Source organism: Arachis hypogaea, chromosome 9 (genome assembly GCF_003086295.3).
Source record: "Arachis hypogaea cultivar Tifrunner chromosome 9, arahy.Tifrunner.gnm2.J5K5, whole genome shotgun sequence".
Lineage (NCBI taxonomy): Eukaryota > Viridiplantae > Streptophyta > Magnoliopsida > Fabales > Fabaceae > Arachis > Arachis hypogaea.
This window is the reverse complement of record NC_092044.1, coordinates 89,882,886-89,954,974: the sequence shown is the minus strand read 5'-3', so window position 1 is coordinate 89,954,974 and position 72,089 is coordinate 89,882,886.

The window sequence follows — 72,089 nt, the reverse complement described above, 5'->3', positions numbered from 1 at the left end:
CAAAGTAGCATCCATATTGGCTAAAAGATAATTAATTCTTTATTAAACTCAACAATTAGATGCAAATTCACTAGGAGAAGATAGGAAAGATGCTCACGCATCACAACACCAAACTTAAACTGTTGCTTGTCCACAAGCAACCAAAACTAATATAAGCTTAGGATGTGAATTTTCATGAGAATGAGAGTTCGATTAAGCTCATGTCTCTTCTTATAGTGGGGTTTACAACTGCAATCCTGAATAGTTTTGGCATTTCACTTTATCCTTTGAAGTTCAGAATGATTGGCATCCATAGGAACTCAGAATTCAGATAGTGTTATTGATTCTCCTAGTTTAGTATGTTGATTCTTGAACACAGCTACTTTATGAGTCTTGGCCGTGACCCTAAGCATTTTGTTTTTCAGTATTACCACCGGATACATAAATGCCACAGACACATAACTGGGTGAACCTTTTCAGATTGTGACTCAGCTTTGCTAGAGTCCCCAGTTAGAGGTGCCCAGAGTTCTTAAGCACACTCTATTTGCTTTGGATCACGATTTTAACCGCTCAGTCTCAAGCTTTTCACTTGACACCTTCACGCTACAAGCACATGGTTAAGGACAGCTTGATTTAGCCGCTTAGGCCATTAATTTTATACTTTGCCTTTTAGTTTAAAGAGTTATTGGATTTTTCTGCTTGCTTTTTCTTTTTTTTTCTTTCTTTCTCTTTATTTTTTATTTTATTATTTTATTTTTTCTGCAAGCTTTGTGTTTTTTACTACTTTTTCTTGCTTCAAGAATCAATTTTATAATTTTTCAGATTATCAATAACATTTCTCTTTTTTCATCATTCTTTCAAGAGCCAACAATTTTTACATTCATAAACTTCACTGTAAAAAATATGCACTGTTCATGTCATGCATTCACAATCACAGAAAATACCACCACATTTAAGTAAATAAGACTATTCTTCAATATAGACCCACTTTCTCATGCAATATATCACTCCTGTATTTTTTTGATTTGGATTCAAGCTCAGTGAGTAATACATGAGACATCTTTTCAGAATTAAATCATTTAAGGGAAAACTAACTAGACCTAGGATTCTTACTAATGAAGGATCATGCAACAGACAAAGCAAAATAGCAGAAAATCGGAACATAACATAGAAAAAGAGGGGAGGAATAAAAAATATGAAAGGAACTCAACCACCTTAGTTATCCTAGCGGTCGCTTTATTCTTCAGATTGTGCTCCTCCGTGAAGATGATTTGCCTCCCTTTTTGGTGCCAAAAAAATAAACAGAAAACTTCTAAGCAAAGCGTCAACACCAAACTTAAAGGTTTGCTTGTCCTCAAGCAAAGAAGAACTGAAAATAGAAAGAGACAAATGTTAGGATAAAAGAAAAGGAAAAAGATAAAAGAACAAGAGAGAATTAGGATTGGGAGAGGGGAAAGAAAATTAAAACTGGGCGGTGAACTAGAGTAGTTGTGCGGCGCTAGCGACGCCTACGCGTACGGCACGCGTACGCATGAGTCGCGAAATTTTCTTAATGAAGCGTAAGCGTCAGGCACGTGTCCGCGTGCCCTTGGTTTTGTGTGATTCATGCAAAGCCAGCCGTGCGCATGCACAACTCTCTGTTCGCGTGGCTTGGGAACCCAGATTTTCAATCGATGCGTACGCGTCATGCACGCGCACGCGTGGCTGGCCATTTGTGCAATTGACGCGCACGCGTCAGGGATGCGTTCGCATGCTCAATTTTGTGCGTCTAGCACACTTCCAGCCCCAAACCAGCACAAGTCTCTGCCCAAACACATATTTACGTCGAATTTCAAGGTCACGCGTACGCATCACTAACGCGCATGGTGCACGAAATTGCAATCACACTTTTGCAATCCCGCATAACTAACCAGCAAGTGCACTGGGTCGTCCAAGTAATACCTTACGTGAGTAAGGGTCGATCCCACGGAGATTGTCGGCTTGAAGCAAGCTATGGTTATCTTGTAAATCTTAGTCAGGATATCAGAAATTATCAGGATTGATTGTGAAAAGCAAAAGATCATGAAGTAAATACTTGTTTTGCAGTAATGGGGAATAGGTTGAGGTTTTGGAGATGCTCCATCTTCTGAATCTCTGCTTTCCTACTGTCTTCTTCTTCAAGCACGCAAGGCTCCTTCCATGGCAAGCTGTATGCAAGGGTTTCACCGTTGTCAATGGCTACCTCCCATCCTCTCAGTGGAAATGTTCAACGCACCCTGTCACGGCACGGCTATCCATCTGTCGGTTCTCAATCAGGCCGGAATAGAATCCAGTGATTCTTTTACGTCTGTCACTAACGCCCCGCCTTCAGGAGTTTGAAGCTCGTCACAGTCATTCAATCATTGAATCCTACTCAGAATACCACAGACAAGGTTTAGACCTTCCGGATTCTCTTGAATGCCGCCATCAGTTCTAGCTTATACCACGAAGATTCCGATTAAAGAATCCAAGAGATATCTACTTAATCTAAGGTAGAACGGAGGTGGTTGTCAGGCACACGTTCATAGTTGAGAATGATGATGATTGTCACGGATCATCACATTCATCCGATTTAAGAGCAAGTGATATCTTGGAATGGAAGCAAGCATAATTGAATGAAAAACAGTAGTAATTGCATTAATCCATCAAGACACAGCAGAGCTCCTCACCCCTAACCATGGGGTTTAGAGACTCATGCTATGGAAGGTACACAAAGAAACGTGTAAAGTGTCATGAGGTACAGATACAATGTCAAAAGATCCTATTAATAGTAAACTAGTAACCTAGGGTATACAGAAATGAGTAAATGACGTAAAAATCCACTTCTGGGTCCACTTAGTGTGTGCTTGGGCTGAGCATTGAAGCATTTTCGTGTAGAGACCTTTTCTGGAGTTAAACGCCAGCTTCTATGCCAGTTTGGGCGTTTAACTCCAAGTTTTATGCCAGTTCCAGCGTTAAACGCTGGAATTTCTGAGGCTGATTTGCCACGCCGGTTTGGGCCATCAAATCTCGGGCAAAGTATGGACTATCATATATTGCTGGAAAGCCCAGGATGTCTACTTTCCAATGCCGTTCAGAGCGCGCCAATTGGGCTTCTGTAGCTCCAGAAAATCCACTTCGAGTGCAGGGAGGTCAGAATCCAACAGCATCTGCAGTCCTTTTCAGTCTCTGAATCAGATTTTTGCTCAGGACCCTCAATTTCAGCCAGAAAATACCTGAAATCACAGAAAAACACACAAACTCATAGTAAAGTCCAGAAAAGTGAATTTTAGCTAAAAACCAATAAAAATATACTAAAAACTAACTAGATCATACTAAAAACATACTAAAAATAATGCCAAAAAGCGTATAAATTATCCGCTCATCAGCGCACGCGTGGAAGGCAAAAAGTGCAAACAAGTGCACGCGTGGGTTACGCGTACGTGTGATGCGGCTTGTGCTTCCAGCATGCTTCCAGCGCTACTCCCGCTCAACTCTCTGTCAAATTTTATTTGTCACGCACATGCATATGACACGTACGCATCAGCGACGCTTGTGCGTCATGTGCTCCTCTTCTTTTTTTTATCTTTTTATCCGGTTCCTGTTCTAAAATAGCTGCAAGATCAGAAAATTAGTAAAAACTCAATAAAAATCAAATAAGTTAGAAAACTACTACTACAAAAAACAACTAAGAATGAAAAGGAACGATCATACCCCGGTGGGTTGTCTCCCACCAAGCATTTTTAGTTAAAGTCCTTAAGTTGGACATGTGGTGAGCTCCTTGTCATGGTGGCTTGTGCTTGTACTGATCCAGGAATCTCCACCAATGTTTGTAATTCCAATGGCTACCAGGATCCCAAACTAGGTGCCTAACGCCTTCGAGCAAGTTGAAGCAAGTGACAAGGCCCCAAGAGAGTTGATTGTGGGAATGAATTCCAGGGTCCCAAACCTTGCTTTTACATCCGTCTTCTTGTGGATCACCATTGTTCCCACCGGGTGGCAAGCAATCTGTATTCTCATAGAGACATCCAAACAATCTTCTAGGTCCATTCAGTTGAGCTATAAACCAATCCTTGCCCTTTAATTTGGAGCATGCAACCATATTGAACCTTGCTTGACAACTCTTGCTACTAACCATCTTCCTTTTACTCTTAATGCCACAAAGAGCTCTAAGTTGACCATCCGTCTCTAGTAGCCCATATTCAAGTGGGAAAGTAAGGGTTAAGGATAGTAATTTTACCCACTTGAATGTTGTATTGGATGGTGATAGCTTTGAAAGAGGTCTTGCAAGCTCCACTCCCTTGTGTTCTTCTTTGAATTCTTCTACCTCTTTGCAAGCTTCCTCAATTTCAACCTCTTCCTCTTGGTAGCTTTCTTCTAATTCAATCTCTTATTCATTGCTTACCAAGGGCATGGGAGGTTGGACATCTTCCTCTTCTTCCATATTTGAGGGTGGAAAGTTCTCTAATTCACTGGAGTATAAACTCCTTTGATTGGTTTCCTCACTTTCTTCCATAGGATCTTGCATTGTATCTTTTGGGAAAGAATTTGCCTGTTTATCTTCCTGGTTCTTGATCATCGTCTGCACATATTTCTCTATATTTTTGACACTCATCTTTATATCATGTAGGCATTCTTTCATGAGAAGCTCAAGATCAGATGGTATTTGCGATGAATAAAAAGATGGTGGCTCTTAATATGCATAAGAAGCAGATGATGGTTCTTGATAAGTGTAAAAAGAGGATGGTTCTTGGTATGAATAGGGAGATGATGGCTCTTGATATGGGTAGAAGGATGATGATTCTTGATATGGATAGAGAGGTGGTAGTTCTTGGTATGAATATGGAGATGGTGGTTCTTGATATGAATATAGAGGTGGTGGCTCTAGATAGTTGGAACGTGGAGCATTGAAGTTTCTTTGGTTTTGACTTTGCCAACCAAAATTTGGATAGTTCCTCCATCCACCATAATATGAATCACTACTCGGGTGTGAGTAGTAACCCATGTGATCTCTCTCCATTATTTTTCCTTTGCACAAAACACCAAAAAGGATTAAACGCACAATGTGGTAAATAGGAAAGTAAAGAAGAAAGAACAGAATTCTAAGAATTAAAATAAAACTAACTAGGAAACACCAAACTTAATTTCAGAAATTAAGAAAAATATTGGTGCTTGGTGGACGAAATTGTGATCACTATTCTTTTGTTGTTATATGAAATCATTATTGTGGCACCAGTTGAATTCACAACTCCGTTCAACTAACCAGTAAGTGTACTGGGTCGTCCAAGTAATAAACCTTACGTGAGTAAGGGTCGATCCCACAGAGATTGTTGGTATGAAGCAAGCTATGGTCACCTTGTAAATCTCAGTTAGGCAGATTTAAATTGGTTTATGGGTTTTTGAAAATAGAAAATAAAAGGGATAGAAATACTTATGCAGATTCATTGGTGGGAATTTCAGATAAGCATATGGAGATACTGTATGGCTCAAGGACGCCTGCTCTCCCACTGCTTCAACTCAATCCTTCTTACTCATTTCCATGGCAAGCTGTGTATAGGGGTTCACCATCAGCGGTGGCTACTTTCAATCCTCTCGGGAAAATGATCCTCTGCGGCTGTCACTCGCATGGCTAATCGTCTGGAGGCATCACCCATGGTTGATGGCTACATCCCATCCTCGCAGTGAAAACTACGCTCACGCGCTCTGTCACAGCACGGCTAATCACTGGTTGGTTCCCGCTCCTACTGGAATAGAATCCCTTGATTCTTTTGCGTCTGTCACTAACGCCCAGCACTTGCGAGTCTGAAGCACGTCACAGTCATTCATTACCGGAATCCTACTCGGAATACCACAGACAAGGTTAGACTTTCCGGATTCCCAGGATCCTACTCGAAATACCACAGACAAGGTGAGACTTTCCGGATCCTCATAAATGCCGCCATCTATCTAGCTTATACCACGAAGATTCTGTTGGGGAATCTAAGAGATACACATTCAAGCTCGGTTGCATGTAGAACGGAAGTGGTTGTCAATCACGTGCGTTCATAAGTGAGAATGATAATGAGGGTTACTTATCATCACATTCATCATGTTCTTGGGTACGAATGAATATCTTGGAATAAGAATAAGAGAGATTTGAATAAAAGAAAATAGAATTGCATTAATACTTGAGGTACAGCAGAGCTCCACACCCTTAATCTATGGTGTGCAGAAACTCCACCGTTGAAAATACATAAGTAAAAGGTTCAGGCATGGCCGAATGGCCAGCCCCCAAAACGTGATCACAGGATTCAAAATACAATCCAGGATGATAATATGATAGTAAAAAGTTCTATTTATAATAAACTAGCTCCTAGGGTTTACATGAGTAAGTAATTGATGCATAAATCCACTTCCAGGGCCCACTTGGTGTATGTTTGGGTTGAGCTTGATCAATCCACGAGCTGAGGCTTCTCTTGGAGTTGAACTCCGAGTTATGACGTGTTTTGGGCGTTCAACTCCGGATCATGACGTTTTTCTGGCGTTTAACTCCAGACAGCAGCATGAACTTGGCGTTCAACGCCAAGTTACGTCGTCAATCTCCAAATAAAGTATGGACTATTATATATTGCTGGAAAGCCCTGGATGTCTACGTTCCAACGCCGTTGAGAGCGCGCCAATTGAAGTTCTGTAGCTCCAGAAAATTCATTTCGAGTGCAGGGAGGTCAGATTCCAACAGCATCAGCAGTCCTTTTGTCAGCCTTCTTCAGAGTTTTGCTCAAGTCCCTCAATTTCAGCCAGAATTTACCTGAAATCACAGAAAAACACACAAACTCATAGTAAAGTCCAGAAATGTGAATTTAACCTAAAAACTAATGAAAACATCCCTAAAAGTAGCTCAAACTTACTAAAAACTACCTAAAAACAATGCCAAAAAGCGTATAAATTATCCGCTCATTACAACACCAAACTTAAATTGTTGCTTGTCCCCAAGCAACTGAAAATAAAATAGGATAAAAAGAAGAGAATATACTATAAATTCCAGAATATCAATGAATATTAATTTAATTAGATGAGTAGGACTTGTAGCTTTTTGCTTCTGAACAGTTTTGGCATCTCACTTTTTCCTTTGAAGTTCAGAGTGATTGGCTTCTCTAGGAACTTAGAATTTCGGATAGTGTTATTGACTTTCCTAGTTAGGCATGTTGATTCTTGAACACAGCTACTTATGAGTCTTGGCCGTGGCCCTAAGCATTTTGTTTTCCAGTATTACCACCGGATACACAAATGCCACAGACACATGACTGGGTGAACCTTTTCAGATTGTAACTCAGCTTTGCTAGAGTCCCCAGTTAGAGGTGTCCAGAGCTCTTAAGCACACTCTTTTGCTTTGGATCACGACTTTAACCACTCAGTCTCAAGCTTTTCACTTGGACCTTCATGACACAAGCACATGGTTAGGGACAGCTTGATTTAGCCGCTTAGGCCTGGATTTAATTTCCTTGGGCCCTCCTATCCATTGATGCTCAAAGCCTTGGATCCTTTTTACCCTTGCCTTTTGGTTTTAAGGGCTATTGGCTTTTTCTACTGCTCCTTCTTTTTTTCTTTCTAAAATTTTTTCGCCATTTTTTTTTCGCACAAGCTTTTTGCTTTTCACTACTTTTTCTTGCTTCAAGAATCAATTTCATGATTTTTTTCAGATCATCAATAACATTTCTCTTTGTTCATCATTCTTTCAAGAGCCAACAATTTTAACACTCATAAACAACAAGATAAAAAATATGCACTGTTCAAGCATTCATTCAGAAAACAAAAAGTATTGTCACCACATCAATATAATTAAATTAAATTCAAGGATAAATTCAAAATTCATGTACTTCTTGTTCTTTTTGAATTAAAACATTTTTCATTTAAGAGAGGTGAAGGATTAATGGATTTTATTCATAGCTTTAAGGCATGGTTACATACTAATGATCATGAAATAAAGACACAAAACATAGATAAACACAATACTAAAAACTGAAAACAGAAAGAAATAAAGAACAAGGAATGAATCCACCTTTAGTGGCGTCTTCTTCTTGAAGGACCAATGATGTTCTTAAGCTCTTCTATGTCCCTTCCTTGCCTTTGTTGCTCCTCCCTCATTGCTCTTTGATCTTCTCTTATTTCTTGGAGAATGATGGAGTGCTCATGATGTTCCACCCTTAATTGTTCAACATTATGGCTCAAATCTTCTAAGGAGGTATTGAGTTGCTCCCAATAGTTGTTGGGAGAAAAGTGCATTCCTTGAGGCATCTCAGGAATTTGTTGATGATGAGCTTCCTCATGCACTTCTTGAGGGCCGTGAGGAGCTTCTCTTGCTTGCTCCATCCTTTTCTTGGTGATGGGCTTGTCTTCTTCAATGGAGACATCTCCTTCTATGATAACTCCAGCTGAGTAACATAGATGGCAAATAAGGTGAGGGAAGACTAGCCGTGCCATGGGTGAAGGCTTGTCGGCCATTTTGTAGAGTTCATTGGAGATGACCTCATGAACTTCTACTTCCTCTCCAATCATGATGCTATGGATCATGATGGCCCGATCCACAGTAACTTCAGATCGGTTGCTAGTAGGAATGATGGATCTTTGGATGAACTCCAACCATCCTCTAGCCACAGGCTTGAGATCCAGTCTTCTTAGTTGAACTGGCTTGCCTTTGGAGTCTATTCTCCATTGAGCTCCTTCCACACATATGTCCATAAGGACTTGGTCCAACCTTTGATTAAAGTTGACCCTTCTAGTGTAGGGGCGTTCATCTCCTTGCATCATGGGCAAGTGAAACGCCAACCTCACATTTTTCGGACTAAAATCTAAGTATTTCCCCCGAACCATTGTGAGATAGTTCTTTGGATTCGGGTTCATACTTTGATCATGGTTCCTAGTGATCCATGCATTGGCATAGAACTCTTGAACCATCAATATTCCGACTTGTTGCATGGGGTTGGTTAAGACTTCCCAACCTCTTCTTTGGATTTCATGTCGGATTTCTGGATACTCATTCTTTTTGAGCTTGAAAGGGACCTCGGGGATCACCTTCTTCATTGCCACAACATCATAGAAGTGGTCTTGATGGCTCTTGGAGATGAATCTTTCCTTCTCCCATGACTCGGAGGTGGAAGCTTTTGTCTTCCCTTTCCCTTTTTTAGAGGATACTCCGGCCTTAGGTGCCATTGATGGTAATGGAAAAACAAAAAGCTTATGCTTTTACCACACCAAACTTAAAATTTTGCTCGCCCTCGAGCAAGAAAGAAAAGAGGAGTAGAAAAAGAAGAAGAGAAGATGGTAGAAAGGGAAAGAAGTAGGTTCGGCTATGTGGGAGAAGGAGGGGTTGTGTTGTGTGGAAATGAAGTAGAATGGAAGGGAATTTATAGGGAGAGGGAGGGTGGGTGTTCGGCCATTTTGGGTGGGAATGGGTAGGACGAAATTGAATTTGAATTTTATGAAGGTAGGTAGGGTTTATGGGGAAGAGTGGGTTGATGTGAATGGTGAATGGGGTAATTGGGAAGAGGAATTGAGGTGATTGGTGAAGGTTTTTGGGAAGTGTGATATGGGAAAGAGTGAAATGAGATTAGGATTAGGAGAGTGTGATTAGGATTAAAAGAAAAGGTGGGAATATGGTACGTGGGGATCCTGTGGGGTCCACAGATCTTGAGGTGATCCTGTGGGGTCCACAGATCCTGAGGTGAAAAGAAATACCATTCCTTCACCAAATAGGCATGTAAAATGCCTTCGGGCATCATTCTGGCGTTCAAACGCCCATTGGTGCACGTTTTGGGCGTTCAACGCCCATGTAATGCATGTTTCTGGCGTTGAACGCCAGTTTTAGGCTTGTTGCTGGCGTTCAGCGCCAGCTTGTCTCCTTTAGGCACATTCCTGGTGTTCAGCGCCAGGATGTTGCTTGTTTCTGGCGTTCAGCGCCAGAATGGTGCTCTGTTCTGGCGTTGAATGCCAGCCAGATGCATCTTACTGGCGTTGAACGCCAGTCTGCGCGTCCTCCAGGGTGAAAATTTTTTTCTTCTGTTTTTGACTCTGTTTTTAATTTTTTTTTATTTTTTCGTGACTCCTCATGATCATGTACCTGATAAAACACAAAGTAACAATAAAATAAAATAAAATAAAATTAGATAAATAAAATTGGGTTGCCTCCCAACAAGCGCTTCTTTAATGTCAATAGCTTGACAGTGGCTCGCATGGAGCCACAAGGTGATCAGGTCAATGTTAGTGTGTAGTCCCAACACCAAACTTAGAGTTTGGATATGGGATCTTAACACCAAACTTAGAGTTTGGTTGTAGCCTCACAACACCAAACTTAGAGTTTGACTGTGTGGTTTCTTCTTGACTTTGAACTGAGAGAAGCTCTTCATGCTTACTCTCTTTTGTCACAGAGGGATGGCCATGTACTTGAAACACAAGGTAGTCCCCATCCAATTGAAGGACTAACTCACCTCTATTGACATCTATCACAGCTCCTGCTGTGGCTAGGAAAGGTCTTCCTAGGATGATGCATTCATCATCTTCCTTCCTAGTGTCTAGGATTATGAAATCAGCAGGGATGTAAAGGCCTTCAACCTTTACTAGCACGTCCTCTACTATCCCATAAGCTTGTCTCAAAGACTTGTCTGCCAATTGTAATGAGAACAAGGCAGGCTGTACCTCAATGATCCCTAGCTTCTCCATTACAGAGAGTGGCATAAGATTTATCCCTGACCCCAGATCACACAGAGCTTTTTCAAAGCTCATGGTGCCTATGGTACAAGGTATTAGGAACTTGCCAGGATCTTGTTTCTTTTGGGGTAGAGTTCTCTGAATCCAAGTATCTAGTTCACTAATGAGCAAGGGAGGTTCACTTTCCCAATTCTCATTACCAAACAACTTGGCATTCAGCTTCATGATAGCTCCTAAGTATTGTGCAATTTGCTCTCCAGTCACATCTTCATCCTCTTCAGAGGATGAATAGTCTTCAGAGCTCATGAATGGCAGAAGGAGATTTAATGGAATCTCTATGGTCTCTGTATGAGCCTCAGATTCCTTTGGATCCTTAATAGGAAACTCTTTCTTGCTTGAGGGACGTCCCAGGAGGTCTTCCTCACTAGGATTTTCGTCCTCCTCCTCCTTAGTGCATTCGGCCACTTTGATTAAATCAATGGCCTTGCACTCTCCTTTTGGATTCTCTTCTGTATTGCCTGGGAGAATACTGGGAGGAGTTTCAATAACTTTCTTACTCAGCTGGCCCACTTGTGCCTCCAGATTTCTGATGGAGGATCTTGTTTCATTCATGAAACTAAAAGTGGCCTTTGACAGATCAGAGACTATATTGGCTAAATTAGAAGTGTTTTGTTCAGAATTCTCTGTCTGTTGCTGAGAAGATGATGGATATGGCTTACTATTGCTCAGCCTATTGCGTCCACCATTGTTAAAGCCTTGTTGATGCTTTTGTTGATCCTTCCAGGAGAAATTTGGATGATTTCTCCATGATGGGTTATAGGTGTTTCCATATGGTTCACCCATGTAATTGACCTCTGCCATGGCAGGGTTCTCAGGATCATAAGCTTCTTCAGAAGCTACCTCTCTAGTACTGTTGGATGCATGTTGCAATCCATTCAGATTTTGAGAGATTATGTTGACCTGTTGAGTCAACATTTTGTTCTGAGCCAATATGGCATTTGATGAGCGGATAATTTATACGCTTTTTGGCATTGTTTTCACATAGTTTTTAGTAAGTTTAAGCTACTTTTAGGGATGTTTTCATTAGTTTTTATGCTAAATTCACATTTCTGGACTTTACTATGAGTTTGTGTGTTTTTCTGTGATTTCAGGTAAATTCTGACTGAAATTGAGGGATTTGAGCAAAACTCTGAAGAAGGCTGACAAAAGGACTGCTGATGCTGTTGGAATCTGACCTCCCTGCACTCGAAATGGATTTTCTGGAGCTACAGAACTCCAATTGGCGCGCTCTCAACGGCGTTGGAAATTAGACATCCAGGGCTTTCCAGCAATATATAATAGTTCATACTTTATTCGAAGAATGACGACGTAACTTGGCGTTAAACGCCAAGTTCATGCTGCTGTCTGGAGTTAAACGCCAGAAAAACGTCATTATCCGGAGTTGAACGCCCAAAACACGTCATAACTTAGAGTTCAACGCCAAGATATGCCTTAGCTCGTGGAATGATCAAGCTCAGCCCAAGCATACACCAAGTGGGCCCCGGAAGTGAATTTATGCATCAATTACTTATTCATGTAAACCCTAGTAGCTAGTTTATTATAAATAGAACATTTATCTATTGTATTAGATGTCTTTTGACCACGTTTCATCTTTGATCTCAGTTTTGTTTTATTCTTCATCTTAGGGGATCATTGATCACGTTAGAGAGGCTGGCCATTCGGCCATGCCTGAACTCTTTGCTTATGTATTTTCAACGGTGGAGTTTCTGTACACCATAGATTAAGGGTGTGGAGCTCTGCTGTACCTCAAGTATCAATGCAATTCTATCTTCTTTTATTCAAATCTCTCTTATTCTTATTCCAAGATATTCATTCGTACCCAAGAACATGATGAATGTTATGAGTCAGATTACCCTCATTATCATTCTCACTTATGAATGCGCGTGATTGACAACCATGTCCGTTCTACATGCAACAGAGCTTGAATGTATATCTCTTAGATTCCCCAACAGAATCTTCGTGGTATAAGCTAGATAGATGGCGGCATTTATGAGGATCCGGAAAGTCTCACCTTGTCTGTGGTATTCCGAGTAGGATCCTGGGAATCCGGAAAGTCCAACCTTGTCTGTGGTGTTCCGAGTAGGATTCCGGTAATGAATGATCGTGACGTGCTTCAAACTTTAACCTGCTGGGCGTTAGTGACAAACGCAAAAGAGGGATTCTATTCCAGTAGGAGCGGGAACCAACCGGTGATTAGCCGTACTGTGACAGAGTGCGTTAGCATAGTTTTCACTGCGAGGATGGGATGTAGCCATCAGCCATGGGTGATGCCTCCAGACTGGTTAGCTGTGCGAGTGACAGCCGCACAGGATATTTCCCCGTGAGGAATGAAAGTAGCCACAGTTGATGGTGAATCCCTATACAAAGCTTGCCATGGAAAGGAGTAAGAAGAATTGAATAGAAGCAGTAGGAGAGCAGGCGTCCCTGGGCTCTACAGCATCTCCATCCGCTTATCTGAAATTCCCACCAATGAATCTGCATAAGTATTCTATCCCTTTTATTATTTCCTTTTATTATTTTATTTTGAATCTAACCAAGTATCATGTTTAATTCGCCTGACTGAGATTTACAAGGTGACCATAGCTTGCTTCATACCAACAATCTCTGTGGATTCGACCCTTACTCACGTAAGGTTTATTACTTGGACGACCCAGTACACTTGCTGGTTAGTTGAACGGAGTTGTGAGAATAAACAGTGCCATAAGAGTAAATATATGCTAAAGCTCAAAAGATAGAAATCACAATTTCGTCCACCAAGTTTTTGGCGCCGTTGCCGGGGATTGTTCGAGTATGGACAACTGACGGTTCATCTTGTTGCTCAGATTAGGTAATTTTCTTTTCAAAAATCTTTTTCAAAAATTTTTCTTTTCTTTTTCGTTTTCACAAACTTTATTTTCGAAAAAATATAATAAAAATACAAAAAAAATTAGAAAATCATAAAAATCAAAAATATTTTGTGTTTCTTGTTTGAGTCTTGTGTTAATCTTTAAGTTTGGTGTCAATTGCATGCTGTTAAAATTTTTCTTGCATTTTTCGAAAATCCCATGCATTCATAGTGTTCTTCATGATCTTCAAGTTGTTCTTGACAAGTCTTCTTGTTTGATCCTGATGATTTCTTGTTTGGTGTCTTTTGTTGTTTTTCATGTGCATTTTTGCATTCATATTTTCCATGCATTAAAGATTTCTAAGTTTGGTGTCCTGCATGTTTTCTTTGCATCAAAAATTTTTCAAAATTATGTTCTTGATGTTCATCATGATCTTCATAGTGTTCTTGGTGTTCATCTTGACATTCATAGCATTCTTGCATGCATCTTGTGTCTTGATCCAAAATTTTCATGTTTTGGGTCATTTTTGTGTTTTTTCATTCAAAATTTGATTTCAAAAATATCCTTTCCTTATTTCCCTCCAAAATTTCGAAATTTTGGGTTCACTTGGTCAAACATTTTCAAAATTAGTTGTTTCTTACAAGTCAAGTCAAAATTTCAATTTTAAAAATCTTATCTTTTCAAAATCTTTTTCAAAAATCATATCTTTTTCATTTTTTTTATTATTTTCGAAAATTTCAAAATTATTTTTCAAAATATTTTCAAAAATCTTTTTCTTATCTTTATATCTCAATTTCGAAAATTAGCTAACAATTAATGTGATTGGTGCAAAAATTTTAAGTTTGTTACTTTCTTGTTAAGAAAGGTTCAATCTTTAAGTTCTAGAATCTTATCTTGTAGTTTCTTGTTAGTTAAGTCAAATTTAAAATTAAATCTTCTTCAAAATATCTTTTTCAAATTTAATCTTTTTATCTTTTATCTTATCTTTTTCAAAAATTTTATCTTTTTCAAAATTTAATTTCAAAATATCTTATCTAACTTCTTATCTTCTTATCTTTTTCAAAATTTGAGTTCAAATCTTCTTCAATCAACTAACTAACTTTTTGTTTGTTTCTTATCTTTTTCAAAACCACCTAACTACTTTTCCCTCTCTAATTTTCGAAAATTCTCCCTCTCTTTTTCAAAAATTCTTTTTGTTTTAAATTTTAATCTTAAACTTATTTCATCTTTAATTTTCGAAAACCACTAACCATTTTTTTTAAAATTATTTTCGAAAATTTCTTTTTCTTTTCTTCTTCTATTTAATTATTTAATTACTAACACTTCTCTTCACCTCTCTTCATCCAAATCCGAACCTCCTTCTTCATTCTTCTACCCCCTTCTTCTTCTACTAACACAAAGGAATCTCTATACTGTGACATAGAGGATTCCTTTTTCTTTTCTTGTTTTCTTCTCTTTCTTATGAGCAGGAACAAGGATAAAGGCACTCTTGTTGAAGCTGATCCAGAACCTGAAAGGACTCTGAAGAGAAAATTAAGAGAAGCTAAATTACAACAATCCAGAAATAACCTTTCAGAATTTTTCGAACAGGAGAAGGACATGGCAGCCGCAAATAATAATGATAATAATGCAAGGAGAATGCTTGGTGACTTCACAAAGCCAACATCCAAGTTTGATGGAAGAAGCATCTCCATCCCTGCCATTGGAGCCAATAACTTTGAGCTTAAACCTCAACTAGTTGCATTAATGCAACAAAATTGCAAGTTTTATGGGCTTCCATCTGAAGATCCCTATCAGTTTTTAACTGAGTTCTTGCAAGTCTGTGATACTGTAAAGACGAATGGAGTTAATCCTGAAGTCTACAGACTCATGCTTTTCCCTTTTGCTGTAAGAGACAGAGCTAGAATATGGTTGGATTCACAACCTAAGGATAGCCTGGACTCTTGGGATAAGCTGGTCACTGCCTTCTTGGATAAATTCTTTCCTCCTCAAAAGCTGAGCAAGCTGAGAGTGGATGTTCAAACCTTCAAACAAAAAGATGGTGAATCCCTCTATGAAGCTTGGGAAAGATACAAGCAGCTGACCAAGAGATGTCCATCTGACATGTTTTCAGAATGGACCCTATTAGATATATTCTATTATGGTCTCTCTGAATTTTCGAAAATGTCACTGGATCATTCTGCAGGTGGATCTATTCACCTGAAGAAAACACCTGAAGAAGCTCAAGAACTCATTGACATGGTTGCAAACAACTAGTTCATGTATACCTCTGAGAGGAATTCCGTGAATAATGGGGTCCCTCAGAAGAAAGGAGTTCTTGAAATTGATGCTCTGAATGCCATATTGGCTCAGAACAAAATGTTGACTCAACAGGTCAACATAATCTCTCAAAATCTGAATGGATTGCAACATGCATCCAACATTACTAGAGAGGCAGCTTCTGAAGAAGCTTATGATCCTGAGAACCCTGCCATGGCAGAGGTTAATTATTTGGGTGAACCTTATGGAAACACTTATAACCCATCATGGAGAAATCATCCAAATTTCTCCTGGAAGGATCAACAAAAGCCTCAACAAGGCTTTAATAATGGTGGACGCAATAGGCTGAATAATAATAAGCCATATCCATCATCTTCTCAGCAACAGACAGAGAATGCTGAACAAAATAATTCTAATTTAGCTAATATAGTCTCTGATCTGTCAAAGGCCACTTTCAGTTTCATGAATGAAACCAGATCCTCCATTAGAAATTTGGAGGCACAAGTAGGCCAGCTGAGTAAGAAAGTTATTGAAACTCCTCCCAGTACTCTCCCAAGCAATACAGAAGAGAATCCAAAAGGAGAGTGCAAAGCCATTGACTTAGTCAACATGGCCGAATGCACAAAGGAGGAGGAGGACGAAAATCCCAGTGAGGAAGACCTCCTGGGACGTCCTCCAAGCAAGAAGGAGCTTCCTATTAAGGATCCTGAGGAATCTGAGGCTCATACAGAGACCATAGAGATTCCATTAAATCTCCTTCTGCAATTCATGAGCTCTGACTATTATTCATCCTCTGAAGAGGATGAAGATGTGACTGGTGAGCAAATTGCTCAATATCTAGGAGCTATCATGAAACTGAATGCCAAGCTATTTGGTAATGAGACTTGGGAAAGTGAACCTCCCTTGCTCATTAGTGATTTGGATACTTGGATTCAGGAAACTCTACCTCAAAAGAGACAAGATCCTGGCAAACTCTTAATACCTTGCACCATTGGCACCATGAGCTTTGAAAAAGCTCTATGTGATCTTGGGTCAGGGATAAACCTTATGCCACTCTCTGTAATGGAGAAACTGGGAATCATTGAGGTACAACCTGCCTTGTTCTCATTACAATTGGCAGACAAGTCAGTGAGACAAGCTCATGGGATAGTAGAGGACGTGCTTATAAAAGTTGAAGACTTTTACATCCCTGCTGATTTCCTAATCCTAGATACTAGGAAGGAAGATGATGAATGCATCATCCTAGGAAGACCTTTCCTAGCCACAGCAGAAGCTGTGATAGATGTCAACAGAGGAGAGTTAGTCCTTCAATTGAATGGAGAATACCTTGTGTTTCAAGCACATGGCAATCCCTCTGTGACAAAGGAGAATAAGCATGAAGAGCTTCTCTCAGTTCAAGGTCAAGAAGAGCCCACACAGTCAAACTCTAAGTTTGGTGTTGTGAAGCCACAACCAAACTCTAAGTTTGGTGTTCAAACCCCATATCCAAACTCTAAGTTTGGTGTTGGGACTAGACAACATTGACTTGATCACTCTGTGGCTCCATGAGAGCCACTGTCAAGCTATTGACATTAAAGAAGCGCTTGTTGGGAGGCAACCCAATTTTATTTATCTAATTTTATTTTATTTTGTTTCTTTGTTATTTTTGTGTTTAATTAGGTACATGATCATGAGGAGTCACGAAAAAATCAAAAAAATTAAAAACAGAGTCAAAAATAGAAGAAAAAAATTTTTTCACCCTGGAGGACGCACGGGCCGGCGTTCAGCGCCCAGAAGATGCATCTGGCCAGCGTTCAGCGCCAGAACAGAGCATCTTCCTGGCGCTGAACGCCCAAAACAAGCAACATCCTGGCGTTTAATGCCAGGATGCGCACGCAGAGGACAATCTGGCGCTGAACGCCAGAAACAAGCTTGAAACTGGCGTTCAACGCCAGAATCAAGCATCACATGGGCGTTTAACGCCCATAACATGCACCAATGGGCGTTTGAACGCCAGAATGGTGCATGAAGGCAATCTACACGCCTATATGGTGAAGGAATGGTATTTCTTTTCACCTCAGGATCTGTGGACCCCACAGGATCTCCACCTCAGGATCTGTGGACCCCACAGGATCCCCACCTACCCTTTCTTTTAATCCTATTCACACTCTCCTAATCCAAATCTCATTTTCAATATCACCCTTCCCAAAAACCTTCACCAATCACATCAATTCCTCTTCCCAATTACCCCATGCACCATTCACATCAACCTCCTCTTCCCCATAAACCCCACCTACCCCCACTAAATTCAAATTCAATTTCCCACCCATTCCCACCCAAAATGGCCGAAACCTAACCCTTCCCCCTTCCCTATAAATACCTCCCTTTTCTTCTTCATTTTCACACAACATAACCCCTTTTTCTCTACATAGCCGAACCCCCCTTCTCCCTCTCTACTCAAATTTTCTTCTTCTTCTTCTTCTACTCTTCTTTTCTTTTTGCTCGAGGACGAGCAAATTTTAAGTTTGGTGTGGTAAAAAGCCTAGCTTTTTATTTTTCATTCACCATCAATGGCACCCAAGACCGGAGTTTCCTCAAGAAAAGGAAAAGGGAAGGCAAAAGCTTCCACTTCCGAATCATGGGAAAAGGAGAGATTCATCTCTAAGAGCCACCAAGACCACTTCTATGATGTTGTGGCAAAGAAGAGGGTGATCCCTGAGGTCCCCTTCAAGTTCAAGAAGAATGAGTATCCGGAAATCCGACATGAGATCCAAAGAAGAGGGTGGGAAGTCATAACCAACCCCATGCAACAAGTCGGATTATTGATGGTTCAAGAGTTCTATGCTAATGCATGGATCACTAGGAACCATGATCAAAGTATGAACCCGAATCCAAAGAACTATCTCACAATGGTTCGGGGGAAATACTTAGATTTCAGTCCGGAAAATGTGAGGTTGGCGTTTCATCTACCCATGATGCAAGGTGATGAACGCCCCTACACAAGGAGGGTCAACTTCAATCAAAGGTTGGACCAAGTCCTAATGGACATTTGTGTGGAAGGCGCCCAATGGAGAGTAGACTCCAAAGGCAAACCAGTCCAACTAAGAAGACTGGACCTCAAGCCTGTAGCTAGAGGATGGTTGGAGTTCATCCAAAGATCCATCATCCCTACAAGCAACCGATCTGAAGTTACTGTGGATCGGGCAATCATGATCCATAGCATCATGATTGGAGAGGAGGTAGAGGTTCATGAAGTCATAGCCAATGAACTCTACAAAATAGCTGACAAGCCTTCATACATGGCACGGCTAGCCTTCCCCCACCTCATATGCCATTTATGCTACTCAGCTGGAGTTATCATAGATGGAGATGTCTCCATTGAAGAAGACAAGCCCATCACCAAGAAAAGGATGGAGCAAACAAGGGAAGTCCCTCACGGCCCCCAAGGAGAACATGAGGAAGTTCATCAACAAATGCCTCATGGAATACACTTTCCTCCCAACAACTATTGGGAGCAACTCAGTACCTCCTTAGAAGACTTGAGCCAAAACATGGAACAACTAAGGGTGGAACACCATGAACACGCCCTCACTCTCCAAGAAATAAGAGAAGATCAAAGAGCTATGAGAGAGGAGCAACAAAGGCAAGGAAGGGACATAGAAGAGTTAAAGAACATCATTGGTCCTTCAAGAAGAAGACGCCACTAAGAGGTGGATTCATTCCTTGTTCTTTATTTTCTTTCTGTTTTCGGTTTTTAAGTATTATGTTTGTCTATGTTTTTGTGTTTCTACTTCATGATCATTAGTGTGTAAACCATGCCTTAAAGCTATGAATAAAATCCATTAGTCTTTCACCTCTCTTAAAAGAAAAATGTTTTAATTCAAAAGAACAAGAAGTACATAATTTTCGAAATTATTAGTGAATTTGATTTAATTATATTGATGTGGTGGCAATAATTTTTGTTTACTGAATGAATGAATGAACAGTGCATGTTTTTGATCTTGTTGTCTATGAGTGTTAAAATTGTTGGCTCTTGAAAGAATGATGAACAAAGAGAAATGTTATTGATGATCTGAAAAACATCATGAATTTGATTCTTGAAGCAAGAAAAAGCAGTGAAAAAAAAAATGGCGAAAATTTTAGCAAAGATCCAAGGCTTTGAGCATTAATGGATAGGAGGGCCTAAGGAAATAAAATCCAGGCCTAAGCGGCTAAATCAAGCTGTCCCTATTCATGTGCTTGTGTCATGAAGGTCCAAGTGAAAAGCTTGAGACTGAATGGTTAAAGTCGTGATCCAAAGCTAAAGAGTGTGCTTAAGAGCTCTGGACACCACTAACTGGGGACTTTAGCAAAGCTAAGTCACAATCTGAAAAGGTTCACCCAGTTATGTGTCTGTGGCATTTGTGTATCCGGTGGTAATACTGGAAGACAAAGTGCTTAGGGCCAAGGCCAAGACTCATAAAGTAGCTATGTTCAAGAATCAACATGCCTAACTAGGAGAGTCAATAACACTATCTGAAATTCTAAGTTCCTAGAGAAGCCAATCACTCTAAACTTCAAAGGAAAAAGTGAGATGCCAAAACTGTTCAGAAGCAAAAAGCTATAAGCCCCGCTCATGTAATTAAATTAATATTCATTGATATTTTGGACCTTATAGTATATTCTCTTCTTTTTATCCTATTTGATTTTCAGTTGCTTGGGGACAAGCAACAATTTAAGTTTGGTGTTGTGATGAGCGGATAATTTATACGCTTTTTGGCATTGTTTTCACATAGTTTTTAGTAAGTTTAAGCTACTTTTAGGGATGTTTTCATTAGTTTTTATGCTAAATTCACATTTCTGGACTTTACTATGAGTTTGTGTGTTTTTCTGTGATTTCAGGTAAATTCTGACTGAAATTGAGGGATTTGAGCAAAACTCTGAAGAAGGCTGACAAAAGGACTGCTGATGCTGTTGGAATCTGACCTCCCTGCACTCGAAATGGATTTTCTGGAGCTACAGAACTCCAATTGGCGCGCTCTCAACGGCGTTGGAAAGTAGACATCCAGGGCTCTCCAGCACTATATAATAGTCCATACTTTATTCGAAGAATGACGACGTAACTTGGCGTTAAACGCCAAGTTCATGCTGCTGTCTGGAGTTAAACGCCAGAAAAACGTCATTATCCGGAGTTGAACACCCAAAACACGTCATAACTCAGAGTTCAACGCCAAGATATGCCTTAGCTCGTGGAATGATCAAGCTCAGCCCAAGCATACACCAAGTGGGCCCCGGAAGTGAATTTATGCATCAATTACTTATTCATGTAAACCCTAGTAGCTAGTTTATTATAAATAGAACATTTATCTATTGTATTAGATGTCTTTTGACCACGTTTCATCTTTGATCTCAGTTTTGTTTTATTCTTCATCTTAGGGGATCATTGATCACGTTAGAGAGGCTGGCCATTCGGCCATGCCTGAACTCTTTGCTTATGTATTTTCAACGGTGGAGTTTCTGCACACCATAGATTAAGGGTGTGGAGCTCTGCTGTACCTCAAGTATCAATGCAATTCTATCTTCTTTTATTCAAATCTCTCTTATTCTTATTCCAAGATATTCATTCGTACCCAAGAACATGATGAATGTTATGAGTCAGATTACCCTCATTATCATTCTCACTTATGAATGCGCGTGATTGACAACCATGTCCGTTCTACATGCAACAGAGCTTGAATGTATATCTCTTAGATTCCCCAACAGAATCTTCGTGGTATAAGCTAGATAGATGGCGGCATTTATGAGGATCCGGAAAGTCTCACCTTGTCTGTGGTATTCCGAGTAGGATCCTGGGAATCCGGAAAGTCCAACCTTGTCTGTGGTGTTCCGAGTAGGATTCCGGTAATGAATGATCGTGACGTGCTTCAAACTTTAACCTGCTGGGCGTTAGTGACAAACGCAAAAGAGGGATTCTATTCCAGTAGGAGCGGGAACCAACCGGTGATTAGCCGTACTGTGACAGAGTGCGTTAGCATAGTTTTCACTGCGAGGATGGGATGTAGCCATCAGCCATGGGTGATGCCTCCAGACTGGTTAGCTGTGCGAGTGACAGCCGCACAGGATATTTCCCCGTGAGGAATGAAAGTAGCCACAGTTGATGGTGAATCCCTATACAAAGCTTGCCATGGAAAGGAGTAAGAAGAATTGAATAGAAGCAGTAGGAGAGCAGGCGTCCCTGGGCTCTACAGCATCTCCATCCGCTTATCTGAAATTCCCACCAATGAATCTGCATAAGTATTCTATCCCTTTTATTATTTCCTTTTATTATTTTATTTTGAATCTAACCAAGTATCATGTTTAATTCGCCTGACTGAGATTTACAAGGTGACCATAGCTTGCTTCATACCAACAATCTCTGTGGATTCGACCCTTACTCACGTAAGGTTTATTACTTGGACGACCCAGTACACTTGCTGGTTAGTTGAACGGAGTTGTGAGAATAAACAGTGCCATAAGAGTAAATATATGCTAAAGCTCAAAAGATAGAAATCACAATTTCGTCCACCAAGTTTTTGGCGCCGTTGCCGGGGATTGTTCGAGTATGGACAACTGACGGTTCATCTTGTTGCTCAGATTAGGTAATTTTCTTTTCAAAAATCTTTTTCAAAAATTTTTCTTTTCTTTTTCGTTTTCACAAACTTTATTTTCGAAAAAATATAATAAAAATACAAAAAAAATTAGAAAATCATAAAAATCAAAAATATTTTGTGTTTCTTGTTTGAGTCTTGTGTTAATCTTTAAGTTTGGTGTCAATTGCATGCTGTTAAAATTTTTCTTGCATTTTTCGAAAATCCCATGCATTCATAGTGTTCTTCATGATCTTCAAGTTGTTCTTGACAAGTCTTCTTGTTTGATCCTGATGATTTCTTGTTTGGTGTCTTTTGTTGTTTTTCATGTGCATTTTTGCATTCATATTTTCCATGCATTAAAGATTTCTAAGTTTGGTGTCCTGCATGTTTTCTTTGCATCAAAAATTTTTCAAAATTATGTTCTTGATGTTCATCATGATCTTCATAGTGTTCTTGGTGTTCATCTTGACATTCATAGCATTCTTGCATGCATCTTGTGTCTTGATCCAAAATTTTCATGTTTTGGGTCATTTTTGTGTTTTTTCATTCAAAATTTGATTTCAAAAATATCCTTTCCTTATTTCCCTCCAAAATTTCGAAATTTTGGGTTCACTTGGTCAAACATTTTCAAAATTAGTTGTTTCTTACAAGTCAAGTCAAAATTTCAATTTTAAAAATCTTATCTTTTCAAAATCTTTTTCAAAAATCATATCTTTTTCATTTTTTTTATTATTTTCGAAAATTTCAAAATTATTTTTCAAAATATTTTCAAAAATCTTTTTCTTATCTTTATATCTCAATTTCGAAAATTAGCTAACAATTAATGTGATTGGTGCAAAAATTTTAAGTTTGTTACTTTCTTGTTAAGAAAGGTTCAATCTTTAAGTTCTAGAATCTTATCTTGTAGTTTCTTGTTAGTTAAGTCAAATTTAAAATTAAATCTTCTTCAAAATATCTTTTTCAAATTTAATCTTTTTATCTTTTATCTTATCTTTTTCAAAAATTTTATCTTTTTCAAAATTTAATTTCAAAATATCTTATCTAACTTCTTATCTTCTTATCTTTTTCAAAATTTGAGTTCAAATCTTCTTCAATCAACTAACTAACTTTTTGTTTGTTTCTTATCTTTTTCAAAACCACCTAACTACTTTTCCCTCTCTAATTTTCGAAAATTCTCCCTCTCTTTTTCAAAAATTCTTTTTGTTTTAAATTTTAATCTTAAACTTATTTCATCTTTAATTTTCGAAAACCACTAACCATTTTTTTTAAAATTATTTTCGAAAATTTCTTTTTCTTTTCTTCTTCTATTTAATTATTTAATTACTAACACTTCTCTTCACCTCTCTTCATCCAAATCCGAACCTCCTTCTTCATTCTTCTACCCCCTTCTTCTTCTACTAACACAAAGGAATCTCTATACTGTGACATAGAGGATTCCTTTTTCTTTTCTTGTTTTCTTCTCTTTCTTATGAGCAGGAACAAGGATAAAGGCACTCTTGTTGAAGCTGATCCAGAACCTGAAAGGACTCTGAAGAGAAAATTAAGAGAAGCTAAATTACAACAATCCAGAAATAACCTTTCAGAATTTTTCGAACAGGAGAAGGACATGGCAGCCGCAAATAATAATGATAATAATGCAAGGAGAATGCTTGGTGACTTCACAAAGCCAACATCCAAGTTTGATGGAAGAAGCATCTCCATCCCTGCCATTGGAGCCAATAACTTTGAGCTTAAACCTCAACTAGTTGCATTAATGCAACAAAATTGCAAGTTTTATGGGCTTCCATCTGAAGATCCCTATCAGTTTTTAACTGAGTTCTTGCAAGTCTGTGATACTGTAAAGACGAATGGAGTTAATCCTGAAGTCTACAGACTCATGCTTTTCCCTTTTGCTGTAAGAGACAGAGCTAGAATATGGTTGGATTCACAACCTAAGGATAGCCTGGACTCTTGGGATAAGCTGGTCACTGCCTTCTTGGATAAATTCTTTCCTCCTCAAAAGCTGAGCAAGCTGAGAGTGGATGTTCAAACCTTCAAACAAAAAGATGGTGAATCCCTCTATGAAGCTTGGGAAAGATACAAGCAGCTGACCAAGAGATGTCCATCTGACATGTTTTCAGAATGGACCCTATTAGATATATTCTATTATGGTCTCTCTGAATTTTCGAAAATGTCACTGGATCATTCTGCAGGTGGATCTATTCACCTGAAGAAAACACCTGAAGAAGCTCAAGAACTCATTGACATGGTTGCAAACAACTAGTTCATGTATACCTCTGAGAGGAATTCCGTGAATAATGGGGTCCCTCAGAAGAAAGGAGTTCTTGAAATTGATGCTCTGAATGCCATATTGGCTCAGAACAAAATGTTGACTCAACAGGTCAACATAATCTCTCAAAATCTGAATGGATTGCAACATGCATCCAACATTACTAGAGAGGCAGCTTCTGAAGAAGCTTATGATCCTGAGAACCCTGCCATGGCAGAGGTTAATTATTTGGGTGAACCTTATGGAAACACTTATAACCCATCATGGAGAAATCATCCAAATTTCTCCTGGAAGGATCAACAAAAGCCTCAACAAGGCTTTAATAATGGTGGACGCAATAGGCTGAATAATAATAAGCCATATCCATCATCTTCTCAGCAACAGACAGAGAATGCTGAACAAAATAATTCTAATTTAGCTAATATAGTCTCTGATCTGTCAAAGGCCACTTTCAGTTTCATGAATGAAACCAGATCCTCCATTAGAAATTTGGAGGCACAAGTAATATTTTTTTTGAAATTTTCGAAAATTATAAAAAGAATGAAAAGATATGATTTTTTTTGAAAAAGATTTTGAAAAGATAAGATTTTTAAAATTGAAATTTTGACTTGACTTGTAAGAAACAACTAATTTTAAAAATTTTTGACCAAGTCAACCCAAAATTTTGAAATTTTGGAGGGAAATAAGGAAAAGATATTTTTTGATTTTTGAATTTTTAATGAAAAACACAAAAATGACCCAAAACATGAAAATTTTGGATCAAAACACAAGATGCATACAAGAATGCTATGAATGTCAAGATGAACACCAAGAACACTTTGAAGATCAAGATGAACATCAAGAACATAATTTTGAAAAATTTTTTATGCAAAGAAAACATGCAAGACACCAAACTTAAAAATCTTTAATGCATGGAAAATATGAATGCAAAAATGCACATGAAAAACAACAAACAACACAAAACAAGAAAACATCAAGATCAAACAAGAAGACTTACCAAGAACAACTTGAAGATCATGAAGAACACTATGAATGCATGGAATTTTCGAAAAATGCAAGAAAATTTTTTTTAAAGCATGCAATTGACACCAAACTTAAAAATTGACTCAATATTCAAACAAGAAACACAAAATATTTTTTATTTTTATGATTTTCTTAATTTTTTTGGATTTTTATTAATTTTTTCGAAAATATAGTTTGGAAAAACGAAAAAGAAAAATTTTGAAAAAGTTTTTGAAAAGAAAATTACCTAATCTGAGCAACATGATGAACCGTCAGTTGTCCATACTCGAACAATCCCCGGCAACGGCGCCAAAAACTTGGTGGACGAAATTGTGATCACTATTCTTTTGTTATTATATGAAATCATTATTGTGGCACCAGTTGAATTCACAACTCCGTTCAACTAACCAGCAAGTGTACTGGGTCGTCCAAGTAATAAACCTTACGTGAGTAAGGGTCGATCCCACAGAGATTGTTGGTATGAAGCAAGCTATGGTCACCTTGTAAATCTCAGTTAGGCAGATTTAAATTGGTTTATGGGTTTTTGAAAATAGAAATAAGAAAATAGAAAATAAAAGGGATAGAAATACTTATGCAGATTCATTGGTGGGAATTTCAGATAAGCATATGGAGATACTGTATGGCTCAAGGACGCCTGCTCTCCCACTGCTTCAACTCAATCCTTCTTACTCCTTTCCATGGCAAGCTGTGTATAGGGGTTCACCATCAGCGGTGGCTACTTTCAATCCTCTCGGGAAAATGATCCTCTGCGGCTGTCACTCGCATGGCTAATCGTCTGGAGGCATCACCCATGGTTGATGGCTACATCCCATCCTCGCAGTGAAAACTACGCTCACGCGCTCTGTCACAGCACGGCTAATCACTGGTTGGTTCCCGCTCCTACTGGAATAGAATCCCTTGATTCTTTTGCGTCTGTCACTAACGCCCAGCACTTGCGAGTCTGAAGCACGTCACAGTCATTCATTACCGGAATCCTACTCGGAATACCACGACAAGGTTAGACTTTCCGGATTCCCAGGATCCTACTCGGAATACCACAGACAAGGTGAGACTTTCCGGATCCTCATAAATGCCGCCATCTATCTAGCTTATACCACGAAGATTCTGTTGGGGAATCTAAGAGATACACATTCAAGCTCGGTTGCATGTAGAACGGAAGTGGTTGTCAATCACGTGCGTTCATAAGTGAGAATGATAATGAGGGTTACTTATCATCACATTCATCATGTTCTTGGGTACGAATGAATATCTTGGAATAAGAATAAGAGAGATTTGAATAAAAGAAAATAGAATTGCATTAATACTTGAGGTACAGCAGAGCTCCACACCCTTAATCTATGGTGTGCAGAAACTCCACCGTTGAAAATAGATAAGTAAAAGGTTCAGGCATGGCCGAATGGCCAGCCCCCAAAACGTGATCACAGGATTCAAAATACAATCCAGGATGATAATATGATAGTAAAAAGTTCTATTTATAATAAGCTAGCTCCTAGGGTTTACAGGAGTAAGTAATTGATGGATAAATCCACTTCTGGGGCCCACTTGGTGTATGTTTGGGTTGAGCTTGATCAATCCACGAGCTGAGGCTTCTCTTGGAGTTGAACTCTGAGTTATGACGTGTTTTGGGCGTTCAACTCCGGATCATGACGTTTTTCTGGCGTTTAACTCCAGACAGCAGCGTGAACTTGGCGTTCAACGCCATGTTACGTCGTCAATCTCCAAATAAAGTATGGACTATTATATATTGCTGGAAAGCCCTGGATGTCTACTTTTTAACGCCGTTGAGAGCGCGCCAATTGGAGTTCTGTAGCTCCAGAAAATCCATTTCAAGTGCAGGGAGGTCAGATTCCAACAGCATCAGCAGTCCTTTTGTCAGCCTTCTTCAGAGTTTTGCTCAAGTCCCTCAATTTCAGCCAGAATTTACCTGAAATCACAGAAAAACACACAAACTCATAGTAAAGTCCAGAAATGTGAATTTAACCTAAAAACTAATGAAAACATCCCTAAAAGTAGCTCAAACTTACTAAAAACTACCTAAAAACAATGCCAAAAAGCGTATAAATTATCCGCTCATCAGTGCTATTTATTTATTTAATTTTTTTTGAAAATTTTTTAAAATAGATTTTAATAAAATTAAAAATAAAATGCCTAATCTAAGCAATCAAACAACTGATAGTTGTTAATCACAGTCAATCCCCAGCAATGGCGCCAAAAACTTGGTGCGATATTTTATAACCCACAAACTAACCGGCAAGTGCACCGGGTCGTACCAAGTAATACCTTACGTGAGTAAGGGTCGATCCCACGAGGATTGATGGATCAAGCAACAATGATTGATTGATTGGATTAGTTAGGCAAGCAGAAAAGGGTTTTGAGATATTCAAAAGGTTTAAATTCGAACTCAGAATATCAAAAGGATAGACAAATAAACAAATTGGGAATAAAATATGGAGAAAACAGTTAAGGCTTCAGATTTATCTATTTTTCCGGATTAACTTTTCTTACTTACTGTTTTAATCATGTAGGATTTTATTTATGGAAAACTATATGTGACTAAACCCTAATTCCTTAGACCTTTCTAGCCTCCTCTAAAATTCATTAACTGCCAATTCCTTGGTCAATTAATTCCAATTAGAAGGTGAAGTTCAAATTCCAGTTTATATGCCACAAAAATTCTAATTACCCAAAAATAAGAAGATCATATATCACGTATCCTGTTAAATCCAAATAATTAAAATTTAGGAGAAATTGTTTTCAAGCTATTGTTTAAGTAAAGAGCTTTTCCAAGTTTTACAAGAACTCAAAATAGAAAAAAGGGTCATACTTCCGTTCCACCCAAATTCATGAGATAAAGAGTGAAAACAATTCTTAAATTATAAATCTACACATGAATTAAAATAGAAAAAGCAATAAAATCAATCCATACAAATAGACAGAGCTCCTAACCTTAACAATGGAGGATTAGTTGCTCATGGAATGCGGAATGTAAATTTGTATAGAATTCCCTAATGGAATCCCCCTAATGGAATGTCCCAATAGAAGAGAAATCCCCCCTTTTTATAACTAATCCTAATTAATTCAAAATCTAATATCTAAAATTAAGATAATATCTTTTCCTATTTTCAAATTCAAATTTGAATTTAAATCAAAATTAATTATAACAATCATCAAGTCTTCAATTGATGGATGGGGACCACTTGATTCCTTCACTTTGCAGCTTCTAATATGTGTTTTCTCGGCTGAAAACTGGGTCAAAATAGCCCAGAAATTACCCCCAGCATTTTTCTGCGTTTTCCGCACGTGGCGTATGTCACGCGTACGCGTCGATGGTCTTTTCTGCGAGTCACGCGGACACGTCAGGTACGCGCACGAGCCGCCGTGCAAATCTTCAAATCACACGTACGTGTCAGTCACGCACACGCATCGCCATGGAAAGCTCCAAATCATGCGTACGCGTCAGTCATGCATACGCATTGCTCCTCGCTGCCATCTCATTTGATTCTTGTGCTGCAGAAACTCCATCAAATTTCACCGAATGCTACCTAAAATAAACAAAATTACAAAAGACTCAAAGTAGCATCCATATTGGCTAAAAGATAATTAATTTTTTTATTAAACTCAACAAATTAGATGCAAATTCACTAGGAAAAGATAGGAAAGATGCTCACGCATCAATGTGCCGCAAGATAGCAAATCTATTTTTCCACACTCCAAAACTCCTTTCTATTGTGTATATTAAGCTTGAGTGATAATAATTAAATACTTCATTATAATTTGTAAATCCAGAAGAACGCTTAAAATCTGCAAGATGATAGCACTCACATTTATATGGACCAATATATCCTTTCGGTGTTAGATAACCGGCATCTACTAAATAATATTTACCTAATGAGGAATAAAATTAGTTACATGATAACTAAGTTAATATAGCTTATTTGTAAGAAAATGATAAAAATTAACCTGGAGAAGGATGCGGAAAATTTATGGTAGGAGATATAATAGCATTATCAAATGCACGAGCATCATGCGCAGTGCCTTCCCATCCAGGTAGAGCAAAAATAAAGCACATGTCCCAATCACATACAACCATTATATTCTGTGTTGGATATCCCTTTCTTCCAATAAATTTGGGTTGACCACTTGGGCTAACCACACATGGGATATGAGTACCATCAATTGCTCCTATAGCATTTTTAAAAAAATGGCTAATATCGTTGGTCATTTTTTATTTTGCTATGAACTTTCTGAAACTTAGGATCCGATGGCTTAATATATTTAATAGATAATCTCAAGCAAGTAACCAATACCTCATGAAAATGTCCACTTACTGTCTCTCGAGAATGTTGAAACCTTTCTTGTATCATCCTATTACCCACTCCATAACCAACTGTATTTAAGAACATTGCAACCATTTTCTGAACTCCCATTTGTCTTGTACATTTTAATCCTTGCTCAACTAATTCATTACAAAATTGAAAAAAAAACATGTTTTTCCATCCGAAACATTTCACAACAACGAATGCCATGACCACTTAAAATTTCTTGCACCCATAAATAACCTATTTGTTCACTAGTTTCGCATGATTTTTTGCACAAATAATTGACTACATATTGACCAGTTAATGCAGAAATATTTTTAATTTCATCTGTTTCTTCTTCTATAATGGAAAGTAATTTTGATTCTTCATGTTATTCTTTTTCATAATCTTCAAACAAATACTCCACGCTCATTCCAAATTAATTAACAAAAAATAAGTCCTACATAAAAATATAAATAAATTCTTATCAATACCTAGTTAAGAAATAAATTATATATAATAAGAACAATAATTAAGTACCACAAACATTGTATTATAAAATGATAAATAAGCAACACATAAATTTTTCGATTGTGATGCAGGAGCATCCATTAGGTTATTAGAAATATTAATTAAAGTAGTCTAATTTAGCATATATTATTATATTGTGTTATGAGTTAGTCCCACATCGCCAGAGTCATGAAAGTTCCCCCTTCCCTACTAGTATAAATATGCGTATGTACCCGTTTTGTTTATGAGTTGAATTGATTGAGTTATATATTGAAATAAGCTGTGTACTTATTTTCCTCTAAGCTCTTTGAGAGTAAGAGGTGCATCCTTGGCTTAGTCAACCAAGGTGGGTTCTTGACTACTTTTACCATAGTGGGGTTGTTAACCTTGCTAAGATTGGTAAGCCCAAGCGGACGTCCCGACGTCAGTTTGGTATCAGAGCAAGGTCAGTCCTCGTGGCCTTCGACTTGCTCCAATAAAATTTTATTTGGTTCGTCGTTATGGTCTTTAGTGCGATTCTCTTGCTGTTGGTACAAGTCGTCGTCAGTACGGATTATCTGCTGCAAAGTTTCGTGTAATATTGTTCTTTTTTCTTCTTTTGGTGCCATTTTTGTTGGTGATTATCTTCGTTCATTTCCATCATTATCATCATTGTGCATCCTCATCATCACAACATCAACATCCAAGCATCAGTCTCATTGCATAGTAGTAAAAGATGGCTCCAAAGCGTAGAACTACTCAAGAGATTGAAATGGAGGAGTTACGCTGTCAAGTTAAGGAGTTGTAAGAGCAACTTACAAAACATGAAGCTGTTCAAAATAATCATGGCAGGCAGAGTGATGACAGTTCTTCTAGTGAAGAAGATAATACAAATTCATTTCATTATTCTTCTTCTTCTGAAGACTTGTCCACACGAAGAGCATGACACAACATGACTCACAAAGTTAAAGACTTAGGAATCAAAATTGATATTCATGAGTTTGAAAGGAGACTCCAACCAGATGATTTCATCGATTGGTTTTGCACAGTAGAAAGAGTGTTCAAATTAAAAGACATTCCAGATGACAAGCGCGTAAAACTTGCAGCAATCAAGTTGAAGAAGCATGCGTCAGTTTGGTGGGAGAATCTCAAGCGCCAATGGGAAAGAGAAGGAAGAAGAAAGATCAAGACATGGGATAAAAGGCATCGTGAGCTCAAACTCAAGTTTCTTCCTGAACATTACAGGCAAGACACCTTCATCAAATTTCATAATTTGAGGCAAAAGTCATTATCTGTAGAAGAATATATAATGGACTTTGAAGAGTTGCTTATGAAGTGTAACATTCAAGAGCCAGAAGAACAAACAATTGCTCGTTATCTTGGAGGATTGAACACAGAAATTTCTGATGTCGTTCAGTTGCAACTATATTGGACCTTTGATGATGTTATTAGACTGTCACTAAATATTGAAAAATAAAGAACACAGAGGAATAAAACTCAGTCGCCGAAAGACAAAGAAGTCATCCTTGATGTTCAACAAGAAGTAAAGACAGGAATTTTTATGGCAACAAGGAGCGTGGATCATCAGGTAGGAAATGCTTCAAATGTCAAGGTTTTAGGCATATTGCTGCCAATTGTCCAAACCGAAGGGTTATCACTCTTGTCGAGGAAGAGGTTAATGAAGAACCAATTCAGGAACCAATTCAGGAGCAAGAGGAGGAAGGTGAGGTTGACTATGCTATTGAAGAAGTTCCACCGATTGTGGAGAAGCTTTAGTAGTTTGTCAAAACTTGAATACTGCAAGGGTAATAAAAGATGAGAATTGGCGACACCACAACATCTGTCACACAAGATGCAGTGTTGAAGAGAAGGTTTGCAAGGTCATCATAGACAGCAGAAGTTGTGAAAATGTAATTTCAAATTATATGGTAGACAAACTGAAACTTCCAACCGAGTTACATCCTCATCCTTACAAGTTGCATTGGTTAAAAAAGGAGAATGAGGTTAAAGTAACAAGACGATGTTGTGTCCAATTTTCTATGGGAAGCAAATACAAAGATAAAGTATGGTGTGACGTCATCCCGATAGACACTTGTCATTTACTGTTAGGGCGTCCTTGGCAATATGATCGTCAAGCTATTCATGATGGTTTCAAAAATACATACTCCTTTATCAAAGATGGAAAGAAGATCATATTAACTCCGTTACAACATGTAGATGGTCAAAAGAATCAAGTTGAGTTGTGCCTTTTCATATCTTTCAAATGTACTCACCAATTTTCGCCAATACAAGATGAGCCTTTTTCAACACAAGGAGGACGATGCAGAAGCCCTTTCCAACCCAGGGAGAATGATGCAGGAGCATCCATTAGGTTATTAGAAATATTAATTAAAGTAGTCTAATTGAGCATATATTATTCTATTATATTATGAGTTAGTTCCACATCGCCAGAGTCATGAAAGTTCCCCCTTCCCTACTAGTATAAATATGTGTATGTACCCTTTTTGTTTATGAGTTGAATTGATTGAGTTATATATTGAAATAAGCTATGTGCTTATTTTCCTCTAAGCTCTTTGAGAGTAAGAGGTGCATCATTGGCTTAGCCAACCAAGGTGGGTTCTTGGCTACTTTCACCATAGTGGGGTTGTTGACCTCGCCAAGATTGGTGAGCCCAAGCAGACGTCCCGGCGTCATTTTGGTATCAAAGCAAGGTCGGTCCTCGTGGCCTTCACCTTGCTTTAGTGAAATTTTATTTGATTTGTGGTGCAGGTTTTTGGCGTGGATTCGCTAATGGGATCTTTTGGTGTGGATTCGTTAATGAGATCGTCTACTGCCACGAATCTTGTAAAATTTTATCCAATTTGTGAGTGCGGGTCTTTGGTGTGGAGTCATGGTGCACGAAATTGCAATCACACTTTTGCAATCCCGCACAACTAACCAGCAAGTGCACTGGGTCGTCCAAGTAATACCTTACGTGAGTAAGGGTCGATCCCACGGAGATTGTCGGCTTGAAGCAAGCTATGGTTATCTTGTAAATCTTAGTCAGGATATCAGAAATTATCAGGATTGATTGTGAAAAGTAAAAGAACATGAAATAAGTACTTGTTTTGCAGTAATGGAGAATAGGTTGAGGTTTTGGAGATGCTCCATCTTCTGAATCTCTGCGTTCCTACTGTCTTCTTCTTCAAGCACGCAAGGCTCCTTCCATGGCAAGCTGTATGTAAGGGTTTCACCGTTGTCAGTGGCTACCTCCCATCCTCTCAGTGGAAATGTTCAACGCACCCTGTCACGGCACGGCTATCCATCTGTCGATTCTCAATCAGGCCGGAATAGAATCCAGTGATTCTTTTGCGTCTGTCACTAACACCCCGCCTTCAGGAGTTTGAAGCTCGTCACAGTCATTCAATCATTGAATCCTACTCAGAATACCACAGACAAGGTTTAGACCTTCCGGATTCTCTTGAATGCCGCCATCAGTTCTAGCTTATACCACGAAGATTCCGGTTAAAAAATCCAAGAGATATCTACTTCAATCTAAGGTAGAACGGAGGTGGTTGTCAGGCACACGTTCATATTTGAGAATGATGATAATTGTCACGGATCATCACATTCATCCGATTTAAGTACAAGTAGTATCTTAGAATGGAAGCAAGCATGATTAAATGAGAAACAGTAGTAATTGCATTAATCCATCAAGACACAGCAGAGCTCCTCACCCCCAACCATGGGGTTTAGAGACTCATGCTGTGGAAGGTACACAAAGAAACATGTAAAGTGTCATGAGGTCTAGATACAATGTCAAAAGATCCTATTAATGGTAAACTAGTAACCTAGGGTATCCAGAAATGAGTAAATGACGTAAAAATCCACTTCTGGGTCCACTTGGTGTGTGCTTGGGCTGAGCATTGAAGCATTTTCGTGTAGAAACCTTTTCTGGAGTTAAACGCCAGCTTCTATGCCAGTTTGGGCGTTTAACTCCAAGTTTTATGCCAGTTCCAGCGTTAAACGCTGGAATTTCTGAGGCTGATTTGCCACGCCTGTTTGGGCCATCAAATCTCGGGCAAAGTATGGACTATCATATATTGCTGGAAAGCCCAGGATGTCGACTTTCCAATGCCGTTGAGAGCGCGCCAATTGGGCTTCTGTAGCTCCAGAAAATCCACTTTGAGTGCAGGGAGGTCAGAATCCAACAGCATCTGCAGTCCTTTTTAGTCTCTGAATCAGATTTTTGCTCAGGACCCTCAATTTTAGCCAGAAAATACCTGAAATCACAGAAAAATACACAAACTCATAGTAAAGTCCAGAAAAGTGAATTTTAGCTAAAAACTAATAAAAATATACTAAAAACTAACTAAATCATACTAAAAATATACTAAAAACAATGCCAAAAAGCGTATAAATTATCCGCTCATCACAACACCAAACTTAAATTGTTGCTTGTCCCCAAGCAACTGAAAATCAAAATAGGATAAAAAGAAGAGAATATACTATAGACTCCAAAATATCAAGGAAACTTAGCTCCAATTAGATGAGCGGGACTAGTAGCTTTTTGCCTCCGAACAGTTTTGGCATCTCACTCTATCCTTTGAAGTTCAGAATGATTGGCATCTATAAGAACTCAGAACTCAGATAGTGTTATTGATTCTCCTAGTTAAGTATAATGATTCTTGAACATAGCCAGTGTATGAGTCTTGGCTGTGGCCCAAAGCACTCTGTCTTCCAGTATTACCACCGGATACATACATGCCACAGACACATAATTGGGTGAACCTTTTCAGATTGTGACCCAGCTTTGCTAGAGTCCCCAATTAGAGGTGTCCAGGGTTCTTAAGCACACTCTTTTTGCCTTGGATCACAACTTTATTTCTTTCTCTTTTTTTTTCTTTCTTTTTTTTTCGAAATTTTTTTTTATTCACTGCTTTTTCTTGCTTCAAGAATCAATTTGATGATTTTTCAGATCCTCAATAACAGTTCTCCTTTTCCATCATTCTTTCAAGAGCCAACAATTTTAACATTCTTAAAACAACAAATTCAAAAGACATATGCACTGTTCAAGCATTCATTCAGAAAACAAAAAGTATTGTCACCACATCAAACTAATTCAACTAGTTTCAAGGATAAATTTCGAAATCCCGTACTTCTTGTTCTTTTGTGATTAAAGCATTTTTCATTTAAGAGAGGTGATGGATTCATAGGACATTCATAGCTTTAAGACATGAATTTTAAATTTTATTAATTATGAATTAAGAACAAGACTAAAAAATAAATATAAGATGAGACTAGAAAATAAAAATAGAAAACAAAAATTTAAATAGGCTCCTAATGATAGAGGTTTTCACAGAGTTAGGACTCAACAACCTTGATTTTGAGAAGTAGATGCTCCCTCAACTTGAGATGAGAGCTTTTGGCGTTTCAACTCTTGGAGTTCACGCCCCTGCTTCTCTTGTTCCTTCATCAATTTGCAGAGCATGCAGTTCTGATTCTGCTGTTCTTCCTTAAGTTGCTCCATAGTCTCTTGCAACTTGTTGATAGATGCTTCTAGGCTGGCCCAGTAGCCAATTTTAGGGAATTCAGGGAGGAACTCCTGCGCCCTCCTTTTGATAGAGTTGTCTTGCATTTGTCCTTCCATTGACTTCTTGGTGATTGGATGTTCAATGGGTATGAACTCATCTACTCCCATCTTTACCCCAGCCTCTTTACAGAGCAAGGAGATCAAGCTTGGGTAAGCTAGTTTGGCTTCAGTGAAATTCTTATTTGCAATTGTGTAGATCTCACAAGCAATCACATGATGAACCTCCAGTTCTTTTCCAAGCATAATGCAATGAATCATCACTGCTCTCTTGATAGTGACCTCAGAACGGTTGCTAGTGGGTAGTATGGAACGCCCAATAAAGTCTAGCCAACCTCTTGCAATTGGTTTGAGGTCTCCCCTCTTGAGTTGGTTTGGGACACCCTTAGAATTGGTTATCCACTTAGTTCCAGGGAGGCATATGTCCTCTAGAACTTGATCCAACCCTTTATCTGCTCTCACCATTCTCCTATTAAAGGATTCAGGATCATCTTGCAGTTGAGGTAATTTGAAGATTTCTCTTATTTTGTCCAGATGGAAGTACATAACTTTCCCTCTGACCATGGTTCTGTAGGTATGGTAAGCAGTTCCAGTCATTCTCTGCTTATCTGTTAGCCACAGATTTGAGTAGAATTCCTGAACCATATTCCTTCCAACCTTTATTTCAGGATTGGTTAGAACTTCCCATCCTCTGTTTTGAATTTGCTCTTGGATCCCCGGATACTCATATTCTTTCAGATCAAATTTTACTTCCGGGATCACTGACCTTAGACCCATTATTTTGTGATAATGGTCTTCATGTTCTTTGGTTAAGAACTTCTCTTGATTCCAAAGATTCTTTGGATTATTCTCTTTCTTTCCTCTTAGATTGGTTTGTTTTCCCTTAGGAGCCATGATCTTAATGAATCTTGGCTTAGTGATCACGGAAAAGCACACCAAACTTAGAGGTTTGCTTGTCCTCAAGCAAAAGAAAGGAAAGAAGAAAGAGAGAGGAAGAGCAAATTCGAATGGTGTGGGGAATGAGGGGTGCCAAACGTGTATTTATAAAGTGGGGAGGAGAGATTTCGAAAAAAAAGAAAAATTTGAAAGGAGATTTGAGAAGATATGGAAAGAAATTGAGAGAAGGGTGAGTTTTTGAACAAAATTTGGGAATGATTTGAGAGATTTGAAGAATGATTTTAGATTTTTTTGAAAATTTGAAAGTGAATGATGAGAGATTGAAATGTGTTTTTGTAGAAAAGTATGGGTAAGAAAAGGAAAGTTTGAAAAAAAAAATTTGATTTGAAAACAAAATTGTGGTCCCCCCACCTTTCTGGCGTTAAACGCCCAGAATGGCACCCATTCTGGCATTTAACGCCCATTTGTTGCCCCTTTTGGGCGTTTAACGCCCAGCTAGGTGCCCTGGCTGGCGTTATACGCCAGAATTCCTTTATCACTGGGCGTTTTTCTAAACGCCCAGGATGCTGCACACCTGGCGTTAAACACCCAGAATGGTGCCCATTCCTAGCGTTAAACGCCCAGAATGGTACCCATTCTGGCGTTTAACGCCCAAAATGCCCTTTACTGGCGTTTTTTCGCCAGTAAGCTCTTTTTCTCTGCTTTTTGAGCTGAATCCTTCTGTAACTCTGTGAATTCCTTCATTTTTGATACTTGCCTCTGTAAGAACAAATCATATAACCTTCTAATGACTGGGTTGCCTCCCAGCAAGCGCTTCTTTACTGTCTTTAGCTGGACCTTTACTGAGAATCACTCAAGTCTCAGTTTTGAGCATTCCTGCTCAAAATTGCCTTCAAGATAATGCTTGATTCTCTGTCCATTAACAATGAACTTTTTGTCAGAATCAATATCCTGAAGCTCAACATATCCATATGGTGACACTCCTGTAATCACATACGGACCCCTCCACCGGGATTTAAGTTTTCCTGGAAACAGTCTGAGCCTAGAGTTGAAGAGCAGAACTTTTTGATCTGGCTCAAAGACTCTGGTTGACAACTTCTTGTCATGCCATTTCTTTGCCTTTTCCTTATAAATTTTTGCATTTTCAAAGGCATTGAGTCTGAACTCCTCTAGCTCATTTAGCTGGAGTAATCTTTTTTCACCAGCTAACTGAGCATCCATGTTTAGGAATCTGGTTGCCCAGTAGGCTTTATGTTCCAGTTCCACGGGCAGATGACAGGCCTTCCCATACACTAGTTGGTATGGAGAGGTTCCTATAGGAGTCTTGAATGCTGTTCTGTATGCCCACAGAGCATCATCCAAGCTCTTTGCCCAATCCTTTCTTCGGGCTATCACAGTCCGTTCCAGGATTCTTTTTAGCTCTCTGTTAGAGACCTCAGCTTGCCCATTTATCTGTGGATGATACGGAGTTGCCACTTTGTGGCTAATTCTATATCTAACCATAGCAGAGTATAGCTGTCTATTACAGAAATGAGTCCCCCGTCACTGATTAGTACTCTGGGAACACCAAATCTGCTGAAGATGTGTTTCTGGAGGAATTTCAGCACGGTCTTGGTATCATTAGTGGGTGTAGCAATTGCTTCTATCCATTTAGATACATAGTCCACTGCCACCAGAATGTAAGTGTTTGAGTATGATGGTGGGAATGGCCCCATGAAGTCAATGCCCCATACATCAAACAATTCTATCTCTAATATCCCTTGTTGAGGCATGGCATATCCGTGAGGCAAGTTACCAGCTCTTTGGCAACTGTCACAGTTAAGCACAAACTCTCGGGAATCTTTATAGAGAGTAGGCCAGTAGAAGCCACATTGGAGGACTTTAGTGGCTGTTCGCTCACTTCCAAAATGCCCTCCATACTGTGATCCATGGCAGTGCCATAGGATCCTTTGTGCTTCTTCTCTGGGTACACATCTGCGGATCATTCCGTCTGCACATCTCTTAAAGAGATATGGTTCATCCCAGAGGTAGTACTTGGCATCTGAAATTAATTTCTTTCTTTGCACTCTGCTGTACTCCTGGGGTATGAACCTCACAGCTTTATAGTTTGCAATATCTACAAACCATGGAGCTTCCTGAATGGCAAAGAGTTGCTCATCTGGGAAGGTCTCAGAGATCTCAGTAGAAGGGAGGGACGCCCCAGCTACTGGTTCTATTCGGGACAGATGATCAGCTACTTGGTTCTCTGTCCCTTTTCTGTCTCTTATTTCTATATCAAACTCTTGCAGAAGCAACACCCATCTTATAAGTCTGGGTTTTGAATCCTGCTTTGTGAGTAAGTATTTAAGAGCAGCATGGTCAGTGTACACAACCACTTTGGATCCCACTAGATAGGATCTAAACTTGTCAATGGCATAGACCACTGCAAGTAACTCTTTTTCTGTGGTTGTGTAATTCTTCTGTGCGTCATTTAGAACAGGGCTGGCATAATAAATGACGTGCAGAAGCTTGTTATGCCTCTGTCCCAACACTGCACCAATGGCATGGTCACTGGCATCACACATTAGTTCAAATGGCAATGTCCAATCTGGTGCAGAGATGACTGGTGCTGTGACCAGCTTAGCTTTTAGGGTCTCAAATGCCTGCAGACACTGTGTGTCAAACACAAATGGTGTGTCAGCAGCTAGCAGGTTACTCAAAGGTTTTGCAATTTTCAAAAAATCCTTTATGAACCTTCTGTAGAATCCTGCATGCCCCAGAAAGCTTCTGATTGCCTTAACATTGGCAGGTGGTGGTAATTTTTCAATTACCTCTACCTTTGCCTTATCCACCTCTATTCCCCTGCTTGAAATTTTGTGCCCAAGGACAATTCCTTCAGTCACCATAAAGTGACATTTCTCCCAGTTTAAAACCAGGTTAGTCTCTTGGCATCTTTTCAGGACAAGTGCAAGGTGATTAAGACAGGAGCTGAATGAGTCTCCATATACTGAGAAGTCATCCATGAAGACTTCCAGGAATTTCTCCACCATATCAGAGAAGATGGATAACATGCATCTCTGAAAGGTTGCAGGAGCATTACACAGACCAAAAGGCATCCTTCTGTAGGCAAATACGCCAGAAGGGCAAGTAAATGCTGTTTTCTCTTGGTCCTGAGGATCTACTGCAATTTAGTTGTAACCTGAATAGCCATCCAAAAAGCAGTAATAATCATGACCAGCTAGTCTTTCTAGCATTTGGTCTATGAATGGTAAAGGAAAATGATCCTTTTTGGTGGCTGTATTGAGCCTTCTGTAGTCAATACACATACGCCACCCTGTGACTGTTCTTGTAGGAACCAGTTCATTTTTTTCATTATGAACCACTGTCATGCCTCCCTTTTTGGGGACAACTTGGACAGGGCTCACCCAGGGGCTATCAGAAATAGGATAAATAATCCCAGCCTCTAGTAATTTAGTGACCTCTTTCTGCACCACCTCCTTCATGGCTGGATTTAGCCTCCTTTGTGGTTGGACCACTAGTTTGGCATTATCCTCCAACAGGATCTTGTGCATGCATCTAGCTGGGCTAATGCCCTTGAGATCACTTATGGACCACCCAAGAGCTGTCTTGTGTGTCCTTAGCACTTGAATCAGTGCTTCCTCTTCCTGTGGATTTAAAGCAGAGCTTATAATCACTGGAAAAGTGTCACCCTCTCCCAGAAATGCATACTTCAGGGATGGTGGTAGTGGTTTGAGTTCAGGTTTGGGAGGCTTATCCTCTTCCTGGGGAATTTTCGAAAATTCCTTTGTTTCCTCTGGTTCTTCCTGATCAGGTTGAGCATCTTTGAAGATGTTCTCAAGCTCTGATTCTAGGCTTTCAGTCATATTGATCTCTTCTACCAGAGAGTCAATAATGTCAGCGCCCATGCAGTCATTTGGTGTGTCTGGATGCTGCATAGCTTTTACAGCATTCAACTTGAACTCATCCTCATTGACTCTCAGGGTTACTTCCCCTCTTTGTACATCAATGAGAGTTCGTCCAGTTGCTAGGAAAGGTCTTCCTAGAATGAGAGTTGCACTCTTGTGCTCCTCCATTTCCAGCACCACAAAGTCAGTTGGAAAGGCAAATGGCCCAACTTTGACAATCATATCCTCTATTATGCCTGATGGATATTTAATGGAGCCATCAGCAAGTTGGAGGCATATCCGGGTTGGTTTGACTTCTCCAGTCAACCCAAGCTTTCTGATAGTGGATGCAGGTATTAGATTGATGCTTGCTCCAAGATCACATAGGGCCGTCTTGGTGCAAGCACCTTCTAATGTGCATGGTATCATAAAGCTTCCTGGATCCTGAAGCTTTTCGGGTAAGCTTTTCAGAATGACTGCACTGCATTCTTCAGTGAGAAATACTTTTTCAGTTTCTCTCCAATCCTTCTTATGACTTAAGATCTCTTTCATGAACTTAGCATAAGAAGGTATTTGCTCAAGTGCCTCTACAAACGGAATCTTTATTTCAAGAGTCCTTAGATAGTCTGCAAAGCGGGCAAATTGCTTATCCTGTTCCGCTTGGCGGAGTTTTTGAGGATAAGGCATCTTGGCTTTATAGTCTTCAACCTTAGATGCTGCAGGTTTATTCCTTACAGAAGTGGTTGAAGAAGCCTTGTTAGAGGGATTACTGTCAGCACTCTCAGGTGTCTGATCTTCCCTTGGCGTCTGAACGCCAGGATTGGGTGGAAAATGGGCGTTTAACGCCAACTTTTCCCCCTTTTCTGGCGTTTGAACGCCAGAACTGGGCAAGGAATGGGCGTTTAACGCCAACTTTCCTTCCCTTTCTGGCATTTGAACGCCAAAAGTATTCCTCTCTGGGCTCTTACTGTCCTCAGAGGGATTTTGAACAGTGGGTTGGTTATCCTCTGTCAATTGTTCCTTATTTGGCCTTTTGCTCTTTTGAGCAGTGTTATTCAGTGTCTTCCCACTCCTCAGTTGAACTGCTTGGCATTCCTCTGTTATCTGTTTAGATATTTGCTGTTTTGCTTGATTCAACTGCAGTTCTATGTTCTTGTTAGCAACTTTAGTTTCATGGAGCATCTCTTTAAATTCTGCTAACTGTTCTGTCATCAGGAGCAATTGTTGATTAAGCTCAATCATATGTTCTTGAGGATTAGGATCAATGGCTAGTGACATGACTTCCTCTTTTGGAGAGAACTCATTGCTAGAGTACAAATATTGATTTCTAGCAACAGTGTCTATAAGCTATTGAGCTTCTTCAATTGTCTTCCTCATGTGGATAGATCCACCAGCTGAGTGGTCTAAAGACATCTGAGCTTTTTCTGTAAGCCCATAGTAGAAGATGTCTAACTGTACCCACTCTGAAAACATTTCAGAGGGGCATTTTCTTAGCATACCTCTATACCTCTCCCAGGAATTATAAAGGGATTCATTATCCTCTTGTTTAAAGCCTTGGATGTCCAGCCTTAGCTGTGTCATCCTCTTTGGAGGGTAAAAGTGATTCAGGAATTTGTCTGATAACTGTTTCCATGTCTTTATGCTTGCTGTAGGTTGGTTATTTAACCACCTTTTAGCTTGATCTTTTACAGCAAATGGAAACAGTAATAGTCTGTAGACATCCTGATCCACCTCTTTATCATGTACTGTGTCAGCAATTTGTAAGAATTGTGCCAGAAACTCAGTAGGCTCTTCCTGTGGAAGACCAGAATACTGGCAATTTTGCTGCACTATGATAATGAGTTGAGGATTTAGCTCAAAGCTGCTTGCTTTGATGGGAGGTGTACAGATGCTACTCCCATATGCAGCTGTAATGGGGTTAGTATATGACCCCAGAGTCCTTCTGGACTGATCAATCCCACTTATGTCCATAATGGATAAAGGGAAATGATATGAATTGCGAATAGATAAATTTTGTTTTTTTTTTGAATTAAACGAAAAAAAATAAAATAAAATAAAAGGAAATTAAGATAAAAATTCGAAAATCAAAAAGAAAATAAGATCAAAGCAAATTGAGAACTGAATCAATTAGTTAAATAAAAAGATTTTGAGATTAGCAATTAGAAAGATATGATTGAAAAATTTTTATGAAAAAGATTTGATTTTGAAAAGAGGAAAGAGAAAAACAACAAAATGACACCAAACTTAAAATTTTTAGAAAATCAAACACTAATTTTCGAAAATTTTTAAGGGAAAAACACAAAGAGGACACCAAACTTAGAATTTTTATGGATCAAAAAGGGACTAAGGACATGCAAATTCGAAAATTAAAAGAAAAACAAAAGCATGCAATTGACACCAAACTTAAAATATGAAACTAGACTCAACTAAAAGACTCTAAACCAACAAAAATAAAACAGTCCTAATCTAAGCAACAAGATAAGCCGTCAGTTGTCCAAACTCGAACAATCCCCGGCAACGGCGCCAAAAACTTGGTGCACGAAATTGCAATCACACTTTTGCAATCCCGCACAACTAACCAGCAAGTGCACTGGGTCGTCCAAGTAATACCTTACGTGAGTAAGGGTCGATCCCACGGAGATTGTCGGCTTGAAGCAAGCTATGGTTATTGATGAGCGGATAATTTATACGCTTTTTGGCATTGTTTTTATATAGTTTTTAGTAAGTTTAAGCTACTTTTAGGGATGTTTTCATTAGTTTTTATGTTAAATTCACATTTCTGGACTTTACTATGAGTTTGTGTGTTTTTCTGTGATTTCAGGTAATTTCTGGCTGAAATTGAGGGACTTGAGCAAAACTCTGAAAAAGGCTGACAAAAGGACTGCTGATGCTGTTGGAATCTGACCTCCCTGCACTCGAAATGGATTTTCTGGAGCTACAGAACTCCAATTGGCGCGCTCTCAACGGCGTTGGAAAGTCGACATCCAGAGCTTTCCAGCAATATATAATAGTCCATGCTTATTCGAAGAAAGACGACGTAACTTGGCGTTGAACGCCAAGTTCATGCTGCTGTCTGGAGTTAAACGCCAGAAAAATGTCATGATCTGGAGTTGAACGCCCAAAACACGTCATAACTCAGAGTTCAACTCCAAGAGAAGCCTCAGCTCGTGAATTGATCAAGCTCAGCCCAAACATACACCAAGTGGGCCCCGGAAGTGGATTTATGCATCAATTACTTACTCATGTAAACCCTAGGAGCTAGTTCATTATAAATAGAACATTTAACTACTGTATTAGATATCTTTTGACAGTTTAATCTCTTGACTATTCGGTCACTTGATCATGGAGAGGGCTGGCCATTCGGCCATGCCTGAACCTCTTTTACTTATGTATTTTCAACGGTGGAGTTTCTGCACACCATAGATTAAGGGTGTGGAGCTCTGCTGTACCTCAAGTATTAATGCAATTCCATTGTCTTTTATTCAATTCTCTCTTATTCTTATTCCAAGATGTTCATTCGTACCCAAGAACATGATGAATGTGATGATAAGTAACCCTCATTATCATTCTCACTTATGAACGTACGTGATTGACAACCACTTCCGTTCTACATGCAGCAGAGCTTGAATGTGTATCTCTTGGATTCCCCAACAGAATCCTCGTGGTATAAGTTAGATAGATGGCGGCATTCATGAGGATCCGGAAAGTCTAAACCTTGTCTATGGTATTCCGAGTAGGATTCTGTGATCGAATGACTGTGACGAGCTTCAAACTCCTGAAGGCTGGGCGTGATGACAAGCGCAAAAAAATCAAGGGATTCTACTCCAACCTGATTGAGAACCGACAGATGATTAGCCGTGCTGTGACAGAGCATAGGAACGTTTTCACTGAGAGGATGGGATGTAGCCATTGACAACGGTGATGCCCTACATACAGCTTGCCATGGAAAGGAGTAAGAAGGATTGAGTTAAAGCAGTAGGAGAGCAGGCGTCCTTGAGCCATACAGTATCTCCATTCGCTTATCTGAAATTCCCACCAATGAATCTGCATGAGTATTCTATCCCTTTTATTTTATTTCTTTTATTTATCCAATTTAATTCCATTTGACCCTATGATTCCACTCACTAACTGAGATCTACAAGATGACCATAGCTTGCTTCATACCAACAATCTCTGTGGGATCGACCCTTACTCACGTAAGGTTTATTACTTGGACGACCCAGTACACTTGCTGGTTAGTTGAACGGAGTTGTGACCACTCGTGCCAATTTCTAAATTCCATACGAGCACAAGGAGTATAATTATTCGAGTTGTGTGAAAGTATAAATCACAATTTCGTCCACCAAGTTTTTGGCGCCATTGCCGGGGATTGTTTGAGTATGGACAACTGACGGTTCATCTTGTTGCTCAGATTAGGTAACTTTGTTTTCAAAAACTTTTTCAAAAATTTTTCTTTTCTTTTTCGTTTTTCCAAACTTTATTTTCGAAAAAATTAATAAAAATACAAAAAAATTAGAAAATCATAAAAATAAAAAATTTATTTTGTGTTTCTTGTTTGAATCTTGTGTTAATTTTTAAGTTTGGTGTCAATTGCATGCTTTAAAATTTTTCTTGCATTTTTTTCGAAAATCCCATGCATTCATAGTGTTCTTCATGATCTTCAAGTTGTTCTTGACAAGTCTTCTTGTTTGATCTTGATGATTTCTTGTTTTGTGTTTTTTTTTGTTTTTCATGTGCATCTTTGCATTCATATTTTTCATGCATTAAAGATTTCTAAGTTTGGTGTCTTGCATGTTTTCTTTGCATTAAAAATTTTTCAAAAATTATGTTCTTGATGTTCATCATGATCTTCAAAGTGTTCTTGGTGTTCATCTTGACATTCATAGCATTCTTGCATGCATCTTGTGTCTTGATCCAAAATTTTCATGTTTTGGGTCATTTTTGTGTTTTTCTTTAAAAATTCAAAAATAAAAAAAAAAATATCTTTTCCTTATTTTCCTCCAAATTTTCGAAATTTTGGGTTGACTTGGTCAAAAATTTTTAAAAATTAGTTGTTTCTCACAAGTCAAGTCAAAATTTCAATTTTAAAAATCTTATCTTTTCAAAATCGTTTTCAAAAATCATATCTTTTTCATTTTTTTTATTATTTTCGAAAATTTTAAAAAATTATTTTTCAAAAATCTTTTTCTTAGCTTTTATATCATATTTTCGAAAATTAGCTAACAATTAATGTGATTGGTTCAAAAATTTGAAGTTTGTTACTTTCTTGTTAAGAAAGGTTCAATCTTTAAATTCTAGAATCTTATCTTGTAGTTTCTTGTTAGTTAAGTAATTTTTAAAATTAAATATTTTTCAAATATCTTTTTATCTTTTATCTTATCTTTTTCAAAAATTTTTATCTTTTTCAAAATTTGATTTCAAAATATCTTATCTAACTTCTTATCTTCTTGTCTTTTTCAAAAATTTGATTTCAAATCTTTTTCAATCAACTAACTAACTTTTTGTTTGTTTCTTATCTTTTTCAAAACCACCTAACTACTTTTCCCTCTCTAATTTTCGAAAATTCTCCCTCTTTATTTCAAAAAAAAAGTTTCTTTTTGTTTTAAATTTTAATTTTAATTATATTTTGTCTTTGATTTTCAAAAATTACTAACCCCTTTTTCAAAATTATTTTCGAATTTCTCCCTCTCTTTTCTTCTTCTATTTAATTATTTAATTACACTTCTCTTCACCTCTCTTCATCCAAAAATTCGAATCCTTCTTCTTTCTTCTACCCCTTTCTTCTTCTACTAACATAAAGGAATCTCTATACTGTGACATAGAGGATTCCTCTTTCTTTTCTTGTTTTCTTCTCTTTCATATGAGCAGGAACAGGGAAAAGGGCACTCTTGTTAAAGTTGATCCAGAACCTGAAAGGACTCTGAAGAGAAAATTAAGAGAAGCTAAATTACAACAATCCAGAAACAACCTTTCAGAAATTTTCGAACAAGAGAAGGAGATGGCAGCCGAAAATAATAAATAATAATAATGCAAGGAGAATGCTTGGTGACTTCACAAAGCCAACATCCAAGTTTGATGGAAGAAGCATCTCTATTCCTGCCATTGGAGCCAATAACTTTGAGCTTAAGCCTCAACTAGTTGCATTAATGCAACAAAACTGCAAGTTTTATGGACTTCCATCTGAAGATCCTTATCAGTTTTTAACTGAGTTCTTGCAGATCTATGAGACTGTAAAGACGAATGGAGTTGATCCTGAAGTCTACAGACTCATGCTTTTCCCTTTTGCTGTAAGAGACAGAGCTAGAATATGGTTGGATTCACAACCTAAGGATAGCCTGGACTCCTGGGATAAGCTGGTCACTGCCTTCTTGGATAAATTCTTTCCTCCTCAAAAGCTGAGCAAGCTGAGAGTGGATGTTCAAACCTTCAAGCAAAAAGATGGTGAATCCCTCTATGAAGCTTGGGAAAGATACAAGCAGCTGACCAAAAGATGTCCATCTGACATGTTTTCAGAATGGACCCTATTAGATATATTCTATTATGGTCTCTCTGAATTTTCGAAAATGTCATTGGACCATTCTGCAGGTGGATCTATTCACCTAAAGAAAACGCCTGAGGAGGCTCAAGAACTCATTGACATGGTTGCAAACAACCAGTTCATGTACACCTCTGAGAGGAATTCCGTGAATAATGGGATACCTCAGAAGAAAGGAGTTCTTGAAATTGATGCTCTGAATGCCATATTGGCCCAGAACAAAATGTTGACTCAACAGGTCAACATAATCTCTCAAAATCTGAATGGAATGCAACATGCATCCAACAGTACTAGAGAGGCAGCTTCTGAAGAAGCTTATGATCCTGAGAACCCTGCCATGGCAGCGGTTAATTATATGGGTGAACCTTATGGCAACACCTATAATCCAACATGGAGAAATCATCCAAATTTCTCCTGGAAGGATCAACAAAAGCCTCAACAAGGCTTTAACAATGGTGGACGTAATAGGCTGAGCAATAGTAAGCCATATCCATCATCTTCTCAGCAACAGACAGAGAATTCTGAACAAAACACTTCTAATTTAGCCAATATAGTCTCTGATCTATCAAAGGCCACTTTCAGTTTCATGAATGAAACAAGATCCTCCATTAGAAATTTGGAGGCACAAGTGGGCCAACTGAGTAAGAAAGTCATTGAAACTCCTCCCAGTATTCTCCCAAGCAATACAGAAGAGAATCCAAAAGGAGAGTGCAAGGCCATTGATTTAATCAAAGTGGCCGAATGCACTAGGGAGGAGGAGGACGAAAATCCCAGTGAGGAAGACCTCCTGGGATGTCCTTCAAGCAAGAAGGAGTTTCCTATTAAGGATCCAGAGGAATCTGAGGCTCATCTAGAGACCATAGAGATTCCATTAAATCTCCTTCTGCCATTCATGAGCTCTGAAGACTATTCTTCCTCTGAAGAGGATGAAGATGTGACTGGAGAGCAAGTTGCTCAATACTTAGGAGCTATCATGAAGCTGAATGACAAGTTGTTTGGTAATGAGACTTGGGAAAGTGAACCTCCCTTGCTCATTAGTGAACTAGATACTTGGATTCAGAAAACTCTACCTCAAAAGAAACAAGATCCTGGCAAATTCCTAATACCTTGTACCATTGGCACCATGAGCTTTGAAAAAGCTCTATGTGATCTAGGGTCAGGGATAAATCTTATGCCACTCTCTGTAATGGAGAAGCTGGGAATCACTGAGGTACAACCTGCCTTGTTCTCATTACAATTGGCAGATAAGTCATTGAGACAAGCTTATGGAATGGTAGGGGACGTACTAGTAAAGGTTGAAGGCCTTTACATCCCTGCTGATTTCATAATCCTAGACACTAGGAAGGAAGATGATGAATGCATCATCCTAGGAAGACTTTTCCTAGCCACAGCAGGAGCTGTGATAGATGTCAACAGAGGAGAATTAGTCCTTTAATTGAATGGGGACTACCTTGTGTTTAAGGCACATGGCCACCCCTCTGTGACAAAAGAGAGTAAGCATGAAGAGCTTCTCTCAGTTCAGAGTCAAGAAGAGTCCACACAGTCAAACTCTAAGTTTGGTGTTCAAACTCCATATCCAAACTCTAAGTTTGGTATTGGGATTACACACTAAAATTGACCTGATCACCTAGTGGCTCCATGAGAGCCACTGTCAAGCTATTGACATTATAGAAGCGCTTGTTGGGAGGCAACCCAATTTTATTTATCTAATTTTATTTTATTTTGTTTCTTTGTTATTTTTGTGTTTAATTAGGTACATGATCATGAGGAGTCACGAAAAAATCAAAAAAATTAAAAACAGAGTCAAAAACAGAAGAAAAAAATTTTTCACCCTGGAGGTAGCAGACTGGCGTTCAACGCCAGTAAGATGCATCTGGCTGGCGTTCAACGCCAGAACAGAGCACCATTCTGGCGCTGAACGCCAGAAACAAGCAACATCCTGGCGCTGAACGCCAGGAATGTGCCTGGAGGAGACAAGCTGGCGTTAAACGCCAACAACAAGCATGAAACTGGCGTTCAACGCCAGAAACATGCATTACATGGGCGTTGAACGCCCAGAACGTGCACCAATGGGCGTTTGAACGCCAGAATGATGCACGAAGGCAATTTACATGCCTATATGGTGAAGGAATGGTATTTCTTTTCACCTCAGGATCTGTGGACCCCACAGGATCCCCACCTACCATATTCCCACCTTCTCTTTTAATCCTAATCACACTCTCCTAATCCTAATCTCATTTCACTCTTTCCCATGTCACACTTACCAAAAACCTTCACCAATCACTTCAATTCCTCTTCCCAATTACCCCATTCACCATTCACATCAACCCTCTCTTCCCCATAAACCCCACCTACCTTCATAAAATTCAAATTCAATTTCCCACCCATTCCCACCCAAATTGGCCGAACACCCACCCTCCCTCTCCCTATAAATACCCTTCCCTTCTACTTCATTTTTCACACAACACAACCCCTTCTTCTCCCACATAGCCGAACCTACTTCTTCCCCTTTCTCCCATATTCTCTTCTTCTTCTACTACTCTTCTTTTCTCTCTTGCTCGAGGGCGAGCAAAATTTTAAGTTTGGTGTGGTAAAAGCATAAGCTTTTTGTTTTTCCATTACCATCAATGGCACCTAAGGCCGGAGTATCCTCTAGAAAAGGGAAAGGGAAGACAAAAGCTTCCACCTCCGAGTCATGGGAGAAGGAAAGATTCATCTCCAAGAGCCATCAAGACCACTTCTATGATGTTGTGGCAAAGAAGAAGGTGATCCCTGAGGTCCCTTTCAAGCTCAAAAAGAATGAGTATCCGGAAAATGTGAGGTTGGCGTTTCACTTGCCTATGATGCAAGGAGATGAACGCCCCTACACTAGAAGGGTCAACTTTAATCAAAGGTTGGACCAAGTCCTTATGGACATATGTGTGGAAGGAGCTCAATGGAGAATAGACTCCAAAGGCAAGCCAGTTCAACTAAGAAGACTGGATCTCAAGCCTGTAGCTAGAGGATAGTTGGAGTTCATCCAAAGATCCATCATTCCTACTAGCAACCGATCTGAAGTTACTGTGGATCGGGCCATCATGATCCATAGCATCATGATTAGAGAGGAAGTAGAAGTTCATGAAGTCATCTCCAATGAACTCTACAAAATAGCCGATAAGTCCTCCACCATGGCACGGCTAGCCTTTCCTCACCTTATTTGCCATCTATGTTACTCAGCTGGAGTCATCATAGAAGGAGATACCCCCATTGAAGAAGACAAGCCCATCACCAAGAAAAGGATGGAGCAAGCAAGAGAAGCTCCTCACGGCCCTCAAGAAGTGCATGAGGAAGCTCATCATCAACAAATTCCTGAGATGCCTCAAGGAATGCACTTTCCTCCCAACAACTATTGGGAGCAACTCAATACCTCCTTAGAAGATTTAAGCCATAATGTGGAACAATTAAGGGTGGAACATCATGAGCACTCCATCATTCTCCAAGAAATAAGAGAAGATCAAAGAGCAATGAGGGAGGAGCAACAAAGGCAAGGAAGGGACATAGAAGAGCTTAAGGACATTGTTGGACCTTCAAGAAGAAGACGCCACTAAAGGTGGATTCATTCCTTGTTCTTTATTTCTTTCTGTTTTCGGTTTTTAGTGTTGTGTTTATCTATGTTTTGTGTCTCTACTTCATGATCATTAGTATGTAACCATGCCTTAAAGCTATGAATAAAATCCATTAATCCTTCACCTCTCTTAAATGAAAAATGTTTTAATTCAAAAGAACAAGAAGTACATGAATTTCGAATTTATCCTTGAATTTAATTTAATTATATTGATGTGGTGGCAATACTTTCTGTTTTCTGAATGAATGCTTGAACAGTGCATATTTTTGATCTTGTTGTTTATGAGTGTTAAAATTGTTGGCTCTTGAAAGAATGATGAACAAAGAGAAATGTTATTGATGATCTGAAAAATCATGAAATTGATTCTTGAAGCAAGAAAAAGCAGTGAAAAAGGAAGCTTGCGAAAAAAAAAAGTGGCGAAAAAAAAAAATAGAAAGAAAAAGAAGGAGCAGTAGAAAAAGCCAATAGCCCTTAAAACCAAAAGGCAAGGGTAAAAAGGATCCAAGGCTTTGAGCATCAATGGATAGGAGGGCCCAAGGAAATTAAATCCAGGCCTAAGCGGCTGAATCAAGCTGTCCCTAACCATGTGCTTGTGTCATGAAGGTCCAAGTGAAAAGCTTGAGACTAAGTGGTTAAAGTCGTGATCCAAGGCAAAAGAGTGTGCTTAAGAGCTCTGGACACCTCTAACTGGGGACTTTAGCAAAGCTGAGTCACAATCTGAAAAGGTTCACCCAGTCATGTGTCTGTGGCATTGGTGTATCCGGTGGTAATACTGGAAAACAAAGTTCTTAGGGCCACGGCCAAGACTCATAAGTAGCTGTGTTCAAAAATCAACATGCTTAACTAGGAGAGTCAATAACACTAGCCAAAATTCGGAGTTCCCAGAGACGCCAATCACTCTAAACTACAAAGGAAAAAGTGAGATGCCAAAACTGTTCAGAAGCAAAAAGCTACAAGTCCCGCTCATCTAATTAAATTAATATTCATTGATATTCTGGAATTTATAGTATATTCTCTTCTTTTATCCTATTTGATTTTCAGTTGCTTGGGGACAAGCAACAATTTAAGTTTGGTGTTGTGATGAGCGGATAATTTATACGCTTTTTGGCATTGTTTTTATATAGTTTTTAGTAAGTTTAAGCTACTTTTAGGGATGTTTTCATTAGTTTTTATGTTAAATTCACATTTCTGGACTTTACTATGAGTTTGTGTATTTTTCTGTGATTTCAGGTAATTTCTGGCTGAAATTGAGGGACTTGAGCAAAACTCTGAAAAAGGCTGACAAAAGGACTGCTGATGCTGTTGGAATCTGACCTCCCTGCACTCGAAATGGATTTTCTGGAGCTACAGAACTCCAATTGGCGCGCTCTTAACGGCGTTGGAAAGTAGACATCCAGAGCTTTCCAGCAATATATAATAGTCCATGCTTTATTCGAAGAAAGACGACGTAACTTGGCGTTGAACGCCAAGTTCATGCTGCTGTCTGGAGTTAAACGCCAGAAAAACGTCATGATCCGGAGTTGAACGCCCAAAACACGTCATAACTCAGAGTTCAACTCCAAGAGAAGCCTCAGCTCATGAATTGATCAAGCTCAGCCCAAACATACACCAAGTGGGCCCCGGAAGTGGATTTATGCATCAATTACTTACTCATGTAAACCCTAGGAGCTAGTTCATTATAAATAGAACATTTAACTACTGTATTAGATATCTTTTGACAGTTTAATCTCTTGACTATTCGGTCACTTGATCATGGAGAGGGCTGGCCATTCGGCCATGCCTGAACCTCTTTTACTTATGTATTTTCAACGGTGGAGTTTCTGCACACCATAGATTAAGGGTGTGGAGCTCTGCTGTACCTCAAGTATTAATGCAATTCCATTTTCTTTTATTCAATTCTCTCTTATTCTTATTCCAAGATGTTCATTCGTACCCAAGAACATGATGAATGTGATGATAAGTAACCCTCATTATCATTCTCACTTATGAACGTACGTGATTGACAACCACTTCCGTTCTACATGCAACAGAGCTTGAATGTGTATCTCTTGGATTCCCCAACAGAATCCTCGTGGTATAAGTTAGATAGATGGTGGCATTCATGAGGATCCGGAAAGTCTAAACCTTGTCTATGGTATTCCGAGTAGGATTCTGTGATCGAATGACTGTGACGAGCTTCAAACTCCTGAAGGCTGGGCGTGATGACAAGCGCAAAAGAATCAAGGGATTCTACTCCAACCTGATTGAAAACCGACAGATGATTAGCCGTGCTGTGACAGAGCATAGGAACGTTTTCACTGAGAGGATGGGATGTAGCCATTGACAACGGTGATGCCCTACATACAGCTTGCCATGGAAAGGAGTAAGAAGGATTGAGTTAAAGCAGTAGGAGAGCAGGCGTCCTTGAGCCATACAGTATCTCCATTCGCTTATCTGAAATTTCCACCAATGAATCTGCATGAGTATTCTATCCCTTTTATTTTATTTCTTTTATTTATCCAATTTAATTCCATTTGACCCTATGATTCCACTCACTAACTGAGATCTACAAGATGACCATAGCTTGCTTCATACCAACAATCTCTGTGGGATCGACCCTTACTCACGTAAGGTTTATTACTTGGACGACCCAGTACACTTGCTGGTTAGTTGAACGGAGTTGTGACCACTCGTGCCAATTTCTAAATTCCATACGAGCACAAGGAGTATAATTATTCGAGTTGTGTGAAAGTATAAATCACAATTTCGTCCACCAGTTATCTTGTAAATCTTAGTCAGGATATCAGAAATTATCAGGATTGATTGTGAAAAGTAAAAGATCATGAAATAAGTACTTGTTTTGCAGTAATGGAGAATAGGTTGAGGTTTTGGAGATGCTCCATCTTCTGAATCTCTGCGTTCCTACTGTCTTCTTCTTCAAGCACGCAAGGCTCCTTCCATGGCAAGCTGTATGCAAGGGTTTCACCGTTGTCAGTGGCTACCTCCCATCCTCTCAGTGGAAATGTTCAACGCACCCTGTCACGGCACGGCTATCCATCTGTCGGTTCTCAATCAGGCCGGAATAGAATCCAGTGATTCTTTTGCGTCTGTCACTAACGCCCCACCTTCAGGAGTTTGAAGCTCGTCACAGTCATTCAATCATTGAATCCTACTCAGAATACCACAGACAAGGTTTAGACCTTCCGGATTCTCTTGAATGCCGCCATCAGTTCTAGCTTATACCACGAAGATTCCGGTTAAAGAATCCAAGAGATATCTACTTCAATCTAAGGTAGAACGGAGGTGGTTGTCAGGCACACGTTCATAGTTGAGAATGATGATGATTGTCACGGATCATCACATTCATCCGATTTAAGTACAAGTAGTATCTTAGAATGGAAGCAAGCATGATTGAATGAGAAATAGTAGTAATTGCATTAATCCATCAAGACACAGCAGAGCTCCTCACCCCCAACCATGGGGTTTAGAGACTCATGCTATGGAAGGTACACAAAGAAACGTGTAAAGTGTCATGAGGTCTAGATACAATGTCAAAAGATCCTATTAATAGTAAGCTAGTAACCTAGGGTATCCAGAAATGAGTAAATGACGTAAAAATCCACTTCTGGGTCCACTTGGTGTGTGCTTGGGCTGAGCATTGAAATATTTTCGTGTAGAGACCTTTTCTGGAGTTAAACGCCAGCTTCTATGCCAGTTTGGGCGTTTAACTCCAAGTTTTATGCCAGTTCCAGCGTTAAACGCTGGAATTTCTGAGGCTGATTTGCCACGCCGGTTTGGGCCATCAAATCTCGGGAAAAGTATGAACTATCATATATTGCTGGAAAGCCCAGGATGTCTACTTTCCAATGCCATTGAGAGCGCGCCAATTGGGCTTCTGTAGCTCCAGAAAATCCACTTCGAGTGCAGGGAGGTCAAAATCCAACAGCATTTGCAGTCCTTTTCAGTCTCTGAATCAGATTTTTGCTTAGGACCCTCAATTTCAGCCAGAAAATACCTGAAATCACAGAAAAACACACAAACTCATAGTAAAGTCCAGAAAAGTGAATTTTAGCTAAAAACTAATAAAAATATACTAAAAACTAACTAAATCATACTAAAAATATACTAAAAACAATGCCAAAAAGCGTATAAATTATCCGCTCATCAAGTCACCAATAGGATCTTTTGGTATGGATTCATCAATGAGATCAATCAATCTTTTGGTGTGGATTCATCAATGAGATTGATCATCTTCTATCACAAGTCTTTTCATGCAAGAGTTCTTTCAACCAAGGGAGAATGATGCAGGAGCAAGTAGAGTTAGTAGGTTAATTATATTAGTTAATTATAATAAGGGAATATAAGTCCCATATTGTTTAGGATAGTGAACTTTGTGTTATTTTTTAGTCCCACATCGTCCAAGTTTTGAAGGCTTTTCCTTCTCCTATTAGTATAAATAACTCATGTACCTTTTATTTATGAAATAGAGTTGAAGTTTATTTTTGAGTATGAAATAAGCTGTTTGCTTATTTTCCTCTAGCCTCTTTGAGAGTAAGAGGTGCATCCTTGGCTTAGCCAACCAAGGTGAGTTTATGGCTACTTTCACCATAGTGGAGTTGTTAACCTCGCTAAAATTGGTGAGCCCAAGCGGACGTCCTGGCGTCAGATTGTCTTATCCTAGCATAGCAAAAAATTCATGGACAAATTAAAATGGAGTACAATAATAACTTAATTAGTTTTGCATGAAAATCACAAAAGTGCTGCATGTTTGAGCCAATCCAACAATCTTTGTTCATATCCTTTTAAGGATACAAACATTTCTCTAGTAGGTTTAAATATCATTAGTTGACAACAATGACTATGAAAATTGGGGATCACTAGTGATCATTTCCATCTTTTGAATCTCAGCCATTACTTCCCCAATATATGCACCGGGTACTAGAAATGTGGCTGCAATTTTCTTTGAGACAGGGATTTTAAAATTTTTCTTCTTTTTCGTTGTTTCACAAATCATATCTCTCTTTTTTCCGTACTCTTTTGACTATTATTTTCTTGAGAAGAGCTAAGATTTATGTGTTGAAATTCAGAACTAACTCCTACACTAGCACCTATGCCTTCTTCACTATCTCCAGAACCTTCTTCTATATCAACATCACCTTCCTCAAAATATGGTTCGATATCCATCACTATTTTCTTCTATGCCACTAGGTAACATTCCAGATGAGGGAGCCCAAGCAAATTTGCCATAAGCCATAACATCTTTAAATAATATAGTTAACTCATCTTTAAAAGGAAGTCCTTTATTCCTGAATTTTTCATATAAAGGATTTTTCTGCATGTGTATAATTAATCAACACAAGACTTATTACCAAAATTAAAGTTAAAATTTTTACTTTAATAATAAGTTACTACATACCAATTATTTTCTCTCTCACCATTCATTTGGTGCATCAACGGTATGTTTAGTATAATTTCATCCTAAATCCGTTTCTTTGCCAAAAAACTTGTACCATGCTGACTATTCCTTCTTAAGATTGTCCCATTTATTTTTTAACTGAACCTTATCATATTGTTTTACAGTTTTTTTATTAAATTGAGATAAAACATCCTTTCAACCTTTTTTTGTAAGACTAATTTCATTACATTGCTGTTTAGCAACTTATCTAAACATGTTTGAATAAATTGTTTAGTAGTCTCCATGTCTGATGTTACTTTTGTCTTTAAAGATTCATTATTACTCATTATTCTATTAAAAAAATATAAATTTTAGATATATAAGAATATTTAATCAAATATGTTACCTTTTTATACCGTACTCTCAATAATTTTATTATTATAAGACTTTTTTGGCATCCAACATTCATAATTTTATTAATACTTATAAATTTTTTTATTTAGTTTGTCTTTTTTGACGGGGTCAATTAATCTATATTATAAAAAAGTTACAATAAAATAATATATGAGAATTATAATTATAAATTTTACATAGTGGAATAAAAAATAAAAACTTTCAGCCAAACCAAAAATAAAGTATAATAAAATATAAAACGAGAACTCGTCTAAATAAAAAATGATAAAAATTTTATAAAACCAACAATATATATCATATGAATAAAAAAAATATAATAAAAGATAAAAAAATTCATATAAACTATATCAAATAAGAAAAATAAAATAAACTTCGTATAAAATATAAACACAGTGCATAAAACAGAAAAAAATAGAATTCATATGAATAAGAAATAATAAAAATACCATAAAAAAATTAATAACATACCTGAGAGATTAGAGATTAGAAGACTGAAAAAACAATATAAAAAAGGTCAATGATAAAAATAAGTAAAAAATAAAAAAGAACAAAGTCAAATAAAAATTAAAAAGACTTCTTACATATTAAACATAAAGAACAGTAAATGATAAAAAAAATTCATATGAACTAAAAAATAATAAAAAATTAAAGTATAAAAGAGAGTACTATAGATTTTATAATGTCAAACGAAAAGAAAATATTTTATAATTTATTTTAGTTCCTGAATACTCTTTAATTTAGTATATTTTGGACTATAAATTTTTATTATTTATGACTCTTTTTTTACTTATAATTAGCATATAATAAAAACAAAAATAAAGTACAGTAATAAGTATAATAAAAATAAAAAATAAAAACAAAAAAATCATACAAACATAGTATATAATAATTACAACCAACAATATATATCATATGAACAAAAAAATTATACTAAAAAAATAAAATTTATATAAACAATAGTTGTCATATAATTAAAAAAATACAATAAAAATATAACAATAAAAAATTAAAAAAATAACATCAGAACATTAAAAAAATAATATAAAAAATATTTGTCATATAAATAAAAAATACAATAAAAGACATAAAAATCAAAATATAAAAAAAAGAACTGAAAAATAATAAAAAATTAAAATCTTTACCTTGGTAGTGATGGAAACAAATCTGAAAGAGTTTGATGAAAAAAAATCTATAACGAAAAACATATACAGAACTACTGTGAAATTACGTGGTTATGGGCATCCTTTTTATAGAAAAAATGAAGGGTACAGTTGGTAGATATGAAATAAATTGTTTACCTAATTCCTCCAACGGTAATTAATCTTCCCAACGTGAATGCAGAAGCTTGAATTTTTAGCTTCACGTGAACGTATATTCAGAAGTGAAAGCACTTCTGGGTTAGGTGTTCCAAAAAATTGCCAAACATAACAATGGGACGTTCAAGACGTCCAAACGAGCTTTTTTATTCCCGAACGTGAACCTCAAACACACCGTAGACATTAATTTTTTTTTACGGTCAACAGTTAATCAACCTTTTATTTTTTGTTTTGTTACTTTTTCTCATCATTATCACTTTCTTTATCTATCATCATCACCCATTGTTGCTGTCGCCCACCATCTCTCATGCTAATAACCAGTGCTTCATTCTATCCCACACCCATAGTAATCAAACATGACTCGATCCATCCGATTTGACTAGAAATCCAGTCACTCGATCACCTAGCCAAGCTAAGTATCCTCTGGATTGCCCCTGCATCAAACTCATTAACCTCGGTTTAACTCGTCCAGTTTTAAAAAACTAGTGACCCAATTGAGCAACTTCTATAACTTGCACTAGGTCATGCTTCATTTTTTGAAAAAAAAATACTAAAACTAAAAACGAGATCCTTTATTTTTTTAATAATAAAAAACTCTAATTTTGCATTGACTCATCACTCATCACTCTCAGACTCTTACACACTCTCAAGTCTTGCATTAGTCTCTCAACTCAACTTTCTCTTCTTTACATACCCTAGTCAGTGCCCACATACTACAAGAAAAAAAAAGACTTTTAGCGACTAATTTTTAGCGGCTATAATAATATTACCATAATTTCTTTTTTTAATTATTTTTAGTGAAAATTGTACATTTGGCATTAATACTATACACTACAAGAAAAATGGTGAGTACCGTTAAAAAAATGAATGAAATTTGATGGTAAGTTATTTACCGATGGTATAAACCTCGCCGGTAACTAATTACTGTCAGATGTTTTCGTCTGATGGTAATTACCGTTACATTTTGCAACAGATTACCTGCCCAAAATATTATTTGGTTACTGGAGAATTTTTCCGCCAGTAACGTTAGCACCATAATATCCTGTTTTCCACAACATTACAGTTGAATTATGCCCTCGATAAATCCGACGGTAATGTCAATTTTTTATAAAAAAATATTGTGACGCAACTTTTTTAAAATTTTTCCTTTTTAATTCTAATTTTAATTTTTTATTTGAATTTATTTTTCACACAATTAGTGGTCAAATTATATATAATAAAAATCAATTATGTAATATTAAATATCAAATATTCAAATAAATTAAAAGTCAAATAAGTCAAATACAATGAAACAGTAAAATAAAGCCATAATCACTAAAGATCCTGATAATCATCGTCGTCATCATTCCCCTAGTCCTATTGAGGTGGTGGAGAAGGCGATGATGCATGTGTCCAACCAGCAGCATGGCTGCCACCAATCGTACTTTTGCCACTAGCGCGCATCTGAGCCTGGTACAACGCCATTTGCTGCTCTATCCACTGAAGCCGTTCCAACTGTTCCCTCCATTCTAGCCTGAGCTCATCCATATCTATCATGTATGTGAGGATCTCCTTATACCTGCATCCTCAAATCAATGCCTTCCTCAGAGTTAACGACTCGACTGGTGGTAGAGTTGGACGTGGAGGTGTGGAAGCTACTATCAAAGAATGACCCTAGCCCATATACACAGTTCTTGTATGGCGCTGAGGCGGTCTCATGCCAAACCACATCGGGATCAACAATTGAAGCAATAGAGCCACCAGCATCCTCCTCACTTTGCTGAGATTGCTAAGTTGCGGCCTCTAATCTTTGCGTGTAAGACTCCTGTGTAACACATGCTATTATGATTAGGATGATAGTTGTATAGTTAATGGAAAATTTTATATCTCAAGATCATATGTTTACTCACATAATGATCCGCAGATTGTTGATAAGAAAATCTCTTTTTATTCTCCTTCAAAGTGTGGGTGTACTTAAAGGTCTCTGTCGATGTTGTAAGATCCAGAAAAATATTAACTAACTAAGTAATTAATTAAAAGTGAGCTAACAAGGTTTAAACTTCCTGGTCTGGGTTAAAAATTTAAAATTTATAATTTTAAAAATTTACAGATAAAAATCGGAGTCAGAAAATTAATTGGAGCACAAAAACATAAATAATTACAAAAAAAATGCATACTATTCCGAGGGTTACCTGAAACTGAAGGTTGATCTCGGATGAGATCTATCGTGGTGGCCAGAGCCGTCGTGTCTGACTTGTTGGACTTGGCGGTGCTGCTGATTCTTCGTCACCAGAGGGTGGTGGTACCTGCAAGAGACTCCGATGCTTAAGTTAGCACGTGCTTTAGGTAGGATTTTGTGTAGAATCAGAGTATGAGTTATACTTGCGTGCTCCAGTGTATTTATAGTACTATTGAGTGGCTTTCCTTGAGATAAGATAGTTATCTTATCTTATCTTTTAGGTGATCCGCCTCTTCTTTTAAGGGCCTAGCTGCCTTTAGAGTGGGCTTTGTCCTTTTGTTGGGCCTGCTTGGGCCTATATGGTGATTTGGCCGAACTCTTTTGGTAAGAGGTTGGTGGCAACCGCCCTGAAGAGGTCGGTCGCTCGTGTCTTTAGTCGGCCCGGTCGCATAGCTCGACCCAGGGTATGAACACATACCAACATTATAATTAACTGTACAAACTTATGTCTATCCGGTACTGCGTATGAGAAAAATACAACTGTAAAAATAACCAGAAAAATATTTAGAATAAAAACCAAAATACTTCTTAAAAATGTTGGCCCTAGATGAGGCCAATGGGCAAAAGAACAAAAAAGCCCCTCATCCACTTAACATAAAATGGGACTCTCCCCTAATTTCATACATTTTACCAATTTGGAGAGGGAAGCACAAAAGTGAGAGAGAGGAGAAGAGAAAACCTAAGTTCACTATTAACATCTCCATTTAAATTCACTTTTCTCTCAATTTGGAGCTCCGATCGAAGACCTGTTTGTGGCCATGCGATCACCTCATCATCCTCTTCAATTCTATCTAACTTTTGCAGTGGCAATCTCAAGAACCTTAACCCATTTTTCCATTCCATGTTATTTTTGAGTTTGGGGTTTGAGGTGTTGAAAATTTGTGATTTTGATGCTTTAGGGGAAGCTCAAACACAATTTCTAGTTAGATTTTGACCATGATTATGTGGAGCAAGGTAAGAAAACAAAATCACTCCATTATCCCCAATTTTGAGTGAAAGTACTAATGTAAATACTTGATAATTGATGTAATTGGATTGAAATAGAGTAGCTTGGATGATAATTGATGTAATTGATTGTATATCCCAGGTAATTAGTAAATACTTAACCCATAAATTAATTATTATTTAGGAGTGAGAGATTTTGTAATTTTGATGATTTAGGGGTGCTCTAGTGTGAGAGATAGCCGGGTATTATTTAATTACTCAGTGGATAACGGTAAAGAAACTCTAACTTTTGTGAATTAGTGAAGTAGTGAACCTTGTATTGATTATTGTGAAATTGTTTGAAATTAGATTATATGCATGTGAAATTGGAGTCAAATGGAAGGTCTTGAATGCTTGATTTGGATTAATTGTGGCTGGGCTAATTGAATTGGAGCTTGGAACCTTTGGAGGCTTATGTGGAGAAGGAGATTTTAAGGTATTGCAGCTTAGGAAAAAATCGACCAAGATATAGTTTTGGTTTCTAGTAGATAATATGTAATGTTATGTGAAAACTTAGGCTAGATGACCGTAGGATAATTTGAATGGTATGAATTGATTATTTGAGTCAAGATTTGATTTAGTATGTGGATAATAGTTGAATTTGGTGGATTGATGAATGTATTGAAATGATTGTGAATTGATTGAGAAAGTGAGAATCTATGTTGATATTTAATGTTGATGTTAGTGGTAATTATGAGTAGAAATTGTCGATTTGATTAATGAATTAGGTGCTATTTTGTTTGTGAAGTGATTAAGAAGCTTATGATAAAGGTTAAGAGTAATTAGTATGGTTGTGGTTGGGGTTTGATTGATTGAGTTGAGCATTTTGGGAAAAACTAGAGGATTTAATGAATTCAATGAAAAAGTTGAGTTGAATGAGAATTGTTGAATGGAATCGATGAATTTATATGTCGGAAGATTGTGGAATAGTTGAAAAGTATGTGAACATGATTTAGGAATATTGGGACTAATTTGGTTGTAAAACAATTGGTTTTGAATTGAGAGTTTTGGCAAATTAGAGGTTTTAAGGTTTTTGGTAAAAACAAATTTTTGACCAACTTTGGTGGGCTATAACTTAGCTTCCGGACTCCAAAATTTTGTGAAATTATTTTGAATAAAAATTGGATCTGTGAAATTTATAACGTTCGAAAAATGGGTTAAAAATAATTTTTTTCAAAAAAGTTATACACGTTCGAAGTTGGGTGTGTAAAACTGCTTTTCTGCAACTTAACGGCTTTTTGAAGGATTTTAGACTCATGCGTACGCGACATGTGTAACACCCTACCATACAGAGTCTTATGCTTAAGTTATAATTCAGAGATGGCAAGGTATTACGACCTCTAAAATAAAAATTTAGTACGTATACTAGAATGAATGATTATAACTAGGAGCCTTTGTAGAAAAAGGGGTAAACAAAAATCGCAACTCAAAAGCGCAACACTCCGATCGATAACGTAACGAGCAAGGATAAACCAACGCGAGATTATATATATACAAAGGAGTGTCAAAAACAGGAATATCAAGACTCAAGATCCGGCTGCGAAGATAACCGGTCCGAGCGTAGCAATATATACATATGATAAAAATAATGAAAACCCCAAAGGAAACCCAAAGGGACACAAACACATAAAACCTATTTTCCAAAATCTCCCATAAGAGGAGTCATCACAGTTTGAATTATTTAATGGAGATGAAAGTATCTAAGCAAAACATATAAACCAAAACATAGCCCCGAGAATAAAGGATCTTCGCAAATATAGAAGTCTCCAGCATGCCTCAGCGGGAAACCTCACGTCCTGCATCTGAAAACCACAAAATCCGCATGGGTGAGAACCAAAGGTTCCCAGCATGGTAACAGCTTCCACATATATAATACATAATAATGGAGGAAAGCCAAAGGCAATCCTAGAACTTCCTCCAGATAATATCAAAGCTTATAAACAGGCTAAACCATAAAGGGCATCTGACTAAAGATTCTTCAGTCTAACTAATACTTCCCTTTCCAATTCCTTCAAACCTCCCAACCACTTGCAGGAGTATAATGTAGCAAACACAGTTATATCAAGAAAGAAATATACAATTAGGAACAAGTAAGGCATTTAGACAATTAGCAAGTAATATGAAGTCAAATAGGAAATCTCAAACAATTCATATAGTATGCATATGATGAATGCCTATCCCTAGTGGCTGATGATATCATCTGTCGGTTATAGAGCCAACCCGACAAGTCCTGGCAGTTAACCATTGGACTGTCCTTCTGTCGTGTCTCCCCAACTTGAGTCATACTCAAAGTAAACTTGATCATAATCATGATCCATATCCATCACCCTCACTGGTGAATATTTATCCATCACCATCACTGGTGAATATTTATCCATCACCATCACTGGTGAATATTTTTGGGGGTGAGCTCGTCCGGGAATTTCACAGTGCCCGGCCACCCTGACGACATAGGGTCAAAAGAGCTTTAAGTCTCGACCTGGAGCACGTGGTGGCTAGCCACTGCTCTCTCCCAGGGAAACTCTCATCTCCGATAATGGAAGTGCAACTTTCACAATTCATTCAACAGCATATATATGCGTTTACACATAGCCATAATCATGGCCCCGCCGTAACACGGCAATAATCCAGCCATCCGGCTCACGGTTAAATCCATAACCAGCCGTTTCATCAACAATTACAGCCTTTCGGCCCATGGCATAACAAGCACTTCCACCACCATCCTCCGCATCTCACATAATCATACTTGATCCTTATTGATCATTCATTTTCCCCTTGCTTCACTCGCAAGTTACCACATTCACTAGCCTTCCTTCTCATAGCTAGACATATCATAATGATTTAAGATATAAGTGATGAGATCGGAGGCTTAGAAGTATGAAATTTGGCTTTTAAAACTCAAAAATCAACTTTGGGATGAAAACAGGTCCACGCGTACGTGCACTCTACGCGCACGCGTGGATGGCCTCGAAAACTCATCGATGCGTAAGCGTCATGCACGATAACGCGTGGATTGAAAACTAGTCAAACGACGCGCACGCGTCAACCACGCGTACGCGTGGGTAATCTCGTGCCCCAGGCACAAAACTGGCACAGTTCTGGCATAACTCTCTCGAAAAATGGCTGGGCATTGGGTGCAGCACATCGGCGCGCCCGCGCACATCACGCGTACGCGTAGATGGCGTTTTCTGGAAGATCGGCGCGTACGCACCAAGTGCGCCTATGCGCGAGGGGTATTTCTGCTAAAAATTTTCTAAGTTAAAAGCTGCATAATTCACAGATTCAAACCCCTATCTTCCAATGGACATAACTTCCTCATTTTAAATCATTTTTCATCCGTTCTTCGAACGGAATGGACATCCCGGATCAAATTTCATTTCTAAATAGAATTGGCACAAAACAGAAATCCGTAGTCCAAGTTATGTCCCGTCAAATTATGCCCAAAAACCATGTTTTTCTACAAAACCACAACATGCCATTTTCAAAACAAGCCATATTCAACTCTTTTTCAAAATCAATCAAAACATGCCATTTTCATCCCTTTTCTTTGAAATCAATCAAAATATATCAATTTCAACATCAAGCCTCCTCAACTCACACATTGACACTTTACCACAATTTATCAAAATCACTATCTCATCATTTTAACCCACTTCACCCAAGTGGCTCAAACTCAAACATATTGACATATCATATACTCTTCCTCATGCCAATTCTCAACAACACCAATTCCACTAAATCATCATTGTACACAATCAATATCATACTCACCATCAACATGGTTCAACCCACAATTCAACCATAACCAATCATCAAGCATATATCACAACATGCATATTTCTCATACATCATACCATCAAGGCATCATTAATCATCATCACATATATGACCACATCATATATATCAACAATTCAACAACATCAACAATTTAATGCCTATCTTAGGGCCTCTAGCCTAAGTATTTCCTACCACATTACATATTAGATACGGGAAACCGAAACCATACCTTAGCCGATTTTCCCAAGCTCCACCGGAGCACTTCCAAATCACTTATCCACAAGCTCTCAAGGCCTCAACACCTCCAAGAACAGATTTTTTACCACCAAATCCCTTTTTAAGCTTTTCAATATCATCAATCAAGCTCCAATATTCATATATACACAACCTAAGCCACAATCATCATACTCATACACAACATCTCAATACCCAAACATCATAGAACAACAAAATTACACTAGGGTTGAGAATCTTACCACACCCAAGGTTCAAGGAGACAAGATTAACCTTCTCCTTCAAGAGAGTTGGGTCCTATAACATCAAAAAGCCCAAAATCTCAACATTTTTGCTCATAAAACTCGAAAACAAGGCTGGAATTTCGAAGAGCAAAACGTGGCTTACCTCAAGAATAATTGTATGGGTTTTGTAGAGCTCTTCGCGGTGAATGTGTGGCCGCAAACGGAGCGGCAATCGGAGCTCTAGATCAAAAGTTATGGTGGTTTGAAGATCAAGTGAGAGAAAGAACTTGAGAGAGTGTTCTTCCCTCCATGGCCTCCATTTTCAGCATGTGAGTGTGTTTAGTGAGGAGAGAAAATGCTGAAAACTAGGGTTTTGGTCTAGTTATGTTGGGCCAAGGGCCCACTTTGGGTTCAGTTGGCCCGGTTTGGCCCGTTCGGTCCAATCTTGGTCCGAATTCTATAAAATTGGTACCGAAATTCTCGTCTCAATCTCCTCTACCATATTTAGCCACAAAAATCACATTTTGGGCTTTCTAGAATAAATTCTCATTTATGGGCTAATTAGCTGTTAATTAACCGGGTTTTACAACATGCCACATGACACGAGCATTGGGTTCTGCCCATGAGTCTCGCTTCCACGGACATGTTATGTGTACGCAATTTTGGCAATTTTCACACTCATGCGTATGCATGAGGCATGCATTCGCATGATTTGCTAGCTTTGCACAAGTTACGATTTTGAGTTTTAAACCTTTTTCCTAACTTTCCAAACCTCTTTAGGACTTGCTTAAGATCCGTTAGCGAGCTTTTAAGTCTTAGAACAAGAGCGAATAGATTAAATAAGTTAAGGAGATATTGGGAAGGATTTGCAGAGTGATGACTAAGTATTGAGATGTTCGTAATGTTGAGTGTCGATTTTATTAATTTTTTCTTCATGGGCTCTTAATTATAATATCATCCTTCTATAATTATGTATATATCTTTCTTTTAGGTTTCGTAATACCTCACCATCTTTGATTTACGACTTGTGTAAAGCTCTATATGATGAGATGTTACAAATGTCGCATTGCAATCCAACGACTTCAACTACACATGTTGCATTGAAACAATATGTTAGGATGCCTACTAATGATATGTCAAATAATATAACTGATGACAAGTCATCATATACCCATTTTTCAAGCTAATTTCACTTGTTTTATTAGTCTTTATGCACTTTCTTGCATCCTAAGCAAGTGATTTGGAGTGAAAATGCATAACTTCTTTAGATCAAGCAACTACCATTAAATTGATGCTAACTCATGAGGTTTAAGCTAATTTTAATTGAATTTTAATTGATTTATAAGCCTTGTGAATTTAGTGATACTTTGAGTAGTTGTTTTGGTTTATTATAGGTGAAGAAAAGAAGAAAAGAGAAAGCGTGGCTTAATAAAGCGTGGCCCAAGGAGAAAAAGGCGTGGCGCATAAAGGAGGAGTGCAAGCATTGCCCTCCACAAGGGCACACTGCCCTCTAGGAGGGCAACATGAGCAAGCAAGCCTTGAGAGGCAACCCTGCCCTGCCCACGACAAGGGCAGAGCACAAATTGGTGCCATGGAACAAGGGAGACAAAAACACTGCCCTGCCCTCCTCAAGGGCAATATCGGGCTCACCAAAGGAAGAAATTCAAAGAAAAAGCTCACTAATGCTTGCCACTAGAATCGAACACGGCACCATGAGGAAACAAGAAACTAGGCCTTAGTGTGGTGCCAAGAAAACCAAGAAAAAAGAATAGCGTGCGCGTCACTCAAGGATCGAACACGGAGCTTCAACTTGGAAACATTGCCCTGCCCTCCACAAGGGCAGGGCAGCATCTTGTGGTGCACGGCCAACACACCATTCTGGCGCACCAAGGGAACGCACAAGCATCACTCGGCTGCACCAGCAGCGCGCACGGGCACCATTCTGGCGCACCAAAAAGTTCTACCCTGCCCTCCGCGAGGGCAGGGCAGCATCCTGCAAGCACCAGCGCACCACACGCACGCACCCTGGGCCAGACGCATCATTTTCTGCCCTGTCCTCCACAAGGGCAGGGCAGCCTCCTGGGAGCTACTTTCTTCATGGGCTAAAATTGGATTAAAAATCCATTAAAATTCATTTCTTCACCAAATCAAAAGCCCATCCAAATTCCAAAATCCAAGAATAGAAAGTGTATAAATAGGAGATAGTTTGATGTAATTAAAACCTTTTACTTTACTTTTGAACTTTGATCTTTCTTTGGAGCTTTGAATCTTTATTTTTGGAACTTTTGAGATTTCAGAGAATTAGGAAGGAGAATTGATCTCTCTTCTTTCTCGTTCTTGCTTGGGCAATTTTTACTTTTCTTGCTTGAGTTTTGGGTGTGAAGAATTGAGCAAATTCTGTCTCAATCTCCATTCAAAATCTCTTTAAATCTTCTTCTGCATAATTGAGTTTAATTTCAGTTACTTTACTGCTTCTTCTTCAATTTCTTATTAATTGCTTTGTGAACTTGGATCTGGGAAGGCAATTGAGATCTAGACTTTGCTATCTAGTCTCTTGAGTCCTGAGATCCCATTTTTCCTTTTGGTTCTTCTGTGAACCTCTGCTGCAAGTTAATTTTCATTTCTGTTTAGACTCTAGTCCTTTCTAATTCAACTTCTGCTTTATTAATTGTTGCAATTAAATTTCCCTTGCTGAAATTCTGAATTCCCAATCCTCAACTCCCCTTTTCCATTCAAGCAATTTATATTTCTTGCACTTTAAGTTACTGCAATTTACATTTCTTGCACTTAAAGTTTCAGTCATTTAATTTCTTGTCCTTTAAGATTCAACATCTTTTACTTTCCTGTTCTTTAATTTACTGCAATTCTCCCCTCTCCCCTTACATTCCAAGCAATTTAGCTTCTGTTAAAGATAAACCACTCAACCAATATTTGATTCGCTTGACTAAATCAACCACTAAACTAAAATTTCTCAATCCCTCAATCCCTGTGGGATCGACCTCACTCCCGTGAGTTTTATTACTTGATGCGACCCGGTACACTTGCCGGTGAGTTTTGTGTTGGATCATTTTCCACACAGCAATAACTAAGTTAATAAGAAAATTAGAGAAGCTAGATACTAGCCTGCCTTAATCTTCATGAAGGTCGCTGAGTTGCTGGTATACTTGGACGATCTAGCCGATGTCCTGTTAGCTCTGTTTATGAGACACTAATGGCTAAACCCCTCATCGATCTCCCATTGAACATACAGAGCCTTCTTGATTTTCAGGCAAAGCTAGGAAGTGAGGTGGTCACGAGAAAATTAAGGATGTAAATTATCAAAAATTGACAATTCAATATATATACTCAAACTAATTAATCACAATTCAATCACAACTTAGTGAACAAATTTATTAAATTTGCATAAGTATCAATTGTCAAACAATCACTACAAAACACAAACATTACACTAAAATCCTCATAACAAATATACTTGAATTTTTTTATGCTTTTACACTCAAAGTTCTATAATGAGATTCATGTCAAAACACAAGATAAAAACATTACAATAGTAGATAGTAAAGATAAAGCTGCATTGAGTTTGTTTTATCAAGCTATTTATAAGACTAGAGATGAGCTGGTGAAGAAGTTTTAAAGGAGAAAGAATATTATATAGCCTCACTTACAAATTTTAAATACTCGCTGGAATTCGCAACTTTGCAAAAATCTTCATACTATTTGGATGTTGGTTAAATCCAACGTTTTGATTCAATGTTGATGAGCATGAAAAGCATAAGCTCACAATATCTCCATATTTATAAAATATTTAAGTTTAACTATGAGATGAGAATATTTAAAAATGTTGAAAAATATTTTGGAAGACAATCTGTAATACGTGAATAAAATAAAGTGATGCAACGTAAATATTTTATTAAGTTTTGCCTTTCATTATTGTAAATTATGATTGTAAATATATTGTCTCACCTTATGTTAAGATCAATGGTGAAAATCTCATAAAGTGGAGTACTAAATTTGTAAGAGTTGGTCATTCATGTTTTAAGAAAAAAAACTTGTAGTTCTTCAAGTTATGAGTGAAATTGAAGTATTTTTTAATATATTCACAAAAAGAAAAGGAATCAATTAGAGCAACAAAAGCTTAATGAGCTTGCTTTTATTTATTCTAAATTCAGGCTAAAACTGTAACACCCTAACTATCAGAATGTCATGCTTTTGGCTGCGCCACTATGATAGCAAGAAGTCGACGATTTTGTTTACTTAATAATAATGTAAGAGCATTTGACTCGAAACTGTATCGCTGTTTTCTTTGAAAAACCAGAAAAATACTTTATCTTGAAAACAAACAAGCATATTTTATATACAAAACTTATTACATAAGTAGCTTATAAATATAATATACATACAAAATATACAACTCCTATCCCTCTTACAATATTATAATAACAAAGGCGAGGAAAGAAAAATTATCTAACTAAAACAACATCGTATACACAAAACGCAATAAAACTCTTTGTAAGCTCCTTCATTTGATTCTTGAAAAGGTAAAGCTGTAAGGGGTGAGAATCTAACTACATGATCTCACCACGGATTTTCAGAATTTTCAAAAACAATGATTTTCATTCGTCTTATAAATATTTTCAAATATCACAGCATTTATTTATCCAAACTTAACATTTACACCATACTTATAAGAATTCCAAATAAATTACTTTACCATATCATTTCAAAGCATATCCCGGGATAACCTAATCAAACTTACCAAATCATGACCTCCGTCCCAAATTAAATCAACTCGGCCTCCGGCCCAATTCAAATCAACTCGGCCTTCGATCCAAATTAAATCAATCATCATCAAAACTCAAAACAGGAATCAATCACAAGCACAAATAGAATACAAGGCAAACACATTTAAAGAACAGTTACAACAAGTATCACAGTTACCAGTTAAATAGAATTCATCAGATAGACAGACCAAAATACTTAAGCACACACAAACAAAGCAAACAAATGCAACATGATGCGGGCCTGCCCTACTAGCCGTGAACTCATGTGTCAGTTGAACTGCCAAAACCCGATATATCCGGTAGCTAACCCAGACATTGTCTCTAGGTTGTGCATCCCCAGGAGGAACATAAACAAAAGAGAGTGTCTTTCCACAACGAAGAAGTGTGCCTTTCCACCTTACAACCAGAGAAAGATGTATGGAAAAACAATATGAAGGAGAGTGCCTTTCCACCTTTTTCCCATTCACTACAAGAGGCACAAAAAATTGCAGCGGTTTTTTGGGGATTTGGCGGCGGTTTTTAACCGCCGCAAAACAGCATATCAGCGGTTCAATAACCGTTGCAGGTTAAGGTGTGGAAATTTGATTTTGCGGTGGTTCTAGTGAACCGCTGGCACAACCGCTGCAATTTCGAAAGCAGTTTAAAAAAAATATATTGCATAGGTTTATAACCCCCACAATTTTCACATTTATATTAAAAAAATTTGGCTTCATAAGCTACTCAATTATATTGCTTCTACATCTAGACAAACACAAAAATAAGAGCAAGCTAAAAGTGGCTACCAAAAAGTATATAGGGGTTTCCAAGGCAGAAGCTCAATAACCAAAATTAGAAGCTCAATAGATCAATCTCCAAACTCAAGCTAACAATATTCTTTTTTGCTGAATTTAAGGCAATAAATAATTATTATTGTAATATATCCGATAAATTGCTTTTCCTGGATTTACATTGAGGACAGATATGGAAAAGTACCATACAATAATTAAATTCTTAACTGCAAAGTGAAAAAATCACAAGGCCATTGGAATTTACTAGTGGAATGACTGATCAAAATAATAAGCATAAAATTTTCAAATTCTAATAAGGACAATACCCATATGCTCATTAATCATCATTAAAAGCAATACTTTTTTGCAGAGTCAAAGATTATTTCACTATTGCCAACTAAATTATGCCTCTTGAAGTTCTAATAACAATATGATACTAAGGTTCTTGTTGGGGGTGGAGGAATCACAATTCTTGCAAAGCATACTTCATCAAGGATGTCTAGTCGAGCAAGTTTGAATAGAAGCAGTGCCAGAACCAGAGAAAGTGCCAAAAGAGATTGCTGACCTCTACTTAATTCAGACAATGACTGTTTCCAAATGCAACCCAAACCTCAAGACCATCAGGAAAATTGCATCCTTCTGGAGGTTCTAACTTAGCCATCTTACTCGGTAGTACTATAGAAAATATAGATCCAAAATCATTGGGGAAAAAAAGACATTGCCAAATTAAAAAGCATGTAAAATAGATGGAGTAAAGGGCATTGATGACAAGTCATCTTTACTAGTTTCACTAGTATATTTTACTTGTTTCTATTAGGTTTTATACACTTTCTTGCACAATAAGTAAGTGATTGGAGTGGAATTTCATGATTATCTTGACTCAACCAAACATTATTAACTTTATACAAAATCATGAAATTTATGCACAATTTAGTTGATTATTATGAATGATGCGAAACCTTATGATTTTTGTGAGACTTTGATTGCTTGATTAGTTGATGGCAGGTAAAAAGATGAAGAAAGAAAAGCAGAGAAATGCAAG